Here is a 71480-nt window from a genome sequence, read left to right as displayed (position 1 = left end):
TTGCCATGAAATCTAGGCATAGGTCTCATATGGCGTTAACCCAAACTGCCCTTCCTTCCTCAGGACTACAGGAGGCAGACACTGCAGACCAGCGCTCCTCTCCTGAGAGCTCCACAGCACTGTCGGACGCTGCGTCTCCCTCTCCCCGAGCACCTGCTCCACCACTGCTTCCACCACTCTCCTCTCGCCTGGCCTTCCAGCAGACGCCCCCTTCCTCTGCTGACCGAGGGGGAGCGTCCGCTCCTCTCGGGGGCCTCCCTGCCGCGGTCGGTGCCTCGTCAGCTGGTGCGGCCGGCGCGGGCGCCTCGGCCTACATGGGCGTGCTGGGCCAGGACCCGACCAGAGCCTTGCTGCTGCCGCGGCCTCAGGCGGTGGGCTCGCCGGGCCACCCGTCGCCCAGCCTGGGCCTCGGCAATGGCGACGGCTCCAGCTCTGACTCCCTGGACCGGCAGGCGGCAGGACAGGAGGGGGACGACGAGGACGACGAGGAGGACGAGGACGAGGACAGTAGCGAGTACGAGAACCTGGTCAGCGTGACGACAGCGACGGCGGCGGTCGCAGCAGAAGCGGGCGTGGCAGCCACTTCGCCGCTGTCGGCAGAGGTACTGGCCATGGGGCGGCCGGCAGCACTGAGGCCAGACGGAGACGCACAGGGCTCCTCGACGTCTTAGGCGACGGAGCGGCACAAAGGAGGAGAAAAAAAAAGAACTGGAATGAAGGCTGGAGAGATGGCAGAAGGGCAGCCAGAGGAGGTTGTCTGGGATAAGAAGGGGAAGAGCCCCATGCGGTTTATGGCTTCATCTTTGCCTGATTTGTCAGGTGAGACGAGCAATCTGCGACAGACATTTTTATTTGGCCAACAACCTCACTGGCAACGTTGCAAAATATTGTGGGAGAGCATAAGAAGTGACATTTAGTGTATGTGTGTGTCTCTTTCTTTCTCTCCCTCTCTCTTGCTCTTCCTTTGAAAACCTCCTCTCAGATGGGCAGACTTGAGACTTGTGACTCACGTGCTTACTGGCTCACTCCGTGTCTGACTGACTTGACATCTGCTACCAACCTACAACGGCCGTTTTTTTTTAACATTTACCTCGTGCACTACTTTTGCCTTTGTTTAATGTTTATTTAACGAGATGAGCAAGGGGAAAAGAAAAACGATGCCTTCTGCGGCCTTCAGACTCATCCCTAAGAGAGCCAGGCCATTGCCCATTGATTTGTTTTTGCTTTATTTTGTTTTTCTCATGTTTTCTTTATTCAGTGGCAAACAGAAATATATAAATAGATATATATACTTGATCTATATATATATATATATATCTTGATCCACTACACATAAATCACCTGCACGTTGCAGAGGTTGGACTACTGACTGTCCTTAGTGCAGTTTTTGTTATTGAAAATCTGTTTGTCCCCATCCAGTGGCCTGTTTAGACGGCGTAACAAAGAGAGGTTTGATCAAAGTTATAGTCTTTGGCACCATCGTTCATGTGATTTTCCTGTTTATTGGTAGGGGAATGGGGGTGGGCATGCGAGTAACAGTGCTGAACTGTAATGGTCACCTGATGAGAAGACTTGTTTTGGTGTCAGTCTTTGTTTATTCCTCCCCAGCGGTTGACGTTGCTCTGCTCTTCTGCTGCGCGAGCTGTTCTTGTTTCGTTGCTCTCCAGACGAGTTCATCTGCTCTGCTTGTGCGTCGACCGCAGGAGTTGACAAACTGTGGTGTGCCTCTGTGGCACTTCCCAACATAAGGGTACACACACACACACACACATGCTCTACTGTAGCTTTACTAACCCACCCGTGCTTCAGCTTGCCAGTTTTCAACACCATTGTCTACTTCCTGGTTTGCATAGACAAATTTGGGAGGGACATAATGAGGTTCAGTAGATGTGTTTTTAAGGTCAGGACCGATCTCACCACAGACAGTCAGACCCCACATGCAGTCCGATCAATAGGGCTCTTACTGACCAGGAAACAAAAAAGGAAGTCAACATTGATGTGTTTGACATGGGTATTTGTCCTGCTGGTTTGAGGCAGGAGAGGTTACTCGTTTTCTTTTTTGTGTGTGTGTAGATCGATTAAGTTAGTTAGTGCAGTCTAAAACGTGTTAAAATGTGCATTTTGTTTTCCCGTGTAAAGAAACCCTTGCATATAATCAATGACAGACGGCAGTCAGTTCATGCATTCCCTTAACCAAAGCCAGTGGCTGACTAATCCAAACAGGTGGCTGGATTGGGCTTATGGCTGGAAGGAGGATGCATGCCTACATAATGCCCCTACAGACAGACTCTCTCCCCGTATAACAACCGTGCCTTAAACACTCCCTCCACCTCCATACTGTTCCTCTAGACACGAGACACGTTTGACTTGCACACTTGGATGCTTCCTGGTCAGTTGCTCTTCATTAAGGTATCGCTAGCTTACAACTCAACTGCTTGCAGATGTTTTGGAATTTCTTCCTGGACAATGACTCAAGCTTACTCCAAGAGTTTGTCGAATGTTAGGAGTTTTTCTTTTTTTCCAGGATAATATTTTTTTGGTAAAAGAAAACAAAAGCTAAGTGAGCAATGTGAGGGAGAGATACGTTAATAACGATTGGATCTGAAGAAGGACCTCCAGCTGATCAATGACCGGCAAGTGTAGGCATTATCCGCTGGTGCCTTCTACTCCACTCTGAGCTGGTCAGCAAAACAGACAAATGATGTGGTTCTGAGGTCTGTCTTGGGGTATGTCCAGTATCATGGCATGTAAACATGTGCTTTACAATCGTCATGATGATCTACTGTAAAATACTTTGAAACATATAGGTGTCCCACCCCCCCCCCCCCCCATAATTAGTGTTAAGCACTGCCTCTGGTGTGGCTGGTCCATAAAAACAGTATTTGATGGAACTGTAAATGTCTTAAAGCATAACCACAGTACAGGTGTGCGTGCGTGGTTGTGCGTGTGTGTGGGTGCGAGCGCGCGTGCGTGCGTGCGTGCGTGTGTGTGTGTAAAGCTGTAGCACAACAAATTATGCTGCATGAGCGAAGCATGGGAAAGTGATTGAGAACCGAGGTTATTTGTGTCGAGTCGGTGCTACCGTGAAAACTGACTGTCTTAACTTTTTTTCTCACAGAGTTAAGAATTAAGTTGCATTTTCAATGCAGAGGGGCTTTACAAAGAGGAATGGTAACCCAAATGTGATTTTTCTTTTTTCCCCTTATCTCTCTTACCTACCCCCCTCTGTGTTGTTTTCTTTGAAATCGCACCATTGCGCTGTTTTATTTTACAAATCACTTAACCAAGAATGGAAACGGTTTCTATTTGATCACTGGAAGCAAATGTAAAAAAAAGTAAATAATAATAAACGTAATGTAAGAGTAAACAAACTTTGATGAATGTAGAATGTAGCTGTGAGGGGTTTGGGGTGTGGGAGTGGCATCACACTTCACCTCCTGCATTTAATCTCCATACGAAATGGGACTGCCCCCCCCCCCCCCAGCTGCTCTTACCCTAATTAAGGACGCCACACAGGACAGTCTGACTGGTTGAATGGAAAGGCCCTCACATTCTTCCATTTTGAGGGTAATAAAAGGATGATGATCCTCAGCATTGCCAGAGTGGTCTGTTCTCTTGTCTGTGTTTTCTTACATACACATGTATTATTTTATTTAAAAATGTTGGAGTTTTACGTTATTGTAAAGGTGGAAAGTATCTAAGAATATAATGTTTAAGACAAAATGATGTGCCCCATCACCAAGGCCTACCATGACTAACTGTGGTTGACCCATGTGCATGTTGGCTATTAAGTCCCCTCTAGTTGGGAGGAGACACACTATGTTCATTTTGTTTAGTTCAAAAACAAGAAAGGGCAGGGGGTATAAAATAAATGAATTTATGTGTACATTTAGTATAGTGACTGTACATCCATCAGCCTGTTGATGGTGGTGTTGAGTGAAGGATTGTACACTCTCACAAAAACACACATAAACACACAAGCACACACACACGAACGCAGGGCTCTCAAGTTTTGAGCTCAGCTTGGAGTGAGATTTGGGGGGGGGGGGGCACTCACTCACTAAAATGTTTCGCTTGTGTGTAGAATTGAATAAAGTAAGTGCATTATTTACTAAGATGAGTGCACCATTTATTAAAATAAGTGCGTAAAACTTGTGCACTATGTAGCAAAAGGTGTGGACACATGGGCGGATTATCAGATGTGAAATGGGCCCCCCAGGCACAGATGTGCACAGATGTGAAATGGGCTCCCCAGGCACAGATGTGAAATTCAAAAGGTTGGTAACTCAGCTTTTAGGTCTGGGGGCATGCTCCCCCATAAGAATTTTTTTTTTTTAAATAACCCCTTAAATAACAACTTCTGGTGAGATTTTTGGAAAGAATCATGTCTCACCCCTGTCCCTAAGAAGCCACACCCTAGTGTGCTTAATGACTACAGACCTGTCACTCTTACATCACATGTGATGAAGACAATGGAGCGATTGGTCTTAGGTATGCTCAGACCCCAGGTACGCCATGCACTAGACCCGTTACAGTTTGCATACCAGGAGAAAGTGGGCGTGGACGATGCCATCACTTATCTTCTACACAGGACACATTCCCACCTAGACAAGGGGAAAAGTGCTGTGAGAATCATGTTCTTTGATTTCTCAAGTGCTTTTAACACCATCCAACCCCTCAGATTGGGAGACATGCTCTTGCAGATGGGTGTGGACGCTCACCTGGTAACCTGGATTACAGATTACCTGACCGAGCGACCACAGTTCGTCAGACTGAAGAACTGTCTCTCTGACACTGTGATCAGCAGCACCGGAGCGCCACAGTGAACTGTGCTCTCCCCAGTCCTGTTCACCCTGTACATATCTGACTTCTGCTACAACACCGAGTCATGCCACATGCAGAAGTTTTCTGTTGATACTGCAATTGTGGGGTGTATCAGGAACGGGCAGGAGGAGTAGTACAGGAGCCTGGTGGAGGACTTTGTGCAATGGTGCAAACTCAATCATCTTCAACTCAACACTTCAAAGACCAAGGAGATGGTGGTGGATTTCCGCAGGTCTAAGCCCACTCTGCTACCAGTCCACATTGATGGGGTCAATGTGGAGGTGGTAAGCACCTACAAGTATCTGGGTCTCCACCTGGACAATAAACTGGACTGGTCAGCCAACACTGATGCACTCTACAAGAAAGGGCAGATCAGGCTGTACTTCCTGAGGAGGCTGCGGTCCTTCAATGTGTGCAGCAAGCTCCTCAGGATGTTCTACCAGTCTGTTGTTGCCAGCGTCCTCTTCTATGCAGTAGTATGCTGGGGAGGAAGCACAAGGAAGAAGGATGCGGGGCGAATTGACAGGCTGGTAAGGAAAGCTGGCTCTGTAGTGGGAGCTGAACTGGAGTGCATCACTTCACTATCTGACAAAAGGACCCTGAACAAACTGATCAACATCTTGGACAATGAGTGTCACCCACTCCACAGCACTATTGTTAAGCAGAAGAGCCTGATCAGCTGGAGACTTCGCTCACTGCCTTGCACAACAGACAGACTGAGAAAGTCATTTGTCCCCAGGGCCATTGAACTGTTCAATGTTTCACTTAAGGGAAGAGGAGAGAGACTTCTCTAGTCTGTCTGCCTCTTCACCCCCTCCATGTTTGGATACTGTCTGTCCACTAGCCACTTTTACCACTGTCTTTCTGCCTCACTGTTTGCGTGCTATTAGCACATTAGCACATATGCATAACCCCTCCCTCCATGCCACAGCCGAACTGTGGCCACACTTATACCTTTTCTTAAAATAGTTAAATAGATATATAGACTTTATTTCTGCATTGTTGCACTGTTGGACTTACTCATTTGCACTATCACCATGACCACTATCACCATGACACTCATTCACACAGAGCACCTTACCTTACCTTACTATGCACAGAGAATCACAGCCTCAGTCCCTGCCTCAGCCATTGCAAGCGCCTCTGATTGATTAATCACCACTATGTGGATACTGTTTTTAGAATTGATTTAGATTAAGTGTTAGTTAGTATAATTTGTATTTTAGTATATTTAGTATATTCTTTATCTTCTCCTTATTGCTTAGTTGTGTTTTTATATTATATACTTTAATTACTTTTTCTGCTGTTAAAGAATGTGTATGTGTTGTCTGTCTGCTGCTGAGACCTTGAATTTCCCCTGGGGATCAATAAAGTATCTATCTATCTATCTAAGAAGCATTAACACTTTGAGACCTTGAATTTGTCATTGTGTATCCTATATCTTGTTTTTGTTTATTTTCCAGGACAGTCTGGGATTTGTACCCATCTTGCATAGCTTGTCTCTTATGTCAGCCTTTAAGGGGAAACCATTTGTGTTTTTATGTCACCAGGAAGCATGTCAGTAGAAATAACTTTTGATATTTAGTCACTCAGTACATACTGTATATCTCGTAAATTGGTGAGCCATAGAATATCCCACCGTCAAGATTATTATATTTTAAAGGACAGCAAGTTCATTATTTTGGGTTGCTATTACATTATGGTGGTTGGCAGATCATTGTCTGCAGCAGTCCTGTATCTTTAGTAAAAAAAATATGTGTAGTATACTCGCTCAGTGATAATAAGCTAATTTCATTCATTGTTGACCTGGTCCATGGAGGCTCAGACGGGTGTCCCGGGACCTGATGAACACGCCGCTAAAAAGCACAAACGAGTGCGAAAGTTGCAGCCGTGACGACAGGGAAAATGCAGGCAGCCACGATTGATAGGTCGTATAAAATGAACGTTGCTGATGTCTGGGTTACACAAAGTTACAACGACACTTCATTATGTTTTCTTAATGTCCGACAGTTTAGTTTAGTTTATAAAAAGGAAAATAATTTTGCCATAAAGTAAGCTACAGCGACAGCGTTAGGCCTTCAAGTGTTCGTAGAAAGGCCTGATTTACACACACTGTTAAAGTGCCATAAGTAGGCTGGTTTACCAAAATGACGAACAGTTGAATTTCTGAATAAAAATATCTTAAACGTGTAACCCCACATAAGCGCACAAACATAACGTGGTTTCAGTTAGGGGATGTCATATTTTGGAATTTTACCCAGATACAACGACACTGATTGGATGTCGGTGGCTATTTATGTTGCTGGTGAGTGGTGCGCTGTTCTGAACACTGCGAGATATCCTCTCGTATCCCTGCGCGTCCTCTAATAATATGCAGATACCTTGACATCCCTAGTAATATTTCTGCGTGAGAAATGCAAGGTGTGGCGTGTGAACTTGTTGAATTGTGTCTCACGCGTGAGACTTAAGAACCCTGCCGAATGCATGCACTCACACTCACATCCACACACATGCACAAACATCCACAAACACATGCAAGCGTACTATCGTATCGGCAATTATAATGGCCGATAAATCATTTTAAATTCAGTAAAGGAAAACTGAATATTGATTGATCCTTTATTTAGGCTGCATTTCCAGTAGTCGTGTTACGTAGTTTGTCCACCAGATGGTGCAGCGTCTTGCTGCAAGACACACAGTAGTGCATGAGAGACAATTAGTTAATTTTATCCTAATTCTGAGTGAATTGAGCATGTGCAGGCCTGCAACACTCTTCCTTCTGGGAGCATATTCCGTTTAAGGTGTTTTCATGACCCAATATTCCGTTTATAACAGGCATATGCTAGGGTGTGCAAACGGTTTAGTAAACAGAATATGGCCTTTTTCGGTTAATTTCAATCAGAATAAGGTGTTTAAAAAACACACATGTTCGGTTTATTCCCAATATAAACCGCTTCGAAACCGGTTTTGAATCAGTTTATTGGGTATAATCCGAATATGCGTGTGCAGGCTGCATGTAACCACGCTCATTGTCTATTTCAACTGTCATCCCATTCTTTTCTGACCATACTGACAGGATCGTTAGTTAGCCACAATGCTAACATTCGCTAATGGGATGATTTGCTGATGGAAGATACCTGTCTACGATACATCCTAAACACCGGGCTGGGACATTTCTGCTTGCTAAATAGGTTTTTCTGCTGTTGACTTGCTCACAGTCCTTGGTAGCCCTGTCAGTGCTTTGTAAAATGTTGCATTAAGACCACAAAAAGTCAACACGAAATACATGTGAGCATCTGAGCTAACGTTCATTCCCAAACACCCACTAGACTACTCCCAAATTTCAGTCTTCAATTTCTTGCATTTCAACAAAGGTGTTTCAAGTAAGGAAGAGCATGGTTTAGGCTACAAAGGCTAAAAGTAAAGTAGGCCAAACTGATCATACTTGTAAAATGTTTTGCTTGCATAAAGAGTCATTAAGCATAAACTGTTCACAATGTAACCTAGATTGTGGCAATGTGGTTATCACAGAACAAAGACCTCTTTTATTCTTACTATTCTCTCTATTCTATACACTCTTTTATTTCTTAAATATATACTGTATATGAAGAGCCTTTCATTAGGAAACTCGATAGTTAGGCCTATTCAAATACATAATGTCTCACCTTGATTATAACCTTGTTATGGGAGTACATTTTTACATTGTGCTTGTTAAAAATGACTATCAATTTTTGAAAAACTGGAACTCTGTATCGGCCTTCAAAATCCCATATTGGTCAGGCTCTATAAGAGATGGAGACATTGACATACACACACACACGCATGCATGACGCATCCACACAAACACATGCACGCACATACAAGCATACACAAAAGTTGTAAGAGTAGGAGATGGAGACAAATTGACAAGCCTGATTTATTTTCGCAGAGAGGATGTACAGGACTGAGCGGCGATCATATTTTGTAATGCTATGCGGTATATCTACAGCTTCAAACTCATTTTAATGCCACTGACTTATAATTGATGAATTAGGTAGCCTACCCCCTTAGCATTGGGTTCCCAGTATGTTCAAAATTGACAAAAATGTTGGGGCAGCCGTGGCCTACTGGTTAGCGCTTCGGACTTGTTACCGGAGGGTTGCCGGTTCAAACCCCGACCAGTAGGCACGGCTGAAGTGCCCTCACTGCTCCCCGAACGCCGCTGTTGTTGCACGCAGCTCACTCAGCCGGGATTAGTGTGTGCTTCACCTCACTGTGTGCTCACTGTGTGCTGAGTGTGTTTCACTAATTCACGGATTGGGATAAATGCAGAGACCAAATTTCCCTCACGGGATCAAAAGAGTATATATACTATATATTGTGTTACTTCAAATCTCTCAAAATAATAAGACTGTAGTAAACATATATTGCAAGTAAGTTGCCTTTATTTAGGTGATTACAGAAAGATGCATGGTTACTTGCACATATTTAGGAGCCTTGAATCAAGTATGATGTATTATGTGTGTTATAATGTATTATGTGCGTGACCTTTAAGGGGCAGCCGTGGCCTACTGTTTAGTGCTTTGGGCTTGGCACCGAAGGATTGCCGGTTCGAGCCCCGACCTATAGGAAAAATGTGGGCAGGGGAAGAGGTTGAGCACTGTTCACATCCACGGCTGAAGTGTCCTTGAGCAAGGCACCTAACCCCTCACTGCTCCCCGAGTGCCGCTGTAGCAAGGCAGCTCACTGCTCCAGGTTAGTGTGTGCTTCACCTCACTCTGTGTTCACTGTGTGCTCTGTTCACTAATTCACGGATGGGATAAATGCAGAGACCAAATTCCTTGTATACGCAAGTATATTTGGCCTAGAAACCTGATTAACATTTACATTTACTATTTACCATGATGCATCATGTAAATATAACAAAGCTTTTGGCCGAGTAGAAAGGTTCTTTGAGGCCTCAAATGCATTATTATTTTTGATAACACCATTGCCTGAACACAATTTGCTTTTGTTGACTACAATCCATGTGCTTTCCTTTCATTATTGTTAGACTTCAATCCAAGTGAACCTGTAACAGTAACTTAAACCAGTTTGCCATTCAATCAGTTGAATAATGATACTTCCATTGGAGTTTTAGCAATATATTGGTACATATGGGTTTGATGCATAACAATAAACCCTGACGTGTCTATTGTGTTATAGCTGTGTGAGATGACAACATGATAAGACATTAGAAGGTATTCTGTAGGACTACACTACCGGTCAAAAGTTTGGGGTCACTTAGAAATTTCCATTCCACTCCATTATAATATTAGCCTGGCGAGCCAGACCCACATTAAAATGTAGGGTCTGGGCACTCACCGTTCGCAGTGCTCAGTCCGAGGGGCGGGATAATCAGTTGTCTTTCAAATTCCCTCTGCACGCAATAGGACGCAATAGGATATTTGTTTTCAAGTAGCAGGGAATTCAAGCCAAACCGTTGCAATTCTGCCATCAATCATTATGTTAAGCCCACCAAACGACTATATACACGATTTCAATGTCCTGATTAAGTTTCGATTTCTGGAGCTCACAAGCCAACGGAGAGTTGCTAGACTAGCCCTGGCAACAAATGTAATTTGCGCGTCTAGATTTCTAGGCTATTATAATATGCAATATGTATATATCCTATTACAGAATTTTGACAGGCTTCATGTTGACTAGCAATATTATGTTATTTTGCAATTTAACTAGATGTTCAAGGTTCAATGTTTTAATAGTGGACAACAAAAATATAAACAGTGATAGACTTTAAACTAGCCTATGGGGTCTACTAAAATAATCATAAGAACATTTTACAAGAAAAATAGACTTTGAATTAAGCATATGGAACTTAGGCCTATATTGTTTTATTGGTGCACAGCTTTCTTAAAACCAGAAATATACTGCATGGGAATAGTTCTAGACTAGCAACATTTCATCAGAGTAAGCTTCAAAAAATGTTATAGGCCTACTAATCCGTTAATTTTAGAAGACATCAGGATATTTATATTTGTCCAATAGAAGGGGGGAAAAAACACCTTTACCAAAGTAGGCTACGACTGGGTCTCCGAACGCTGTTCGTGGTGACAGGACTCACAGCCACATCGTTGATGACGTCATTCTGAAGGTTCATCATGTAAACAAATAAACAGCTGGTCGATGCAGTGCTTGCTGTTTGGCATAATCGAAAGACAAGGTCCGAATGACCTGTGCAATGCGCAGATTCCGTAGACCAACATCAAAAGCCAAATTTAATAAATTCAACCTACCACATAGTGCTTCAGTCAATTCCCATTAGTGATTTTGTGAAATAGCCTAAAACTACCACCATAACGTTGCGCGGATAATTGCACTGATAGTTATCGACATTGGTTTAAATATTTCAAGCAGAATAGACTGGTCTAGTCTGTCTTTAGTGAAATAACTACACCAGTTCTCTCTTGTCACTGCAGATATTGCTGCGGTAGAAATTTCTGTACCGATGACATCATTCCTTTAGCAACATGAAACAAGCGCCATTGTGGCTCAAGACGAGATACATGGCCCTTTTCTTTAGGCCTATCACAGTGAGCCAAGACGGCGAATAAGGGTTACAGTTTCATAATTCGTCGACATCAAAGGCTGGCGCAACAAAGCCCTTTACCCATTGGCAACGAAAGAGGTAGTTCCTCATAGGTCAGTGCGAGGTACACAGAAAATTATCCAATCAGCTTAGCTGGCGAATCCAGGTGATAACCCTCCTCCCGTCTCTGTGGAGTAGGTTTATTTTGGCTTTTCCCGTTTCCCCATCGCCGCCATTAGACTTAGACAGCTCGGCGGTCAGAGATGGGGATTAAAATAATTTAAACCACAGAAACACGGCCTTGAATACTGTCTATTTGGGCTACAATGTACGGCTATCGCCGAACTGGGAAGTGCGGAGGAAACGTAAATATGGTGCTGTTAGAGAAATGAGGGTGTAGGGGGAACTCGGTGTGGGACTGGACAGGGTTGGTGCGGATTGGGTTGCATTCGGAAAAGGCTGTAAGGCCAGAGGAACATATCGGTGCTGCAAAGGACTTGTGGTTGCAAAGAGAAGAGTACATAAACAGGAAAAGGTAAGTCCAGTGTTCCAATCAATTATTTATACCAAGTTAGCTACCGAGCGATAATCTCTGGTATTGACAGGTATTTAAAACAGTCCACAGTGCAACCTTCTTCGGTCCACATCATTTTCCATTTTCATGGTTAGATTAGGCTAAGTGTTTTGTAGTCTGCACTTTTCATGCACGGAACAGGAAAAACACGACAGAACTGTGACAAATAGCGCGCCGAGATAATTAGAAGAGACCCTGCAGCGATAGGAATAGCTAACTTACTTGAAGCACCACGCATTACCTAAGCAGATAGATCGCATGATTACCTGTCGCTCGTTCCCAAGTGGAGGTGCCCTCATCATTGGAGTTTCTTCACGCAACCGCCTGGTATGCACTGGCCCTGTTGTTATTTTAATCGCGTTGCTATCCGTAGTTGGCAGTGGTTGTCTTTCACCATTGTGTTGAATTTCGAGCAAGGGGTCGACTAAACTTTATGGTCTTCGTTGTAATGTCCCCAAGTAACGTAAGCTGCCCAGGGCAGACCACCAGTGGAAGTTGTAATTGCTAACAGTGATCGGCTACATGGAGATAGCCTACAACCATGTGAGTGAGGCGTGTGCTTCCCAGTTGTTTTGAAACACTCTACATTCCATCTTTGCAGCCAAATCAATTATTACGTTTCTCTCATGTTCGCTAGTCTGGTTAATAGTTTGTGACCACAGTGCACTACTAATTGAAATCATGTATCGTCCATAATTGCTGTAATCGTTAGATTAAAAAAAAAGTATTTGGCAGCAGGCAGGTAAGAGCCTGCAATTGTGTTCATCGTCCTCTCTACCCCTCTTCCTCCGTAGTGCGAGCATTTACAAGGAATTTTTGAATGTTTCATAACCAGTTGAGTTCCCTGGAATACATAACCTATAGCAATACACCTATGCAACTTTATCTGAAAAGAAGGACTTACAAAAAACTTTGATCAACATACCTGTTGAAACAGACCAGTAAAGGAATGCATTAATTGCTGCCTTTGCATTAATAACATACCAGATTTATGCAAAGGTCTGTGATAGGTCACCCAGAACATGATCTGTATGTGATTGAGAAAAGAGGGTAATTTCTAGACCCATACCCCTTTCCTGTTTTTCAAAAATAGTAGTAGTAATACACTATAATAGCTGGTTATTTGATCTTTCTATAAACTCAGTTTTATTGTTGGACAGCAGCCTATTCTGATGTGCCATGGCAACTTTGTGTGTGTGTGTGTGTGTGTGTGTGTGTGTGTGTGTGTGTGTGTGTGTGTGTGTGTGTGTGTCGTTTTGGGGGGCATGTTGTAGCCTTCAGCCGATGTTGGCTTTGGGTTTTACTGTCCTCTGTTGTGTTGTGCTCAGGTGGGTTGCAGCTGGAGTTGCAGGACAAGAAACTTGGTCCATTCTGGCTCCTTTCTCACTGCGACTGCGATTCTGTGACTTGAAGCACATTAGTGCCAGGTCAATACTGCCCGCCTTTGTTCTAGAGTGTGTGTGTGTGTGTTTTTGTTTGTTTGTTTTGTGTTGTTCACTCAATTGGAAACACTTTCAGGAAAGATCCTGTCATGGTGCAGCAGCTGTGATTTTGGAACCGCACAGTAGGTCTAGATGTGTGTTTTCTTTTTTTGTGTGTATGTAAACACTGTTATTGTGTTATTTGGGCCCACCCTACCGCCACTGGGTAACAAGAGTAGCCACTGGAGCAGACGAGGATATATGACCTATGCCTCACACTTTGCTTTTAATATTGCTAAATATAAGCTTTACAATGATGTGTTGTGTGAAGATAACAGGATTATGAACTGAGTTGTGTGCCTTTGGTGTTTCGCTAAGGGGACCACAGTGCACATGATTAATTTCAAAGGCATTCTGATGGCATTTTAAGAGCCCAATGAACTGTTTTACTTAGAATTAATAGACCTTGGCCTACTTACTCTTGGAGTGTAGTAAAGATCAAATGAAGTGATGCAGTTGTTTTATCTTTTGCAACAAGGCAGTATTTTTCATTATAATCTTGGCTATCATCATTAATCTGTGAGTGTCTGGTTTTGTTTGAACAGAATGTAAGTAATCCACCTGTGTGTTTTTCTGATGTGTGCAATCAGTCAGTGTATATGGCCCCAGTTGGTCTTGTTTTATTGTGGTGTGTGTGCGTGTGCGTGTGTGCGTGTGCGTGTGCGTGTGCGTGTGCGTGTGCGTGTGTGCGTGTGCGTGTGTGCGTGTGCGTGTGCGTGTGCGTGTGCGTGTGCGTGTGTGTGTGTGTGTGTGTGTGTGTGTGTGTGTGTGTGTGTGTGTGTACACAATTAGGCCCATCTCTTCTATGACAAGTTTTTCATGCACCATTGGCTATAATTGCCATATAATACTGTTGATATGTTAATGCATTCCAATGATCCCACAGTGCTTACTGACTGATTCACCCACTCCTCTGAACGCTATTCCTGCAAGTTGGGGATGATCTGTATGAGTGATTAAGTAATGCATAGTATCCTAATGCTTTAATTTAATAAGGAATATGAGTGTAGTACACCATGCCCATTTCCCTTGTATTGGCTAATTGTTTTGTTTACTCTCCCCCCTGCAGTGTGTGAGCGTGTGTGTGTGTGTGGCCAGTGTGATCTCCTGCCGCGGGGAAGGGGAAAGTGGTGCGAGGCGGCGCCGGAGCGAGGATGAGCGAGTCGGCCGTCAAGTGGGCGTGTGAGTACTGCACCTACGAGAACTGGCCGTCCGCTATCAAGTGCACCATGTGCCGTGCCCAGAGGCCGGGGGGTCCCATCATCACCGAGGAGCCCTACAAGATCAGCCCGGCACTGGACGCCGGTCACTCGCCCGCCTGGGACCCGCCTGCGCTGGTCGGAGTGGGCTCTACCACGACGGGCACCACGCAGGGCGGAGGAGGCTCCAGCCTGCTCATTTGCCCGGACTCCAGCGCTCGTCCGCGGGTGCGTTTGGCCGACGAGGCTCCCGAGAGCATCACCAAGTGGTCTTGCCACATGTGCACCTACCTAAACTGGCCTCGCGCCATTCGCTGCACGCAGTGTCTCAGTAACAGGCACCACCACCAGCAGCAGCAGCAGCAGCAGGGAGGCGCTCAGTCTCCTCCACCCCCTCCACCTCCAGCGCCCCGGGCCAGAAGTCCCGGTGAGACGCCTCAGACCTCCAGCACGCCCGGCGTCCCTCCCCAGCAGCAACCCCTGCAACAGAGGATCTCCCCAGTCCCCTCCGCCATCGCCACCACCATCGCCACCACCACCGCCCCCACGACCACCACTACGCCCCAACAGCCCCCACAAACGCCAGACCCATGCGAGGAGCGCAACGACCGCAACCGGATCAACGCCACGCAGCACCACCACCACCACCACCCCCCCGGCGGCACTGGCCAGCACTGGCCCTGTGCCGCCTGCACTTACGAGAACTGGCCCAAGAGCCGCCGCTGTGCCATGTGCGACCACCCACGGCCCAACCACCTCACGCCACCCTCCGGGGGCTCCCCCGAGCCCAGCGAGCCTGGCAGCGGTGGAGTCGGCGTTGGCACCACGGGCATCGGCGGCACCGCAGGCACCCCCCTTTCGGCCCTCAGCCCGCCACCGCTGACGACCTCCTCGCCCACGGTCAACGAGCAGGACCGCGAGCGCTGGCGGATAGGTGGCGGCGTGGGCTGCAGCGGCAGTGGGTCCGGCGGCACCAGGCGGGCCTCGCCGCCATCCTCGGGCCGAACGCCGGAGCCTGAGCTGCGGACGATGGAGTTCCAGCGCATCGAGCTGGCGGCCGGCGGGGTAGGGGTGGGCAGCGAGGAGCAGGAGGTTGACTTTAAAAAACTCAAACAGATCAGGAACCGCATGAGGAGGACAGACTGGCTCTTCCTCAACGCCTGCGCAGGTATGTAGACCTGGGCTGCAGCTAGAATGATTATTCTCAAAATCAATTCATCTGTCCATTATTTTCTCAATTGATTGATTCATTGTTTGGTCTACAAAATGTCAATCGCGAAAAAAGTGTCGGTCAGTGTAACAAAGCCTAAGTCAACCGAAGTTTATGACATCTAATCGATAAATCTATTAATTGTTGCAGCACTAATGTGGACCAAGCTAAAATATGATCGTTGTTAGCTATTGCTGAATGCTGTAGTCATTTCTACTTGTTAGATTAACAGGCAGATTTGAGTCCTGCTAATGGACCCCTGATAATGAGAGTATATTTACTGGGAAATCTATGCTGTTCCATGATTGGTAGCCTAGAACAGTGGTTTTCAAAGTGGGGGCCGCGAGGGGGTGCCAGGGGGGCCTCAGCAAGTTGAAAGGAAAAATAAAAGCAACAAATACATTTGAAAATGTTTAAATATATCCTACCTGTTACTGAGGGTTGTTATACAATGCCATTATAATAATTTGTTGCATATCTGAACATTATATTTTCCATGATAATGACTGGGATTAATAGTAGAGCTATTAGATAGCTCTCATATAGCAGAGAGCCCCAAATGCAATTTTTACACACTGTATGCTCCATTGACCTCTCCAGAATAAGTCCCGCCTCCGTAACTTCCGTATCCATCCAACTTCCGGGCGTGGATTGTCTATGGGAAATAACATGGCGTTTCGAAATATCATACCGGTAAAACATCTGTAGGTAGCGAAGTAGAAAAAAATGGTGGGCAGATTGGCTTACACACTTCTGCCATCTAGTTTCCACTGGATTTTTTGATTGTCGGTGCCGTTTAAGTAGTATAGTCAGATAGATAGATAGATAGATACTTGATCCTCAAGGGGAAATTTAAGTAGTCTATAGTATACTACTTAAACAACACCGACAATCAAAAAATCCAGTGGAAACTAGATGGCAGAAGTGTGTAGGCCAATCTGCCCACCAGCTTTTTCTACTTTGTCACTTACAGAGTTTGACAGGTACGATCTTTCAAAACGCCATGTTATTTCCTATAGACATTTGACGACCGAAGGTTGGATGGATACGGAAGTTAGGAAGCGGGACTTATTCTGGAGAGGTCTATTGTGAAGTGCTTGTGGCTAAAATAATTATTAGGATTAGCTTAATGTATTTTTACATTTGCCGTAGTATTGTCGATGGGTTTAATAACACATCAAGGGGGTCCTTGGCCAAAACCTAGTGGTATTTGGGGGGCCTTGTTGTGGAAAAGTTTGGGAACCACTGGCCTAGCGCAAAGTTAGTTTGGGGTCTCTTTTTAGTGTTTTATGCTGTGCTATTGTAACACACTAACAGACACCTCTGCAGACTAGATATTGTGCTAATCTTACACATGTTTGTGTGTGTGACTACTGAGAGATACTCTGTGTTTGTAGGCATTGGGGCTGAAGTGTGTGACCGGGCGTTTGTTTTGGTGTGTTCCCTAGTGATGTTCTGTTTATATAAGTTATGAATGTGATGTGTGTTGTCTGCAGTTGCTCCCCTGTGTGACATTTGGTTACTATGTGTGTGTGTGTGTGTGTGTGTGTGCGCGCGCACGCACGCTTCACAAGTGTCTGGGTCAAAGGTACATTCCCTGTGTTGTTATTTGAAATTTTTATAAACTAAAATGAAATTGACACCTTTAATTATGAGATGGTTGATATCAACAACTTATTGTCCACATACTTAAGGTTGCCCAATGCTTTTCCAATGCTTTTCAGTGGACCTATTTGTTTTATAGAGAAGCAACCGTTTAGCCTAGCTGATCAAGCTCAAGGTTGTGCTTGATACCATATCATGACAGTGGCTTCAATGATTCGGCGGTGACTAGTTGGTCTTAATCCTTCACTGGCCTTCAGATTACTAAATGCACAAACATTAACATGGAAAGATTAGTGTTGTTGGCTGTATCTGTATGCACCGGAGACACACACTATAGTGGTGGACCTGGAGTCCAACATGCACATACAGTACATACACACACATGGCTGTCCTTCTTGAGTAGCCCTAGTATGTATTGGAGCTTAGGCAACGGCCGGCATGTAGATAAAAATAACAGTCCCGTGCACACGATGGAAATAAACAAGCATGCCGGACCAATGTGTATGTAGCCTACGTGTTTGTGCACTTGGGACACACCGGAAGAATGGCCCGTCTCTTTGGTGTGTAGCTATGTTATTCATGAACACACACACCCACAGTTCGTAGAGACATGCTATCTAGAAATACTGTTTTTTTTTTAAGTAGAGGCGACTGCTGAGTAATCCTGTTTAATCTACCTCTCTCTACTGCTCACTGTCACTAAGGATACTCAGTGTACACACACACACACACACACACACACACACACACACACTCTTATGCTGCAGGGGAACATTCTGCAAAGCACTGCGAGTTCCGCTTCACCTGAAGGGTGAGGGAGAGAGAAAGAGAGATATTTTGACTTGTCTGTTTGACCACACAACCAAAGAAGCAGCCCCGATCGCTTGCTCTGGTGATTCTGCTTAAGAGCTCCCAAGCCTGCTAACTCATTCTCTGTTTATCATTACAGAGCTCAGACTTCTCCACATACTGCAAAGGCACAGAGGCTCTCTCTCTCTCTCTCTCTCTCTCTCTCTCTCTCTCTCTCTCTCTCTCTCTCTCTCTCTCTCTCTCTCTCTCTCTCTCTCTCTCTCTCTCTCTCTCTCTCTCTCTCTCTCTCTCTCTCTCTCTCTCTCTCTCTCTCTCTCTCTCTCTCTCTCTCTCTCTCTCTCTGTGTGTGTGTGTGGTGTCTGCATTGTGGCAAACTAGCATTTCCCAAGAGGAATGAGGCCTGCAAATTGCCTTCCTTCATTTTTCTTCCTGACGAGCCGTTTGTTAAAACCTCTGTCATAAGAGATGAATGTTACCTTTGTTCACCTATAGTAAAAAGAAAGGTTGTGCACTTACAGACACTGCTGCTATAAGCACTGATCAATGGATGGGAACTAAGTGCCCCGTATGTGTCCCATATCTCAGCATATGAACATGCCTAAAGTAGATCCTGACAGAAGATTTTTTATTAGTATCATCAGATTATGAATTTTCTCCAACTTAATCAAAGGCTGGTGAGGTAGATAGGCAAAGTCTAAATAAAGTAGCGCACAGATATGATTCTGTCTATAATGTGGTTATAACTGGGCTTCCCACCAAGCTCTCATCATAGCCAGGGCTGTTTGGTCTCCCTGATGTTCATAGTTTGTGTTGACCATTTCACTAGCGGTGTGTCTACTAGTTCTACGTTTATGACAGTTTTTACCCCAAGGTTGAGGCTGCTTAGAAACTTCCACTTAATACACAAGGAGTTGAACTAGCTTGTGATGCTAGCTTGTGAACACAGCTCTGGTAGTGTGTCATTGTAAGATGTGGCTACTGTAATGGTGACCGAAGCTCTGTGTTAGTCAGCCATACAGTCACTCTTGACTGGGCAAGTTTCTGTCTGTGGAAAACCCATCAGCGGTCACTACGGCAAGAGTGAGGTCAGACAGACTTGACCTCTGCTATGACAGAAGAAGATACAAGAAGAAAGCCATGGCATGGCTTGTGTCAGATCAAAGACTAGACTGTTAATGACTGTGTGTGTGTGTGTGTGTGTGTGTGTGTGTGTGTGTGTGTGTGTGTGTGTGTGTGTGTGTGTGTGTGTGTGTGTGTGTGTGTGTGTGGAAAGAGCAGACAGGCCCACAGTTTAGCTTAGTAGGGTTGGGCGGGTAGGAAGGAGAAATGCAGACTGGGGGTTTGGCATAAGGCCACACACGTCAGACCTGACAGACACACACACACACTTCACTGCTCTGAGATAGAGGGCAAAGAAATCCTCAGTTAGACCTTCTCATAAACACATAGCCTACAGTTGCACAGAAACACACACTCATAAACGCGAACACTAACCTCTTTTGTTTGTGTCTCCACATTTCTGGAGTTTTTGGTAAATGCAGGCCATTGTGCCTTGCTGTGGTGGGGGAACAATGACAGGCAGTATTGTACTGTGACATTAAGCTGTGCAGAGAAGGCACTTCCAGAACTATAGAAACCACCACTGGAACCTTTCAGAGCCCTGTTCCTGTAGAACACTGTAGACACCTGTCTGTCTGTCTGTCTGACTGTTTGCCATTCACTGTCCTGGGCGGAAGCTGCTGCTAGAAGCTGTCAGTGTTTTGTGGTTCAGGTTTGGAGAGGCACGTCCCCCTAGCTTTGTTCTGTGACAGAGAGACCGATGCAGAGCCTGGACTCCACAGGGCTGACGAGAGGAATTCAATAGACTTTTGTGTGTGTGTGGCATGACTCATAAGTGCTTGGTCCACTGTATGAAATCGATGCCTAAGAGAAGAGCTTTTTATTTAAAGTCTCTTTGGCCCAATGTGTCTAAGTTTTTATTAAAGTACTAAGCTGAAGAACGCACTAACCCTAGTGTCTGTGTACCTGTCATGGCTGTAGTAAGACACACGTCAACATCCACACCATGTGACCCAGGCTGCTCTTTGCTCATTAGGGGTCGTGGAAGGGGACCTGGCAGCGGTGGAGGCCTACAAGTCGTCGGGCGGAGACATTGCTCGTCAGCTGACCGCAGACGAGGTACGCCTGCTGAACCGATCGTCCGCCTTTGACGCTGGCTTCACACTGGTGCACTTGGCCATCCGCTTCCAGAGGCAGGATATGCTGGCTGTCCTCCTCACAGAGGTGAGAGGGCAACCGCAATGGCACATGGGAAATGGAGTTATGTTGTCCTCCTATGCATGTTGTTCAAAGAATAGGATTTCTACACATCCAGTAGGATGTTCAAAGAATAGGTTTTCTACACAAAGTAGGTTAATCTTATTTCATTCCAAGAGAAGCAGAGTTTATAGAGGTAAACAACTCTGCTACTGGTGGATAAGTTACTTCTGTAGCTGTCTATTTGTACAGGAAGTTCTGTTATATGACCTCACCGCATTTACCTTTGCAAATGTTTCCGCAAGCTTACCCCTACTGGTCCATTAGCTAATTGCCCACTTCTACCTGTTGGACTGAAGAGGTTGCTCGGTGTATTCTCATTGTTAGCTGGGCAGGATCAAAGATTACACTCTTTTGTTTACTGTGCAACCTGAGTCTGAAAAAATAAATAATTAAGTGTATTAAAGGTAATTAAAAGTAAATCAATTCTGATGGGCAAAGTCTTAAGTCTTACTAAAGCTAATTTAATAATAGCTGAGCAAAAATCAATTAGCTAATTTAACACTATGGGCAAGACCTTTACTGCAAACATTGATGAGTCAGCACAATGCTCCAAAAATAAACTTCAGCAATAAAGGATAGCACTCAAAGTTATTTAAAAAATAAAATAAATATTATTTATATATATATATATATATAATACAATTTATAATATAATATATAAAATAAAAAAAATTAAAATTATAAAATAAAATAAAATAAAAATAAGTACTCCGGCACGGTACAAGTGAACCGTGGCCAGTGTGAGTACGCCCTAAGTCTAATATGGTATGGTGACCAGCAGCTTAGGATCACCATTGAAATTGAGTACTGTGGATGGACATATCTGGTTTGGCAAACTCCTTGTCAAACTAAAGGAGAAGTAATGGAAGTGTCTCTCTCTCTCTCTGTGTGTGTGTGTGTGTGTGTGTGTGTGTGTGTGTGTGTGTGTGTGTGTGTGTGTGTGTGTGTGTGTGTGTGTGTGTGTGTGTGTGTGTGTGTGTGTGTGTGTGTGTGTGTGTGTGTGTGTGTGTGTGTGTGTGTGTGTGTGTGTGCATGTCTGTTTTTTGTGTGTGTGTGTCTGCATTCGTGCCTGTGTGTATGTGTATCTCTGTGTGTGTGTAGGTGTCTCAGCAGGCGGTGAAGTGCATCCCGGCCATGGTGTGCCCTGAGCTCACAGAGCAGATCCGCAGGGAGGTAGCTGCCTCTCTGCACCAGCGCAAGGGAGACTTCTCCTGCTACTTCCTCACGGACCTAATCACCTTTACACTACCAGCAGGTCAGCCCCGGACACACACACACACACACAAACACACACCTAGTAGATTGTCACACCTCACTCTCACCACTCTTCAGTTCCTCAGTGTGACTCCAGTAGCACCACAGTGTTAGGCACTCCCTCATTCCCATTGGTGTAGTCCCCACAACACTTACTCACACAACACTCACTCGCTCACACACAGACACACTCACAACACTCCTAACACTCACTCGCTCACACACACACACACACTCACTCACTCGCATACACACGCACTCACAACCAGAGGTGGGAGTAAGTCACACATGTGCAAGTCACAAGCAAGTCTCAAGTCTTAACCTTCAAGTCTCAAGCAAGTCCAAGTCATTTTTGTGACAGTCAAGTCAAGTCATAGCTTGGGTCAAGCAAGTCAAGTCAAGTCATAGCCAAATCATACAAATTCATGATGATTTACCCATGTTTTCATTTTAAAATAAGCTACAATAGGCTAGTTATGAACTGCTGGAGTTTTATTTGTAACAAACAAATAGACATTGCATACATTCATGCTACATACATCTGAACGGTTTATAGAATAAGATGAAATGTATACGAATATAAATAAATGTATTTCAAGTAGACCTATTATAAAATAGCTTATTATTGTTTCAATATGCCTCAAATATTAGGTAAGCTACATCAAATCAGGAAAATATATTCAAACAGTTCAAGTTACACCTGTCCTGACCTGTCACATCTCCAGGGACCCAATAATGTTGAAAAAGTGAACTAATCAATCAATCAAACGTTGCCGCCGAAGTCACTGCCAAACGTTGACAAGCGCGACAGCACAATGGGTTTTAGGAGGGTTTAGGACCATCAATGCTAGATCATATTATACATAAGCCTAACGTGAAGTAAGCTAATTTTCTATGCTGATTGCTGGCAGTTAGATAGGCCTACTTATTGTTGTTACTACTAGGCTGTAGCGTATGGAACAGGGACGTGTTTAAGAGGGAGGGAGAAAGAGAGGCGCTTAGCCTACTTTAGGTTACATTGGCAACATTTTCGCTAGCATATCAAGATTAAACTTAGACAAGAACATTTTTAACTTTGCCATTTCACACATTTTAACCTAATATGGTGTTAATTAAAAAGCATAATAGATTCAAAGCCAACTCTTAACATGCCTCAAATTTGACATTAGGTTTCTAACACGACTAACTTCTGACGGATGAAAATCAACGTGGTGGTGGATATGTCGCGAATTTGCGCACTTGCAGACTGTTGTTTATTTCTCCTTTGAGTTGTCTCAGTCTGTCTCATTTGATCTGGCACTTGCTGTTGGTCTGTCGAGTCACTTGGTAACAATGACCGGTTCGCTCGCGTGACGCATGCTACAGCACCTAAGCAGATTTTCTAAAATCGTAAAGTTAACTTCTTAATATCTATGAAAAAATAAAAAGTCACAACACTCACTCACACACACACACACACGCACACGCACACGCACACGCACACACACCACTTTCCCACTCTGTGACTCCAGTAGCACCACAGTGGGAGGCACTCCCCCATTCCCTCTGGTGTAGTCCACTCCCAGTGTCTAAGGTCACTCAGTCAAAGTTCACAGCATATTTGCCCTTCTCAAAATGTGTTAGTGGAACAACATTATAAATACCAGGTTTATAAACACATTTCTTATATTAATCCAACTACAGTCCATGAAGGGGAGTAGATATTCCCTACTATTCTGTGTTTGTGTATGTGCATGTGTGCGTCTGTTTTTACTGAGTCACTAGGTTGTAGACTAGCCAGCATGTTTTCTGCAATGTTAAGTATTTCAGCTTACACATTCCTTGGTTTCCTGCCAGTGTGGCTCAGAGACTTGGCGTTTGTGTGTGTCTGTGTGTCTGTGTGTCTGTCTGTGTGTGTGTGTGTGTGCGTGTGTGTGTGTGTGTGTGTGTGCGTGTGTGTGCGTGTGTGTGCGTGTGTGTGCGTGTGTGTGCGTGTGTGTGCGTGTGTGTGCGTGTGTGTGTGTGTGTGTGTGTGTGTGAGGCTGGATCTTGTCTGGTGATCTAAGCAGAACCCTAAAGCCTAAACGATGTGGGACAACGCAGGTTTTTGACTAACGCGGACTAGCACATGTTTGTCATGAAGCAATCCTACAGGGAGGGACCCTGATGGATTCTGGGGCCCAGGAGGCTCCATTACAACCACTGCTTTCAACTGGCCAGGGCTTAAAACGGATTTAAGAGGGCTGGTTGGAATTCTTTTTCTTGGCCCAGAACGCTAGTCTTTTGAGTCTGTCTGGGATTTTTGGTGTGCAGTACTATTCCCTGCTGTGGTTCTATAATGGTAATGCCCACCTCAATTCAATTCAGTTTAATTCAAGAATTGTTTTTTTGGCATTATTCAGTGAAGCAGTGTTGCCAAAGCAAACATATTTCAACACAACAATACAAACAGATACAATCTCTTTGAGATTGAGTCTCTCTCTGCCTCCCTCTCTCTCTCTCTGTCTCACAAACACACACACACACACACACACACACACACACACACACACATACTCACTCTGTCTCACTTTCTCTCACTCTCACTCTCTCCTCTGTTTCGGCAGACATCGAAGACCTTCCCCCTACGATCCAGGAGAAGCTGTTTGATGAGGTGCTGGACCGCGACGTACAGAGAGGTGAGAAGTACAATGAAACCCGCCCTAGTCATCACCAGCAGACCAGTCCCCTGGACCTGTCTTGTTCTGCTGTACACTAGCACCTCTACATTTTGCACTGGTACTGTCTATTCTGTTAGTCTGCTGCTATACACTAGCATCTATACATCTTGCGTTGGCCCTCTCCTATTCTGTTAGCCTGCTGCTATACACTAGCATCTATACATCTTGCACTGGAAGTGTCCTATTCTGTTAGCCTGCTGCTATACACTAGCATCTATACATCTTGCACTGGAAGTGTCCTATTCTGTTAGCCTGCTGCTATACACTAGCACCCTTACATCTTGCACTGACACTTCTTTCAGACGGGAGCTCACGTTATGTGGTTGTGTAAACAGGAGACTTTAATAGTCCCTGCTGAGAGGCTTATCAGCTCCGTGTTCATGAAGCAGCTGCGATGGACACTTCTCTGATGCAAACTGGAACTGCGTGTATGTGTCCTCTCTACAGGCTCAATCATCAAAGCGTTTCTCAGTGGGGACGAGGCCCCAAAGCTTACCTGTTCTCTGCCTGGTCATATTATTTACTGTTTCATTTGGATGTCACTTATCCAAAGGGACTTAATATGTTAGCTATTACATGGGCCAGCTGCAGAGCAATTCAGGATTAAGTGTCTTGCTTAGGGGCATAACGGTGGTAGTCGGGAATCAAACCCACATCTTTTCTGGCTACTGCATGCAAGGCCAACTCTTTAGCCACTACCCTACCACTGCCCCCATTATCTGTGACTTAGCTCTCACAAGGCTCCAGCACCTACCACACCCCCAGCTTGCATCAGACACAGTCCTCGTTGCTTCATTGGCAACTACTTCAATTTCTCTGAGGGGCTGTTTACTGGATGAACTATTTGTTGAGTTAAGTTGATCTGAAGTGAACCGAGTCGAGTCATCCAGACGTCTGATGCAGTGTCTGTCTGTCTCCCCCTTTTTTGGTGTCCTGATGTGCCCGTGGGTCCTGATGCAGAGTTGGAGGAGGAGTCACCCATCATTAACTGGTCGATCGAGCTGGGCACGCGGTTGGACAGCCGGCTGTATGCACTGTGGAACCGCACGGCGGGGGACTGTCTGCTGGACTCGGTGCTGCAGGCCACCTGGGGCATCTACGACAAGGACTCGGTGCTGCGCAAGACACTACACGACAGCCTGCATGACTGCTCACACTGGTGAGGACACACACACACACACACACACACACACACACACACACACACACACACACACACACACACACAAAACACTACATGACAACCTGCAGGACTGCTCACATTGGTGAGGACACACACACACACACACACACACACACACACACACACACACAAAGAAAACATGACACACCAGCTTGCAGTCTTGGACTGTCTATCTATGTGTCTGGCTTTCTTTTCCTTCTTTGTTTTCACTAGGCTGTACACAGACACGCACTCTGGACCGTCTGGTAGCTTTGTGTAAGCAACAGAGTGCAAGGTAGTATAATTATCTTACGCTTTCTATTGTAAGGGTTAAGGCTCAGGTTGTGTTCTATAATTATGTGCTGTTGCCTTCTATTTGAACTCATGATCCTTTTACAGGAGCCACAGAAAGAATAAGCATTACTTAAGATTCAGATGAGCAACTTATGTTCATCTACTTATCCATTTAGTATTCATTTAGTCTTAAAACCGTTTCTTTCCAATCATGGTTACATCAAACTTGCATAAGACTACATAACCAGTTAACTTTTGGTCATGTAGGCCTATGCAAGTGAAGTTTGACAAAACATGAGGTTGACTGAAACAAATTGCAATGTGCAATCACTAAATGTAGAGCAGAGAAACATAAGTCACACATAACGGCTCAGCCACAAAACTTGCTTACCAACACTGAGCATACTACAGGTACATCAAAACAACTCAACTGCAACTGCTAAGACAACATGTACACCAGTGAACCGAAAGTTGGCTTGACTGCATAAGCGTGTCTTCAAGCAAACACGCCGAGGTATTCCTAAACTAGCGTGACCACATTTTCTGTTCTGTTCATTTTGTGACTAGTGCACTCCTCTGTCCTTGAGGTTGTGTAGCTGTCGAGCAAGAAGCCTGACGTCTGGATCACATTTACTGGATTCTCGCCAGTCATAGACATCATAAGAGATGTCCCAGGCAGCTCTGAATAGAATAGAATAGACTAGAATAGAATAGAATATGCTTTTATGGTTACTATTGAAAATCTATCTATCTATCTATCTAGACAGTTTGATAATTATAAGTTGATCATCTGTCTTTGCTTCTTCTCATGGGGTTAGTGAAGACCAGCTAGGTAAAGAGTACCCAGGCGGTGTCCCTCATGCCTTGTCCACACAAACTTGTCCTGTATGGTTTTGCCTTCATTGTAGAAAACAGACCTTTTGCAAACCGCTTTCCATGGGGAAGATTTTCAGAAACTGTTTTCAGTGTTGACGCATAGACAGGGAAAAACTTGGCTTGTAAATTCAGTGTCAAACATTATCTCCCTTGTTTAAACTGTTTTTCAGGCTCCTGATTGGCCCACTTGGCTATAAAGGCCATGTTAGGGTGCTAACACTGGCTGTTTGGCATGCTCTTGCGTTTTCTTCGACACATTTTTTATTTTTTTGTGTAAATAATGGAGGAGGGAAACCCTTTTTAAAAACAACCCATCTACGGGTGGACCAGATCTCAACCAGATGACATCCTTGTAATGTCTCATGCAAAGTAACTGTGTGTGTGTGTGTGTGTGTTCAAACATTATTTTCCATACAGTCGGACAGCTTATCCTCCATGCGAGTGTCCGACTGTGGCGTAGCATTGAGTGCCCGCTGTCCACACTCAATCTGTTAAACATGCTGTTCTGTTCTGTCATATCACGTTCAAAATGGCAGAACAATGCAAGTGGCAGAAATAAAATAGCACTGTGTCACGTTGCGCTCACTCATGGCATTCCAATTGAACATCATGTAATCAAACTAATTTTGTCACTAGGACACATGCAGTTAGGACACAGTGTGACACCACAGGAGCTACTTGTGGTACTGACCGTTCCCCTTCTAGTATTTCGTCCCTGAGCGTGCACCCCTCATGAGCGGGGGAGAGAACACTGAGTTAGCCTTCACCCCCTCAGCAGGGTACCAACTGTGGGCTCACATGGATCACCCACAGCCATCTTGAGCTGCACTCAGCTGACATAGCAGTCATGGAATCTCGCTGGTTGTGCTGTGTGTTGTGGTTGTTAACTGGATCCCGGTGTTGTCTCTTGTGTTGTGTGTTTGTTCAGGTTCTACACGCGGTGGAAGGAATGGGAGTCGTGGTACTCGCAAAGCTTTGGACTACACTTCTCACTACGGGAGGAACAGTGGCAGGAGGACTGGGCTTTCATCCTCTCACTGGCCAGTCAGGTAACACCACACACACACACACACACACACACACACACTCAGTTATTACACAAGGGCAGTACAGCATTTGAGTGTAATGGAGGGTGGCAAATGTGTTCCATAGATTGCTGACCATGTCCGTCTATGAATTATGTACGACCCAATTATGTGTGCTGTACATCAAGGCCAGAGAGAGAGCCTGTATTTGCGGGACAGCACAGCGGAACATGTCTGTAAGGGCGTTGGGCCAGAACTCTCCCTCTGGCTGGAACACTGACCTTAATGGCCATAATTAAGCTCTACAATGAAGCCCATAGAGAGAGTGTGTGCTGTGTGCTCTTTACATACAATCGCTACCAGTCCAGTCACCAATCACAAGCCAGGCATACTAAACATATTACACGTTATTATAATCAATATTGATATGGTAAAATGTCCTCCTTCAACTAATTCTTGTCTGCTGTCTCCTGCCCCCCACCCTCCCACCCCCTCTCTCTCTCTGTGACCTGCAGCCTGGGGCGAGTCTGGAGCAGACACACATATTCGTCCTTGCACACATTCTCCGCAGGCCTATTATAGTCTACGGTGTGAAGTACTACAAGAGTTTCCGTGGCGAAACGCTCGGCTACACGCGTTTCCAAGGTGAGTCTCCACAATAAAGCACGCACAAGGTGCTCGTTTCCCAGGTGAATCGGCACACTAATCACATCAGTATTCTCCCTACGCACACACAAGAGAAATTCAGCCCCAGTTGGTATTTTTGGACTTACATGATGGAGATTCACATTCATTTGGGATTTGGATGGGGACTTGTATTCATTTATGACAGACTTTTCGGTCACACGTCATTTGGATGATCCCCTGTAGACTATGTACAGATGCTCAGATTGTAAACAAACTATCTATAGACCCTTCCGTTATCAGCATCATAGTTGGCCCCACAAGGCTTCCGTTTTAACATTTCATATGTTATCTTAATGCAGAGGAAGTAGATTGGGAACCAAATAGAACGTTCAAGCATTGTTTTTGTTTTTATTGTTGAAAGGGTCTATTATTCACGGTTAAGGTTCTCAATAAACCATCAGTCAAGTCTCTTATTATGACCGCCGTGCAGCGAAGAAATTTCCGTCAATGATTCCCGGGACACTGAAAGACCGGGGTACACGAAACTTGGTGGGCATGTAACCCCACATGGATAGCATGGAACTGTAGCCCCCCCGCTGGACTGGACCCCCCGAAAGGAGGGTAGGACAGACACAGTTCTCTGTGAATATCTTGAGAACTGTAGGGACTAGGATGACCATTTTATTAAGTATGTTTGCCTCCAGGGGTCATGTTAACCCATTTCATGTGCACACATGTGCACAAACAGATACACACACACACACACATACATTCACAGTAATCATACGTATGACACATACTCACACAGTAGACATATGTACGCTTGCATGCACAGGCACATACGCAGGCACATACGCAGGCACACACACAAGCACGCACACACACACACACACACACCCACACACATAACATAAACATGTACATCCACACATGCACACAATTCAAGAATTTCTCAGAATTATGAACAGGCAAGATGGAGGTGGGGTTGTATAAAATGAATTTTACATGTGAAATCTATGAAGTAATCATGTTTTGGTACTTGTTGTCTAGCAGATATCAGTGAGAATTGAGTGTGGATAATGCAATTTAGTGAGACAGTTAGAATCATATAGGCCAGCGGTTCCCAAACTTTTCCCCCCGCGTACCACCGCCTACATTCCGACTCGGCTCGCGTACCCCCACCATCCAACACATAAACACATAAAAACGTAACGCATTCTATAATGCCCACCCCCCCCCCCCCCATCCACATACAATATCTTATAATAGGCCTACAGCAACGCCTGACAAGGATGTATTCGTTTGGACAACATTAGGCTATACAGCCTAGAAAGGCTAAACTTAGGCTACCTTTAGTTTGTTAAATGTAAAGCCTAGCTTAATGTTACCTTTCTTGCCCATCTGAAATAACTCCTAGCTTTGCTCCTTCCCTCCTTTCTGTTTTTGTTGTTTTCAAAAACCTGTTATATCCGCAAAACTTTCCCCCCACGGACCATCCAACGCTTTCAAAAGTAATGCATTCTATTAGCTATTCCAGGCGTCATGTTGAATAAGCTGCCCTTTTTTTGATGAACACATACAGAGTTTATAAATGATATCCTTTAATTTCATGTTTCCATATCATTATGACCTGATTCGAAATTATGTATTTATTCATTAATTAATTACAAAAGATTTAAAATTTTCACACCTGTCCGCCATAGCCCTTTTCATCTCGCGTACCCCCTAGAAGCAGCTCGCGTACCACCGGGGGTACGCGTACCACAGTTTGGGAATCCCTGATATAGGCCTTTCAGCGTGATTTATTTTTGTGGAAAAAATGTGCTGGACTGGGCGGCGGTCATATTTTGTACCGCTCTGCGGTACATCTAGTTAAGGAAAGTGTTAACTGACTTTTCTCCAAAATAAGCTTATAGTCAGATGAAGGTATGCTTTTTGCCAGGATAAATAAACTGGTTAAGTAGAATTCAAGGTTTATTTGACATGAACATTGCATATTAATGAACTTCAAATATAAAATCACAGGAGGATCCCACGCACTCCTACAGCACACACTGCTAGACATGCAGACAGATGGAGGAATGGAGATCTGACTGAATTGAATAGAATAGAATATAGTAAAGGAAAGGCAGGGTTGGCATTGCTTGAATAGAATGAGATGTGGGAAGAGTTTTAAGGTCATGAGTCTCACAGTTGGTTTGTAGATTCATGGACTTGGATGTAGTGTGTGTGTGAGCAGTATGTGTTCGAGAAGACTTCATGATGAATTCACTGTTTGAACACGTGTTTGCCATTACAAACCAAAACAGAGATGCATAGGGAAAGGAGTGCGTGTGTGTGCGCGCGCGTCTGTGTCTGGCCGTGTGTGCATGTGTGTACGAGCGTGTGTATATATATATATATATATATATATGTGCGTGCGTGTGTGTGTGTGTGTGTATACTTATATGTGTGAGTGAGAGTGAGCGTGAGCATGTGTTTTGTGTGTGTGTGGGCTTGTGCATATGTGTATGTACAGTATATGCGTGCGTGCGTGGTCTTTGGTCTGTTTTTGATTTGAGCCGTGGAGGGTGTGGCTCGCGTGAAGGACTACAGTAACAAGCAGAGCACAGATGAAGGCCTCGATGATGGAGAAGAAATCAATAGCGTATGTTTGGGAGAAGAGGAAGAGGGAGGTGGAGTGAGAAGAGAGGAAGCTCGTTCTCACTCAGCACAGTGGCACAGACAATGGGCAGAAGGACGGATTGAGCATTCACACCCCAGTTCTCAAATATGCTTTAAATCATATGATGCATTGCCAAAGCGTTCACAGGAATAATATGATTATTCTATATAATTCTATAATAATAACTTAGCCCTGTTGCTAGTGAAAATAAATCAGCGAGGAAAAAAATAATTTTTTGGAGTGCGACCAATCCTTGATTTGATATTGAAGTTTCCTGGATCACGCACCTACAGAGAACAAACGAGAGAGTGTGGTGTTTGCAAAAAAAGCAAAACAGGAATAATAATAAAAAAAAAAACATATACTAACTCTCCCTCTCTCTCTCAGTCAGTCCATGTGCCTCTCTTTTCTCTGCTCTGCTCTCTGTCTATGTTTTGCTCTCTCAGTCTCTCTCCCTGACTCTCTTGGCCCTTTAGCTCTCATAGCATTCTTTAGACTGATGACATTTAGTCAACTTTTAGTTCATTCACTGTTCTACTATATTTCTGGTGTTTTGGGTCTTATTTGTTATTTACATGAAATTAGCAATGTATGAATTGTGATAGGTAAATAAACTTGTGTGTGTGTGTGTGTGTGTGTGTGTGTGTGTGTGTGTGTGTGTGTGTGTGTGTGTGTGTGTGTGTGTGTGTGTGTGTGTGTGTGTGTGTGTGTGTAGGGGTGTATTTGCCTCTGCTATGGGAGCAGGGCTTCTGTTGGAAGAGCCCCATTGCATTGGGTTACACGCGCGGGCACTTCTCTGCACTTGTTGCCATGGAGAACGACGGCTACGACAATCGCGGCGCGGGCGCCAACCTCAACACAGACGACGACGTGACGGTCACCTTCCTGCCTCTGGTGGATAGCGAGAGGAAGCTCCTGCACATCCACTTCCTGTCCGCACAAGAGGTGAGGCGACATGACACGCTGACCAGTGTGATTTGTTTCAGTGTGTTTAAAGCAAGTGTGTGTGTGAGTGAGTGACCACCATGTCTTACTCAAAGACTAAAGCCTATTTTATGCTTCTGCGTCGAATCGATGGCGTACCCCCGCGGACCCCTCTCCGGGCCCTCCGTTGTAGCTCGACGTGCACCTCCAAAAAATAGTAACTTCACGTCTAGGTGACGCAGACCGCAAGGACTGTGATTGGTCAACTCGTCCTTTGTGTTGATAGTCGGTGTTTCAAGCAGCCTACTGTGGGGAGTTAGCAACATGCTAGTTCACTGACTTTTAGTCTCCCACCTGATGTATTAATTGGCTCAACTGGACTTAAACCCTTTGCAGCAGTCAACTGCATACCTCTGCTGTCATATATTGTCCTGCAGCTTGGAATGCTGCTAGAAAACTTGCTGAACATGGAGCTAGTGCTAAAGACCTGATTGGTCTTCTTTCATGAAGAGCAGTTGCTTTCTAGCCATGAGAAGCTATGACCATTCAGACCCTGACACACCTAGGAATCTCACAATGCAAACAGCGTGTGTTGCGTGCTTATCAGTAGAGCCGTACATTTTTTAATTTTCACTGATTTAAAAAGGTAGATAAATGTGCCCTTGGTAGATAATTCCATTGATCAGAAGCACGTTTGCACAATTTTCTGTAAAAGGGATCAGTTGGACCCTAAACACACATTTTTGTATTTGAAGTTGTTTTATAGTAGGAGGCTCATTTCGAAATCTATGTCCTGATTGTGTGTGTGTGTGTGTGTGTGTGTGTGTGTGTGTGTGTGTGTGTGTGTGTGTGTGTGTGTGTGTGTGTGTGTGTGTGTGTGTGTGTGTGTGTCTCTCAGATGGGGAATGAGGAGCAGCAGGAGCGTCTCCTGCGTGAGTGGCTGGACTGCTGTGTGACGGAGGGCGGTGTGTTGGTGGCACTCCAGAAGAGCTCGCGCCGCCGCAACCACCCGCTCGTCACCCAGATGCTGGAGAAGTGGTTGGACGGCTACCGGCAGCTCCGCCCCTGCCCCACCCTCTCCGACGGCGAGGACGAGGATGACGACGACGATGAGTGAAGAAGACGAGGAAGATCTGAGTGAATCTGCCCTTTCTCAACAACAATGACAAAAATGACAGAGAAAAGCCTGCCTCTCTCTCCTTACATAAACACTCTTACACAGACATACATACACACAAACACAACCTAAATAGCATCCTAAAAACCAGAGACTGTTGACAACCTCTTCTTTGCTGCAGAGCAGGGTATGGGATGGTCTGATAAATAAAGGATTCTAGTTTATGAATGCTAACAAACTTTCTAGAGTTTTCTGTCTCTCTCTTTTCCCAACGTGAAATCTTTACCCATAAACGTAGTGCATGTGGCTGTTATAAAAAGAAGTAAGGATTATACCAGCATTTTAAGCAAAAGCAAAATGACAAAACCTTTATACTGGTTTATAATGGACAGTTACAAAGCACATTTTCAATTATTTTATATCATTTTCTGGTCAAAACATAATTGGCTTTTCTAGAAGGGGAGGATAACTGAAGTGTACATGATGTCTTTGGGCCATCAAGAAGTTGAGTGGAGATTGTAAAGTATAGGGACTTCATAAAACACAGTGCACATTCATCACAAATAAGATTTATATAAATAGCACCTCAAGTAAATATAATTTATCTTTTTTTTTAAAGGGGACAAACTCCTCTTTAACCCTGAATCCTTCAGGGTTGAGCTTCAGTCATCTATTTGATCCTGTATGTTTACTTTACAATTTCAAGTTTTGTTTGTTTGTGAGATTTTCAGTGAAAAAAGGAAATTGCATTATTTCTTTCTTTTTGTGTGTGTGTGTCTGTGTGATTTTTGTTCTCGTTCTTATTGAAGAATTTTTACAGATGCCTACCTGCTGGAAGGACAGAAACATGCTTGTAAGCATCTGTTAGAGTTTACCTGAGTTTGTGTCTATCAAGTACCTCATGTGGATGCTAAAATTTGGTGCTTTTACTTTGAAGAGGAAGGAATGTGGGGCTCTGTACAACACTAGTGTCCGTTAGGTCTTGGAGCTTCACTCTTGTCTGTAGCCATTCACACACATTTCCTGCAGGTCCTGTTATTTCTTGTAAATCACCAAGGTAACTGTTTCTTTGTGATGTCTGTTGCATTTCTGTCCACTTGTCAGACATTTCCCACATGTGTTTAAAGTATTTAAAGGTGCAATTTGTTGCTTCTGTTGTCGAAAGAAAAAAATGGTAGTTTGTTTACACCTACAGCCAATGAAAAGAATGTTTTGCAGACCTTCTGTGCACTCTGTAAAGCTTGTTTTTTTTTTGTTTCTTTTCTGTTTTGTACTCTGTATTTGCATTTGTTTGGCTCAAAGTTTGGTCCCTTGTAAATGAATGCATAAAACATTGCCTGAAACAGGAAAACAGATTTCATTCATAGAGTGCATTGAAGATGTCAAAACTGTTTTCGACAACGCAAAACACATATTACTCTTTTAAACATTTGGGAAAACTAACGTATTTTGAAATCTATTTCAGATATCTGAATGGGTCATGTTTTAAGAACTACTACAAACACGTGGCCAGTATGTCTGTCTTGTGTGGTTTGTTTTGTTCTTTTTATCTTTTTTTGTTTTCTTTTGTTTTTTGCTTATGACTGGTTTTAAACTGTCTTGTGTGATGGGTGTACGTTAAACACTTAATTTTAACCAAAGTGATCATTAACCCAGGTTTGTGGGACATTTGCTGTGAGATAGACCCTCTTTGTTTCTCTTTGCCATGGATCACAGTACTGTTTTTCAGCCCTCCCTGATTGTGTGTGTGTGTGTGTGTGTGTGTGTGTGTGTGTGTGTGTGTGTGTGTGTGTGTGTGTGTGTGTGTGTGTGTGTGTGTGTGTGTGTGTGTGTGTGTGTGTGTGTGTGTGTGTGTGTGTGTGTGTGTGTGTGTGTGTGTGTGTGTGTGTGTGTGTGTGTGTGTGTGTGTGTGTGTGTGTGTGTGTCCCTTTCTAGTCAAACAGTTATATGGACATCACTCGTGTTTCTGCTTTGTATGTATGCAATAGATGCTCTTGTGACTATGATGGTATTTGGGATTAGATAAACGGTGGACCTTGTTGGACAGGAGCATAAAACGAGGACACGACTTATCAGGAAAAAAAAAGAAAGGCAAAATGTTTTTGAATGTCCACTTCTAAAGCCTCTATAAACCTTTATCAGAGACCATGTAGCGTGTTTGTGGTCTTTCTTCAGTCCCTCTCTCTTTAAGACCCAGGGGGCAGCTCCTGAAGCTGGGTATGTCCACACAACAGAATGAAACACGAGTGGAAAACATGAGAGCTGTAGTAAAGGTAAAATATAACTTTTTCTTTTCTTACATGTACATAAGTAGGAGAGCAACTTGCAATACGATACAGTTACAACATTTTGCCCAAGATAATAATACTACGACAACACAGCCATAAATTCTAAGAAAATCATCTAATGATACAAAAATACTCCTAAAAAGGCAAAAAGCAGGAATTGTATTTATTCCAACACTACTATGACCCCTAATGCTGTCTGCCATTTTCTCCCTTCTTGTTCATCACAACTTACCTTGATTAATTTCACAAACTCTTAACAAAAGTCAAGATGTAGTGTCTTGTCAGTTGAATGGGCAGAGGAATCTGTATTATGAAATGGATATCTCTGGCAATAGGATGCATCACAAGCATCTGGCGATATGATATTATGATAGGCTACTGATATACCGGTAGGCTACTGTCCTAATCCTTACAGAAGCACCACATGATCTGGAATGGTGCTGTGGTGGCCTGAAGACCAGGAAGGAAATTAGACAAGCATGTTAAAGGTATCAGACCATCTCCCAGCAGCTTGATGTTCCGGTGACTACAGTTGCACATATTATTAACAAGTGCATGACGTTTCCAATGCCGTGGATGCAAGAGGAAAATTGGCCCCAAGCTGAACAGAAGGATAGTACAAATTGGAAGCAAATCGAAAACTTTAAAGGGGAACTCCAAGGTCAAGGTACATCATTGTCTGATCTCACCATCAGTCACTTCTGGACAACAGAGGATCCGCTGTTGAAAGAAAAACAACAAAGTCAAACTGAAAGCTTAAATGTATATTGTGAGGTCACTATTTTTCCTTATGACTGATGAGACCAAGCTGGATGCTTTTGGGAAGTCAATCATCCCCCTGTTCACAGATGAAAAAGTGTTCTCTGTTCAAGAAAAGAACACAATACATTTTTTTTTTTTTTTGTAAATGGAGGAGACTTGGAGATGTTTTGTTCCTGCTGTGTCTGGCCCATGGTTCTCTGTTATATTTAACATTTAGCTGACGCTTTTATTCAAAATTTTAGACAGCAATTGCAGGGGCCAGATCCTGGAGCAACTTGGGGTTAAAGGCACACTATGCAAGATTTTCACCTTTATGAAGCCAATTTGATGGTAAACAAACTTGTAATAGGCAAGTCGTTCACAGCTATACAGCATAGATGTAGCGAGTCGCTACCGAGAAAACCAGCCATCTAAATACAGTAGGCTACATGTAAATAAATCATTAAAATACAGGGTGCATAAGTATTCATACCCTTATGTTAAATTCCCATAGAAGCAGGCAGATTTTTATTTTTAAAGGCCAGTTATTTCATGGATCCAGGCTGCTATACATCCTGATAAAGTTCCTTTGGAATTAAAATAACCCCACATCATCACACGCCCTTTAACATACCTAGAGATTGGGATGGTTTTATTTCAGTTAGCCTAATAGCTGGTTTGATTTGCATTGAGAGATGATCTTATGTAAAGTAGGCTACCCCATGCCAATCGTCAGATATGATATGGTAAAGGGTATGTGATGTGGGGTTATTTTAACCTGCATAGTATACCTTTAAAGGTAAACTATGCAGTATTGGCAATTTCCTTACTGTTTTCTCGGTTTTTGCTTTTTTTTCGCTGGCTTTGTCATGACGAATGCTCCATGCTACCTTTCTCTAGCCGGTGCCTGGCGTGTATTTGTATTTGAATGCAGTAAAGCAATTTGTTACACTCGTTATACTTCCTGACACTGAGGCCGTCGGCCCGCCGGCCCACTGCAAGGGTGGTTTTTCCGCTCACAGGCGCTAGGGGGAAGCCGGCCACCATTCAACCCGAAAAAAGTCATATAACTATTCCAATGACTGAAGCTGTTAAATGAAGGTAAATTAAGCGAAAAAACTTGAATATTAAGCTAAAAAAAACTGCATAGTGTGCCTTTAAGTGCCTTGCTCAAGGACCCAATGGTGGCAATTGGGAATTGAAGCACAACTTCCGAGCTAGCCGAGCTCCTTAATGCTACCAGTACCACCACCCCATATGTCATAAAAAGCTCAGTCTCAATCGCTTGTCATGGGTCCTCCAAAAGGATAATGACTCAAAACACACAGCTAAAAGCACCCAGAATTGCTGAGAAAATAACAGTGGACTATTCTGAAGTGGACTTATGAGCCCTGATCGGAATCCTACATCTATAATATTATGGAAAGAGCTGAAACATGCAGTCTGCAGAGGACAATCTAAGATAGCTACAGCACTTTTCTTTAGAAAGACTGGACTAAACAACCATTGACTGATATGCACTATGGAATAAATGATGAATGCCATTTTTGGATGTTTTTCCCTTCTTTCTTCAAGGAAGGGTAGGCTACCAACAAATTTGGCCACGATTGTACTACATACACCCCGGAGAGGTCAGTTTGCTGATATTTTACTCTGCACCAAGTGCTTTAGAAGTATTGATACTACCCCCTAGTGGATATGACCACTTATTACACTCGAGAGGGGCCTACTGCATGGTTAAGAAATATTTCACTCTCATCTGAAAAGTTGTCTCCTCCTCAGGTACTTTAACTATTTGTATGCTGTGTGCTTTAGTGCACAATCCACTTTGAGAATCTTGGAGAAATTCTACTCCAACCTAACATCAGTCTGCTATCAAAATGTCTAAGGGTGCATGCATGCACACTGTGGCCAGAGCAAGTCAGACACACAAAGTGGGCTGAGTCAGGCCGAGGTTAATTAATAAAAAATAGATGGATAAGAATTTAACACTGGATGCATGAGATTGAGATTGGTTTATTCAGTTTCACATCACCGTAGAAAGGTGTAGAAGCACAGAAAATGATAATATAGCAATACTCACTGCATATCAGATCATTTTCAATCATTTTAAGGCCAACTTTTCAATGATGTTTGAGGTCACATTGACTCTACACTTGGCCACAACCTTGAGCAGATGGGGTGGAAAGTACTAGGGGTGCCCTATCTAACGCTGGAAATAACTCAGACCAAAACCATCTCTTCTAAATCTTCTTTCAATGACAATAATACCATTTAAATAATCAATGTCAATGAGTGCTTATGGTCATTCCTAATGTTTTTGCAAAAATGTACATTAACTTAGTCTAAGCAGACCATGGACGTGCACTACAACACTAGCACTGAATACAGCTAGACAAGCAGGTAGGCCTAAACTGTGGTAGCCTACTTCAACAATGCTCAGGTGCAACATGCCTTTTTTTAGTGCAGTGGCCAGAAGCAGTGGGCAAAATGTTCAGTGGTGATCTTAATGGGAGCTGATCTTGTCAGTGGTCACTCTTGCACATTCAGGTACAGTACCATGTCCTGTTCAGCAGCTAAATGTAAAGGGTTTCTTCCTTGGTAAGGGAGTTTTTCCTTGCCCCTGTTGCTCTTGGGTGCTCCTTGTTGGTGCCCCCCCCCAATCCCAATCCTCCCCCACCTTTCTTATGCAGCCCCCCCCCCCCCCCCCCATTAATGCACAAATAGGCTGACACCAGACATAATTTCACTGCATTTCTTACTTCCAGTAACTATATGCATGTGACAATAAACTTCCTTGTATCCTTGAAAGTTGAAGTGTATGACTGATCGGTAACACTGCAAACCTAGGAATGGCTTGAACAGTCCCTAACAAAAGATAGCCATAGGAATCTTTTTGGGATAAAATATTTTCCGGAATGTAAGTCGCACTTTTTTGTAATTTGGCTGGTCAGGTGCGACTTATATATGAAAATATATATAATTGATAATTGAATGTTAATTCATATTAACTGACATGAACCCTACATGAAACATTACCGTCTGCCGCAAAGTTTTTCCGCACTTTCAGTCAGAGATTAGTTCTTGCATTACGCTTAAAACACATGTGCATACCTAAATCCTCAAATTATGGCTGGGATTCTGTTTGCCTCAGATTCAGACAAATAATTGCCTACATTGTTTCGATTTAACTCATAAAAGAGCTCTTCTTAATATTTTATATTGTTGGTTGGTTTAATATCGTTGCCAATTGTTGTCCTACAGCCATTGCTGAAGAGTAAATTGTGTGTAGGCTACCTTATGGTGAAGTTATAATCAGACTTCAAGCAGTGCAAAGCAGCAGGGAATAGGTTGGAAATTACTGCTTTTCAGCCACCTGATGCTCATTCTGGTCTATAGGCTATGACAAGAAAGTATACAGAAGTGTAAAGTGAATATGAAATAAATAAATGAAATATATTTACATTAGACTCTTAAAGTTGCCTATATGAGTGAGAAAAGGAAACGGGTGTAAAGGGGAATTAAAGGGCCATCACCGGGTTTTTTTTAGGGGGGGGGGGGGGGGTTGCTCTGTTGGTTTCTATCATGACTATTAGTTTGTAGTGCTACACTTTGTGTGTTCTCTGCTTTCTATCTTCATTTTGGAGTAAAGAAGTGTATGCAGGGTTTGAAGGGGAAGGTTTTTTTCCCTCTTCTCCAACCTTTACTTCCCCGTAGATTAGCTTTACCTGCCTATCCACCATTCAGTAGGCTACATTTTTTCCTGTTCTCTTTTAAAGATCGGATGGAAGGGCCCCATACCTCCGCTTTGGGCCCTCAATTTGCTAAATCCGCCACTGATCTGCCACCCTGGTTTAAACTCAATAAGTCATTAGTTAGGATATTAGTACTGTATGTTAGCATGAGGCACATCCGTTAACCCAGATTTAATTTTCTGTTTTTTTTTTAGTTTGAGGCTCCAAAATTATTGCACAGTGATACAAATGAGGATTAATCCTCATGCAGATATTTTGATATGATAGTAATATTAACTGCTTTTTACACAAAATTTCGTTATTCATTAACACACATTTGTAAACACTTTTTACAACTAGTTCGATTTTTACAACTAACATGTTTGAACTCAACCTTCATGATACAATAACATTTGTGTTACAGGTTAAATTTCACCAACTTTATGGCCATCTCCTGTTCTCTGTCACATTCTATTATGTAATCTTTGAGGATGGCTTATCATCACCGACATAATGAATGCAACACATGTGCATTTCCCACACTAAATGGCTCACAAGGTTTCATACACATCTTTGTCATTAAGGTTTATGACTGTCATAAGGACACATCCTGCTCTTGAGGTCTGAAGTTGAGCATATAAAGCCTGACACTGGGACACAAGGACACATTCAAACTGAGGAGAAAGATGGAGATGAGATCAGTTATTGTTCTGCTCTGTTCCTTTGCTGCTGTGAACAAGGTTCAAGGTAGAAACTATTTACTTAATTTTCTTTCTTAAAAGGAAGTAAAAATTATTATTTATTTATATTTTGATTCATAGATTAGCAAAATTACATGTTATGAATAACCATACGGAGTCTTGCCCACTAAGTGTAAAATAAAACATATTGCCTTGACTATGCTATACCAAATATAGCATAGTCAAACATCAAAATATATATTTTAGGCACAATTCTTCTTTGGTTAAAGGTTATGTGAATATAGTCTTATATTACCAGTAACAGCTGTGTAAACTTTCAGGTCAAACTACCACTGTGGGCAACTTGACCGCTGATGGGAGTGAGTGTCAACGGCTCCATTCCATGTCTCTTTGTGTTGTCAATACTGTCTTTCTTTCCCTCTCTTTTCTTAGTTTACTTTAGCCTTTTTTTAATTACACATCAAAGTTTACTGACATTGAGCTAATTAGACTTCTATGAGCTTGAAATGTTGCCTCTGCCATGATGCGTAAGAGTCTGTGTTTATGTTTACTTTGCTTTTTCAGTCACAAGATTTTGTGGTGGGTACTTGACCCAACCCCAAGGAGAGTTTACTAGCCTTAACTATCCTCATCACTACCCCAACAACATTAACTGCACATGGAGGATCATGCCCCCTGGTAATGGTATCATAACCATCAATTTCCAGAACATCAGGTAAGGTGAAAGTGTCTTTCTTTCCAGTAAAACCTTTGAGAATTGTATTGCATATCAAAAGCAGAGGGATTTTTTTTTTACTGTAACACATGATTTCAGAATGTGTAGTGAAATATTATAGTATTATTGTGAATTTACACCACAAGCAAAGACATAACCAAGAGTGAAACGTAAATTAATAAATTTACACCACCTCCGTCTCTAATATGGCAAAGCAATGTGTTGATCCATGTGTTTTTCTATCTGTACGCTTCACATATTATGTTCTAAAGATAGAAATAAAGCGTAAAAAAATAATTTTCCTCTTCTTTTAACTACCATAATATGCACATAAAGCGTTGCTGGTGTAAATTGATACACTGATTCTAATGGAATTCTAGCTAGCAATAGATGGATGTCAGAGCGGCGACAGGAAAATACAAAAACAGATCTGGTATAAATTCCCAGTTAGTATCCTGTCAGGTAAATGATAGTAATGCCAAGGTGAAATATTATAATCAGTTTTAAAAATATAAATATAATTTAATAAACATAATTTGGTGAAATGAATGGTGTTTGTAATTAAACTTGTCTTTATTTCTTCTCCATGATTTTTTTTGTTTGATTCCATAGGCTATATCTTAAAAGTTACAGCTTTTGGTTGGCTTAAGTTCTAAAACTCAGCCTCGTCACTGAATACTTGTTTATCTCCTCTTTGTTTTGTATGCAGCTTGGAGTATCAGTCAACTTGTGCCTATGATTCCATCAGTGTCTATGATGGTCCTACACCATCCTCCCCACTCCTCGCAAAAATGTGTGGCGACCAGTACAACAGGGTGGTGAAATCCACCAGAAACGATGTAACAGTTGTTTTTGCAACTGACTCCTCAGGAACTAAATCGGGATTCCATGCAGAGTACTCTTATGTGGGTAGGTCACCAGGAATGTTGCACAGTTAAGAATGCTATTCTTCTGTATGGTTTGCTTGAATCGATGTTTCATGATAAACAACTGTAACATGTTAAAATGTATGAACATTTATGATTTAAGATTATAATCATATTTCATATTATGACATTCATTTTCACTGGTAATTCCTAGTGAACATCTGCTTTATTTTATTAAATGTTTGAAAATGTTTTGTTCATAACAATAAAAAAAAATCACAACTCTTTTAACAGCGTTTAATATAGAGGAAATCATCAACCAAGTTTATTAATATTTGCAGCAAAAACAGATTAATTTCTGTGACATGACCTTCTGCATTGTAGATAGGTACTCCTGTAGGTACAATTGTGGCTACAACTTTGGCAGCTGTTCCTGTGCAAGCTCTTGTCAGTACTATGGGAACTGTTGTTATGACTACTATGGTAAGGAGAACAGGTATTACACTATTTCATATTCTTAGTAGTAATTCATATGATAAAGAATAATCTCTCTCTCTCTCTTTCTCTACCCACCATCCCACCCCCTCTGTCCTTCTTTTGGCTCTTCAAGACTATTGTGGTTCAGTGACATCAACACCACAGACAAGTATTTATATTACCATTTCAGTGTTTTAATATCTTATAAACATAACTTCTTATGTTTTATTTTGTAATGTTGGTGTTTTTTTTTACTTGTAGCTAATTACGACTCCTGCCAATATAATGTTTTGTATTGTAGCTGGTTACTACTCATGTAGGTACAACTGTGGCTACAACTTTAATAACTGCTCCTGCACAAGCTCATGCCGATACAATGGAACCTGTTGTTATGACTACTATGGTGAGACAAAGACCCATCAGTAACTGTTTCTTTACGCAATACAAATAGATACTTATCTGAATATAATCCCTGTCTCTTTCTCTCTTTGTGTGTGTGTGTGTGGGGGGGTCTCAAGACTACTGCTACCAAACAACAATGGAGGCTACAACAAGTATTTTTTTTCTTTTTTCACACCATAAATTAGTGACAATATATAATGCATACAATATACTACAATCAGCATGTAATTTCTGGCATTTGAATTACTTATCAATCATTCATTAATCAGCTCATTGCTTTCTTTTAGTTACTTATCCGCCATGTGGAGGAAACCTCGATGTATCTGGGTCTTTCTCGAGCCCCTACTATCCAAACTATTATCATGACAATGCCTACTGTGAGTGGAGACTTTCGGCTCCCTCTGGGCAGAGGGTCCTACTGATATTTTCTGACCTGGAGTGAGTAACAAGATCAGACATTGTAATCCCAATTTTCCTTAGTCTAACCCGGCAACGCCACATCCATTATAGGCCCATGTTGGTTCAAGTCCGGAGCTGTGACACAATTGTTGGTACCCTTTCACGAAAAAAGAAAACCCCTCAATTTGTCTTTCATTTGAAAGTGACCATTGGTATTCATTATTGTTTATTCCATGGTTAATGGCAATTAGACTTAGATCTGGACACTTCACTAAACAGAACATTTTGAATAATAGAACAAATTAACATGTCTTTGGGAAAATTATATTTCTGTCAGCTTTCCACAGACTGTATGTTTCAGCTCTTTCCAGAGATATTCAATTGGATTTAGATATGTCTGGATATCTGGCCTGTGCAGATATGGGCAATTGGCACTGCACATATTTCATTGAGACCCTTTAATGATTTCATAATAATTATAGAATTATTACAATTAAGTTAATTCAGTAACAGTTTAAGTTTATATATTACAACTTTTTATGGTCACTATTGTGACCAGTGGGATTAAACAGGTGAAATGAAATCTAAATTATTTTAGAATATCTATGCAAAAAAAAACAAAAAAAACATGCAGCATCACTTTATCACTTTTAAGGAAGAAATAACGCCTTCTTTCAATAATCTGTAATCAAATTCGGCCACCACTCACCATTCTGTTTGTTTTCTTCAGGCTACAGGGCTGTTGTAGCTGTGACTACATCGCTGTGTATGACGGCCCCTCAGTGGGCTACAACCAGCTGGGTCGGCTCTGCCACAACTCCTCTCTGGACACCTTCCACTCTTCCTCCAACCACATGACTGTGCTCTTCAGAAGTGACAGCTCAGTGGGGAGGCGTGGCTTTCGGGCAGAATTCATCAGTTCGCTGTCAGCCAGTAAAGGTAACAGGGTATTGCTCATTCAGACTGTGCAGAGGTACACTTCAGGTGCTTATCCAATCAAATAAGTCATGCATTATTACATAGAAAAGGCATCATCAAGCATCCAGCAATGTTTGGGATATGATTCCAATGTGGGTAAAAAACATATGGTTCTGAGAACTAATGATAAATAAAAATAGCTCCTTATTTTCAAGACTTTTTTTGTTGTTGTGGCTTAGGGAGAAATAATAAGGTGTTAGAACCGTGTTGAGTGTGTTGTGTCTTTTTTGACAGGCCATGTCGAATGCTCGTTGGACAACATGACCATCACAATTTCAAGATCCTTCCTGAGCTCTGAAGGATTCACTGGTGATGATCTTTACGTGAATGACCTGTATTGTCGGCCTACCCAGAACAGTTACGAGGTGGTATTCAGATTTCCAAAAAATCATTGTGGAACTACAAGAAAGGTACTGACCACTGATGACTATTAAGGATATAACATATACTATAAACTAGATGTTTCAAAACTCCATTATTTACCATTAAGAAGATAAGTCATTAAACATCAGTTTATTACTCATAATCTGAATTAAATGCTCAGATAATCCACTCAAAAAATATGTTCAAGTTGATATAAAAGAGCTCCAAAACTTTGCATAGTCTTTACTAAGTTGTAGAGCAACTTGCTGTAGTGTAGAGCCCTACTCTTCATGTCATTGTGCACTGCCTTGGAATCAGTCCTGTGAAACATAGTCCTGGTTACTGAGTTACAGGTCCCTGCAACATTGCATATTACTACAGAGACACTCTTTCCGTTACATTTTGTGTCAACCCGTCCCCCATACTAACACATTATGCATAGCACATGAAATGAGTTTAGGTACAAATCCATGTACGTACACTGAGATTAACCACCCTTCTTTTCCATTCCAGATCCAAAATGGCTGGGAGATATATAATAACGAGGTCCGCACATACCCAAATAATTCTGCGGATATCACTTACCTGCCTCAGTTCTATCTGTCTGTTGCCTGTCATATGCAAAAGGACTCCATATCACAAATAATGTATGTGGCACACGATAGACTGAAATTTAATGTCACTGGATCCGGCCATTACAATACCACCATGGCTTTCTACAACTCAGGTTTCTACCAGCAAATTTATGATGATCCCTACTATGTTTCTCTTAATGAGTACATGTACGTTCAGGTCAGCCTAGGGAACCCTGACAGCAGGCTTGTCCTCTTCCTGGATACATGTATGGCCTCACCAGACCCCCAGGACAACTCAAACCACCACTCCCACTATCTACTGGCAAATGGGTAGGAGAGTCACAAACCGTTTTTCAATCATTGCTCTTTTGTCCTTTCTATGACAACGGTGACAGGTGACAGAGCACTAACTTCTGGTATGATGACTTTTCCTCCTTGCCAGGTGTCCAAGAGACAGCACTTTCTACTCCTACACCAGTGGCTCTCAGTATTATGCACGGTTCCGCTTCCGGGCGTTCATGTTCCTTCGCACGTATCCTTCTGTGTACCTGCAGTGCAAGGTCCTTGTCTGTCCAGCTAACGACTACAACTCCCGCTGTCGCCAGGGTTGCCGCACCCGCGAGGCTCGAGACCTGGACCCTCAGCTCGCGATGACCACCGTAGTCTTGGGGCCTATCAGCCTGAGAGGTTAATAGACAGCTGCAAACATTCCTCTTAGGTTTTGTTTTGCATTTTGTGAATCAAGTGAAGTTGGCGGATGCTACAGTAGGCCTACCTAGGGATTTCAATGCAAATTTTTCTGCTCATACTTCCTCACTCTAAGCGCTTTCTAAGCGCTTAGACTTCCTCACTCTAAGCGCTTTCTCTCTGCTTTGAATTCTTAGATTTGATATACCAGAGGCCCAAATTTACAATTATCATTCACTGCCTTCTTACCTTCTATGATTAATATTAGCAATGTTTCTATAATGCCTGGCTTGCAGAAGGTTTTGGTCAAACAAGACATTTGTACTGACCTCAAATCCTCTGATTGAGACTACTGTATATAGTATTTTAAATGTAAATTGTACATTTTTTAATTTAAAAAATGTAAAGGATTTGACTAACCCCCCCTCCCTCCCTTTGTTTAGATGTTCAGCATCCTGAAGAGAAAGTGGTGCTAGATGATGTCTGAAATAATAGCAGTCATGACCTCATCAACTTATGACCAACCAGTAATGTTCAGTTTAATCTCTAATCATGTCCTTTGTGATGAACAACTTTGCAAACTACAGATGCCCTACTTTCATCCAAAAGTTTCCTTACACTTTAGTGTAACCATTAAAGCATTCCAAAAAGCAAAACATGGTATGTTCTCTGTGTCTGGACTCCAACTAAGTAGTAAGAGTCCTGCTGAAAAATGGACCTCGTCTATGGCCTCAATATAACATAATATCTATCACTTGTCACAGAACCACAAGATACCAACATAGTCTTGCATATCAACAGAGAATAAAAGTAAAAGTGCCATATCTATTAGTTGACCAAGATTGTATCTTTATTGACACTGAACATCTATATTATCGACACAATGTTCATGATTAATTTGTTTGAAATTTGGACACACGTGTTTTGATCATAACTCTGCTAAACAATAGACGGATATTAACATGAACACCAACATGTGGCAACTCTGGTAGTACTTGGCAAGTAGATATTACATGATAAGGGAACGAGAAATGGGGGCAGGGGGGCAACCTTTACAATAAGGTCTGGTTTTCAAATCACATCCACATGACGTCATCACTTGAGTTCCTTTTTTTTTTTTCTACTGAAATCTCTGAAGGGTTTTTAACAATGTAAGACAGATCAACACTACTGGTCACTCCACCACATCCTCAACTTAAACAGAAACAGCAACCTGAACTTGATCATACAAGCTTTGTACCAAGCAACCTTAATATAATGAATACATTTCTTATTTAATTCATCTGTCCACAACATACTGTGCTATGCCTTACTTTGTGATGATGAAATGGAACGACCGTAAAATAAACATCAGAGGCACTCTTTAGTTACATTATCATAACTGTTGTGCTGCACACACAGAAATTCACCAAAGCTTAATCGCACTAAACTGAAATCAGCATATATAATATCTTGCTAAAAGCATATAATGTTATCCACCTTTGTAAATAAAGGAACATTTCATAAAAATATTCAAAAAATAAATAAAAAGTGACAAAGAACAGGTTATAAAGTTACATTTAAAACAATCCTTAAAAAGTACAGGAGGTTCAAAGCGGATCAATATAAATGCTCCACTTTAGAATGTTTTGGGCACAACATCTAATATTACAGTACTCTGTGAGAAAGGCACCCCACAGACACAGCTGTGTCCTGCCTGGCTGCCACCAGCCACGGCTCACTACTTGTGCTGGCCCCGTGCAAAGTGGCAGGCAAAGTCGTAGCGGTTCCTGCAGCGGTGGCCGCAGATGTTGCACTGGAATGGGTTCTCGTAGCCGTGGCAGCCCATGTGAATGGTGAAGAGGATGTTGTCGGGGAAGTAGATGTGGCAGTGCGGGCAGTGCTGTGGCATCTGCGGGTCCTGCATCGGGGGCGGCGTGCCCGGCTGGCTGGTGATGCCGCTGGGCGTGCTGGTTCTCTCGCTGCCCGGGCCCCCGCCAGGGCTGCAGCTGCTGTGGGCAGTGGGCCGGGGCTCGGGGGTGATGGGCGACGAGGCCTGCGCCATGCTGACCGACACGGCCGCGGGGGCCGCCGCCGGCTGCTGCACCAGGAAGGACGGCTTCTCGTCCGGCAGCGACTCGGCGCCTGGCGACTCCGGCGGGCCGTGGGCGTCCGGCGGCAAGCTGGCTAGCTGGCCGGCCAGTGTGGAGAGCTGGTTGAGCGGGTTGTCCATGGACAGGTCGTGCGGCTCCCGGTGCATGCTGGCCTCCCCGCCGCCGCCGCTGCTGCTGCTGTCGGAGGGCTGCACCTTGCCAAGGCCGTCGTAGGCGTCTTGGTGGAGGCTGGAGTGGGAAGGCAGCTCATGGCTGAAGTCAGCTAGGTGGTGCTGGTCAGGGCCGGGCTTCTGCATGACCATGGAGGGAGGGCTGAGGTTGATGAGCAGGCGGCGGCCGTAGCCCAGAGAGCCGCCGCGCTTCTGCAAGACACTCAGCACCTTGCGATGGGAGAGCGCCGAGCGTGCGCCCTTCATGGGCAGTAGCTTGTGACGCCGCCGCCGATGGTGGGATAAGTTGCTACGGTCGCTGCAGCGGAAAGAGCACAGCTCACACTTGTAAGGCTTTTCGCCTGTGTGAGAACGCATGTGGGCCTCCAGGTGGCGCTCATATGCAGAGGCAAAAGGGCACAGATGACATCGATGCGGCTTCTCACCTATGAGAAAAATGATGGGGAGCACATGCAAAAATTAGTCAATAAATTACACACTACAGCTATTTTGGCTGAAAGACAACATTCTTAGCTGGCTTAAATCTAAAACATGGTGAGTCCAAACCATGAGGTATACTATTACTCCTAAATATTCATCTTCAAGATGTTGTTCATAAAGATCTTGTTTTGCCTATGACTTAAACACACTCACCTGTATGGATGCGGATGTGCTCGATAAGCCGTGCTGTGCCTCTGGTAGCATAGTTGCAGTAGCGGCATTTCAGTTTGCCATCATAGGTTCTTTCAAAGCCGTCCACCAATATGCCTGAGCTGTCATCCAAAGTTATATCCACAGAGGGATGATCCAGACCATTTTGACTGATATCTATGAACAATTAAAGATGTTGCATGACAGTATTGGAATCTTTTTGAAAACAACCTGAATCCTGATTCAGTGTACAGTTGCATTGCTATTTAAGTTCTTAGAATTACTACAGATACCACACAACTGAATGAAGGCAGCACAGAATGAAGTTTTCGTTAAATAACATTAAGATTACCTCCAGGAAGCTCATCTACATCTTTGACGCCGCTGACAGATCCTGATATCATGTTGACATGTTGTGTCTGTTGACTCAGGTACTCCTGGAAGTCCTTCACAAAATCTAAGGTCTCCGGCTTCTCTTCACCCATTGGAAAATCGGAAGGGGGACCAGATATCTTATTATTATTGTCAGCTTGATGTAAGCTGACTACTCAGGTAACTATGTATCCAGCTGTGTAAAAGAAAGAAGAATCGTCGAAATGTGCTGTAACTTAACGTTAACGTTAAATGTTGACATCCAATAATGGGCTCCATCGACAACTATATCTACCAACAATAAAGGCTAACGTTAAACAGACATTACACCGCTAAAGAAACATTAGGCAGTTGGACTGATAGCGTTAACGCTAGTTTTCCGGTTAACGTTAGCACTACTGGCCATGACAACGATACCGTTATCATGGCAAAGTTACACACAACACTAGGCAGCAATAATGCCACTCGCTCACCTGTTGACATGGCTGACCAAAAACGGACCGACACATAACGTTACAACGTTATAACAAAACATGACCAAACTAACAGATTTAGGGTGAAATGTTTGAACATGTAATGCACTAGCTGATGAAAGCTAAGTTTAAGTTTAAACAAGACATCATCTGTTGCTATGCTACGGCTTCTGTTGGATCTTTAGCTAACAGACAAAGCTGTCACCTAGCAGCTGGCTAGCTAGCGTCTCGTCCACTGTGAATTGGGTTAGCTTACTTGCTAAGCCACAGCTAGCTAGCTACTTAACTGTAGGACAATGTATTTATTACCTGTTGCAGTCTTATGATATGACGTGTAGAAATCAGAATCCAGTTTGTCTAGTATTAGTTGCTGAATGATCCCCCCTGCTTTGATGCGCTAAATCAGTCAAATTAGACAGCTGATACATGCATCCGACGACACTACCCAGCATTTTTCCACAGCTTCTCAATTGTGCCGAATCCGTTTTCCTATTGAATATAAGTTTTCATTGTGCTGTGTGTCAACTTCAACACCCTACTTTAAACTGTCATGAATAAACAATCAATCAGAAAACACCGCCGACGATACAGCTGATTCATTACTACAGCGCAAGCTAAAACAAAACAAAAGAAAATTCTGCTGGGGTGAGAGTTCACGTGTGCATCACAGTAATTGGTCCGACTGAAATATTCAATAGTTCCTACATACATTTTCTATATGGTCAAATTGGTCTTTTTATGTTTTATCTAGTAGACACTCAAGCTGTGGAAATATATATTGGAGCTCTCACACTTATTTTTAAATAAATATGGGACTATAATCAAAGAGTAAGCATAACATATCCACCCTGTCGTGGACAGTTAGTAATATAGGCTAGCCTTGGCACAATGCCTAGGGACAATCATTTCAGGGACAAACAAAACTCTTTTTTTAAATAAATGAAGACATTGGCCTTATTGCCAAATTATCAATCCACTTAAGTGGAGTAATAATATTGTTTAGCAAAACAATAATTTAAAAGTAAAAATGAAAACTTGTAATATATTTTACTCAATTTGATCTTTAATGCTCACATAGCAAAATGGCATGCATCCTCTTCTTGCATGCTTTTTCTGAAAATAACATACTCAACCAATGTTGAATTTCCCCTTGGGGATCAATAATAAAGTATCTATCTATCTATCTATCTATCTATCTATCTATCTATCTATCTATCTATCTATCTATCTATCTATCTATCTATCTAACAAACCCTTCCAAGGTCACATATGTTAAAATGGCAAATTAGTTATTCATTTCCAGGACACCAGAAGGCACCCTTCAATAATAATGAACAGGGCATTTGTTTTTGTTTAATTAGCAATTTAATAGTTTATTGAATAAATGATATGCAATTTTTACAATATTATACAATAAGTAGTAAGAACAGTGAAAGTTTGTCTGTGCGTAGGTTTAATCAGAATCAGAGGAGTGCCAAGCAGGCCTAAGTAAGCCTACACACAATGACTTAGTATTTGGCCGTTGGTGACTCCAGTAGACCATAGGCAACACAATATAGACCACTATACAAAAGACAATGCAAAATACATGCAATATAGTCTAGGCTGACAATATAGACAGTGTACAATACAGGCTACAGACAGTGTACAATACAGGCTACAGACAGTATACATCATACGCTACATATATAGTATTATATAGATATATCATATTAGGTCTGAATACTAAGGCACCACAATAGTAATGATCACACATATGATAAACATTGTAGCCCACATAAAGTTCAGTTTGAGAGTGCAAACAAGAGTATACAAAAGTGAGTCATACAAGAGATGTCAGCTGTTTATGGTGATGCCATGAGGAAGGAAGCTGTTATTTATTTGCATGAATTGGAAAATTGACTGTTTTTAACCCCATTTAGCATTTATTTCTGTAGGTTTAGCCCATTCTACAAAGTCTAGGCTAAATTACATGCAGTGCTAGTGTTGTTGCTTCCCCATGACCAAAGCATTACTTTAAATAGCTAGATTGACTCATTCAAGTTTGATTGTGTTGAATATTTAAAGAACCATGAAGTTTGAGGATCGTGTTGCTCCATTTGTGTCAAAGTTGTTGGAAAACCATTGAAGAGAGTGTGACAAATGACCAGTTTGAGTGAGGCCATTGTATCCTTTGCATTGACACTCCTTAGAGCCATGTAACGGGAGCATTACTTTTTGTGTAAAGAACACCACGCCTAAGGCACAGAGACATGAACCCATTTAGCCCTAGCAGGGAGCAGTGTACGCGTAATTGTTGTTGTTAAAATGTACAGTAATTAGTTGTTTGTATTCAGCCATTCAGTTCAACTTTTGAGAGAACAATGTGGATTTAATAACTTTTGAGTCTATCAGTGTGGATTTAACATTTGTATCAAATATACTATTTGTAAAATGTAAAAGCTGATGTTGGCATTTTTATTGGTTGCCGTCAATAAAAAAAAAAATGGAAAGTGTGGTTGTATGTTTCATGTGAAACCACTAGATGGCATATGATAACAAAGCATGAGACCCTAGCAGGACCAAGAAACCTCTCCCATACAGGCCTAGTGAAATTAATGGTAGGCCTTACTACTAAGAGGATTTTTTTGTGTCATGATGTAGCCTGCTGTAATATCACATATAGGCTTGAGTATTAAGGTCAGCTTAGAGGTATTTTGAAGGCACAATATGGATCTTCAAAGTTGTTTACATGATTTCCCTGTTGCTATACTGCAAATCCAACATACATATTTCATATGACACATCCAGATAACAATGACCTCACAAGATCAGATAAAATATTGCTATCTTAAACACAGTGGCAGAACTGGACATATAAGAGGAAACTGGACACCCAGGTGGACTGTAGGGAAACAAGTGCTTTCAGGGCTTTTCCACCGACGTGACAGGCGACCTTCGCCGGCTGAACTACGACCCCTGCAGCAGTCAATTACAGCACCTTCTAATGGCCTGTCGGCACTAATGTTATTTTATTGCAATTTAATTATGCTCGGGTTTCCAGTGAAGCCACTTCCTTTTAAATAATTCACAAGGGGTGACAATAATTTGTCAGTTTGAGAAAGATTAATTAGAGTTCTGAAAGTACACCTCTTGTTGAGTGTTATTGTTCCTTTAGCACCACACTTCAAAATTATTCGTAGCAACTAATTATCACAATGATTAAAAAGGCCTCTGAAATATAGAAGAATTTCCTGTGTGTAAAACCATGAAGCAGAACTATTTTCCATTGTATTCTTATCCTAGGGTAAGCCAAATAGTAATGGATATCTCATTGTTGTGATCGCAGGTGGTCAAATGTAATTGAAATGTTGTCTGATGGTAGGCCTACATGTTACCACACTGCTATGGGTTGTGACCAAACAGTGCACTGTAACATGATGCATAGAGATCGAAAGGGGACTGTGTTGTGTAATGATATTGTGATTGTATAAATATTTTATTGTTGCACATACCAATACGATCTTAATGCAATATTATTTTTCAGTTTGGATAAGTGTGTCTGTATACAGTACACATCAGACACTTGCTTATTCCCATTACTTTTTTATATCGTTCTGTGATTTTGTTAAATGGTAAATTTAGTTTTAATTGTCATAGTGTGTTCCTTTAATTGGTATAGGACATATTCATGACAGATCTAAAACTACACCTGCTCCTGAACGTTGTTTGTCAGTGGGGGTGGGAGGGCAGACTCGTGGAGTCACCCACTTGCCCTAATTCACATTTAAATGGCTTTGAAAAGAAAGAGCTTCCTTCTCCACTGGACTGCTTGATTTATGTGCTGTTTGTGGTTTTATAGAACACGAAACAATTAATTTCCCCCTGAAAAGAAATAGGGTATTAATTTGGAGAAGGCCCCCTTAGCACTTTTTTTTCTGAGAGACTCCTGTCATATGCTGAGCTCATTTAAAAGCCATAGAGGACATTCACTCTAAAGAAAAGCCTTTCTCTCATATTTGAAAAGTGCAGCTATAGTGATGCTCCTGGTCCCAGAGCCACTGCAAACGGCAGACCGCAAGCACAGAAAAAGGTGAAGGAGGGCTTTGCCAGGGGTTTATTCTTCTCACCCCGACACTATTGATGTCTTGAAACCCCCGCCCATTCTTTATTCAACACAGGGGCGCCTGAAAAGCTAAAGAAAAAGAAGGGAGGAGACAGCCTGGGATAAAGGAAGTACATATTAAGCTTTTCATTCTTTCGCCACTTAATTTCCTTGCTGCTGAGCTGAGCCTTCTGTGTAATGAATGTAATTGCTACCTTTGATGAGACACCATTATCTGGATCACACTTTAAATGGGCAAACAAGGCTTCAGTCTCCACTCTCCTCCCCCAGCCGTCCCTTTTAATGCGGTTATGAGATCTCTAATTATTCCGGGGGAACAAGTGGTTTTTCACAAAGCTGCAATGCTGTCCTCGATTGCCAAGGATTGGGGCGAGCCACATTTTCACAAAGAACAGATTAGGCGTGATAAAGCAATGCGTCCCACACAAAGGTTCTTTTTCCTGATTAATTTCCTGCGTGTGCCAGAGAAAATGTCCTCCTCACAGAATTCAAATTTGTGCTATTTTAATCTCCTGATAAATGTGCAAATTTCATATGACAGAAACACGCACAAAAATCTGGGCTCATCCGAGACCTCAAAAAATGTATGTCGTTTTGTTGACAAAGAAAACAACAAAAAAGCAAACATATAACATTGGGGACAAATGAATTAATATAGGCTACGTGTGCGAGTGAAGACATTTTTCACGGGTGAAATTACACCTCCAACCCTGACTTGCCATGCATCGTTTCTGTCGTCGTGTGCTATGACACGACTGTCTTCCGACAGACAGTTATACTATTCATGAGGATTTATCTGGACAGATCTCAAGCCCCACGCAGACTGAATAGGTGTTTAATAAAAGTGTCGGGGATGCGTACCGCAAACGGCGTGACTTTATGATGCGACGCACGATAAAACTGCTGTCAAGGCATGAAGTCTGAATGGTCCCCCTCGTCACCGTAGCAACGCACCAGGCCACTGCAGAGGAAGGATTCAAACTTCATAGGTGACGAGCTTCTTCTGTCTGCTTGGCTCTTTCCTCTGGAACGATGGAGGGACTTTACATCCATAAAACACGACGTCACCGATGACGAATGAGACAATTACTCATAAATGGGTGGCATTCTCAGGTATACGCAAAGCCATTTGTTCCTTTTCACCTGAGTTAATATTCATTTCTGCAAGCAATTTTTAAATAATAAAGTGGTAATCAATTATCTTGACTGTGATTCCTGGGCGGGAAGCCTGGAGGAAATGCTACTGATCACTTCTATTGGCCTGCATATGATGGCACTCTCAGGGTGAGTGATATCTGGCACGACGATCACGTGTCCTCAAAAGAAGGTTTATAACACCTGAAACAGGTTGCCATCTGGACCCAGCAGGCACGAGAGGAATGGTCCAATATTTCTGAGTGAAGTGGCATTTTAGCTGTATTTATCTGAGGGGCCCAACACCAAAACTACAGGCCACTAATAAAGAAGATGGTATAATAGCTTGTGACTGGGTCCAGTCGCTCTCGACGTGAAATGAAGTGTCCACTCGTGAGTTATCGCAGCCAAACGCCATTTGTACAGCCTGAAAAGTGGAGGCATTTTTCTCGCGTGTCAGACTGCAGCTGTAGTTCATCGTCTTGAATGATATCTCCGAACGCACAGTTGCCCCAATACGAGCGTTTCACATCGGCTGCAGAGAGCAGGCCTAATGGATAGCGCTGTCCCTGGTCAAATAATTTAGAGCATCCTCTGTCACATCTTTAAAACGCTCGGCCTCTTCACAGCCCGCTGGTTACATGCAGCCGCACCAAACATGTCGGGCCAAGCCCCCAGGGCCCTCATCCACCCCTGATAAGTGTTTTTGTCGTTGCCTTCCAGCTTTCTTTGCTTTTACCGTGGCCCATGAACCATTGTTAGACAAGACCATATTGGTAGCCCTAGGCCTACCACTAGTAATGTGGTAAGTATCATTATTTGATATTTTCACTATCCCTATCTCATTTGTGCCCCTCATGTATTATTATGAACGCCCACATTAAGTATACAATTATTTGATGTGGTGTCAACTAATTAGCAAATTGCATGTTTATAGTTTGCACTCATGCAAAAGCCTTTGTTGCCTGGGGTCCCAGATAGTGGTGTTTTTTCATTTTAAGTGATGAACAGCAAACTAGACCGTAAGTCCTGTGGCCAGTCCATATTGTGCTCTAAATGAATAGTGTCTGTGTCAGTATACTTTAAGGCATTGGAGAGGGGTGCTGGTTAGCACAACTGATTAGCACATGTAGGAGGTCTCAGATTAATTGTAGCTAATGAGAGGGCTGCCCTTTGAATGTATTGGTTATTGATCCAACACAATCAAGAGCAGAAGGATATCCAGGGTCTCCAAAATGACTCACTCAGACAAGGAAACCACTACAGGCTGAGTGGATGGGTTTGTAGGGGACCTCAGACTGAGGTACGACATATAATTAGCTACTTGGTATATATTGACTAGCAATTAATAAGATAGTTATAAATGAGTTATTCAATTTGTATAGATCAGTGTTGTGAAGTGTTAGATGTATTCATACAGGGAAGAAGTTAAAGAGGCGGGGAATAAAAGCACAAACTGTGAGTACTATTCTGTGTATTAAAGTTTTCCATTTTATATACAGTCCTGTAGGCAAGGGAGAGGGAGAAGGAACAAAACAGCAACATTCTGAGACCCAAATGACCCAGGCCAGTACTGCAGGCATCGTTAGCCAGGAGATGATGCGAGCAGTTGGGGCCATAATGGGAGAAATGACTGAACTTTGACCCCCTGCCCCGTATCGATCTGCGGCTGTGTCCAGCTGGACCTTTCACTGGCTGGGGAGGGAATGTGAAGGGGAAATGCGTCCCGCTGTCAAGCCACACTGGGTGGGATCATTACTTACCCTCGTTGGCCATTGTGACAGTGACAAACCAGCCATCCCCGCTCAAACTGGAGAAGAGAACATGGTGATGTTGTGCAGACTAAGGAAGGTGAGGCTTTGGCAACCCAGGAAGGATAGCACACCATCCTTCATCATTGGCATTAAAATCCTAAATCCATACTTTAACTTAAAATATGTTCAGTATTTATATTAATTTGAGTCTTTATCCGCTTTATAGTTTATAACATTTCCCCTGTTTGTATGTTAGTGTTGAAAATGTATTTTGGGGGACTGAACCTGCTCAAACACACACCCACATTATTTAAGATGACTATCTAGCATCCTTCTTATTTCCTAGTTTCGTCTTTTCATCCTCTCTGTATTCTTGATTCTTCCACATCTCTGCTATGGAGTTATGAGAGCTATGAAACCTTTTTTTTTATTTCTTTTTAGGTCTTTTTAGGACCCTTATTTAATTCTCTTAACTTTCAGTGCATTTTCTTCCTATTATTCTTCCCTTTTGTTTCACCTCCATTTTCCCCCGACTCTGGTCTATCTATTCTCTATGCCCCTCCTTTACCTTACCCATACCTAGCCCCTGCCCAACCTCTGTTCCCCTCCTTCTGTGGCATTTCAATCCCGGGAAGGGGGAGAAGGGCCGACCCGTAGACTGGTAAAGAATTGGCTTTAAGGCTTTCTGGAATGGGTTGAATGTGCTGTAGGCCACGCGGGGAAAATAAGTAGCAAATGTAAGTAAGCATGAAATAGTTTTCCATAAATAATCGAATGACAACAGGCGCCATAATGGCATTGGAGGGCTGTAAAAGAATATGTAACCAATTTTTTCGCTATTAAAGTGAAATAGAAAGCAAAATATATAAGAGGCTGAGGGAAAGGTTTCATCTGGAGTCTGGGAATAAATTCCTTTATGGCACAGTGTAGGGCAGAAAAAGAGAGAGGAAAGGAGAGAACAAAAGAGGGAGGGAGGGAGAGAGAGAAGGAAATGGCCATAAGGGAATGACAATTCAGTCAAGGTCTTTGCAAAGGGGAAAGCAAAAAAAATAAATAAAAAAAGCAAAAAAATGACAAAAAAAAGACAGGTAGAAAAAGAATGTGACCATCACAAAGTCAATCGGTTAATAATTGTCTCAATTCTCATGTGTGTGCAGATACAGGGGGCCACTCATCTATTTGAGCACCTTTGGTTTGATTTGCACTTATGTTTTTACAAATAATCAATGTTTCTTTGCGCCTAAGCGTAATGGACAGATCCTGAATAGCACACCTTCTCTGCAAACAGATGGTGAGGGAGAGAGGGTGAGGTGAAACGGCAGCCCACGACAGAAAACGGATAAGCAGTAAGATGTATGGGTTCCCTCCACTGACTCCGAGGAGACTAAATACTGGACTCCCCTTTTATTAAACCTATATACATGTTGATTTGTTTGTTTTACTTCAATGGCCCAAGGCCTCACATATGGCCCTGCGCCAATGTGCCTGCCACACGCTCATTCAAAACCACATGCATGGCCTTTATTCTAAACTGCATAATGAACTTGCCGGGAGGATCCCTGGGCCTACTGCAAAATGGAGGGTGGTATGAGTAAAAAGGTAAACAAAAAAGGACAAAACCCATTTTGATCACTACATACCATCTGATGTGGAATATACCCACCCTGATAGCCATTCTGATACCTCTATACCATACTATCTAGTTGATTTTCTTTGCATCTCCAGCTGGTCTAGAGGAGTAATGTATGTCTCTCAGACTCCAGGCTGTTAATTGTGCTCCCTGCTGGCATTTAAAGGAAAGACATAAACAGGAAAAGTCTGGATTTGTATTCTGTTGATCTGGGGTCCATCTGAGCTTGGTCCTTTATTTATGGCTGAGAAAAATGGCTGACAATTCATTCAAGGCCTGCCCCGAGGACTGACTTGCAAATAAGACACCTAGTAGATCTGCCCTTCTTTTGTAAGGAGGAATTAAATCATGCCGGTGCTTTCAAGAAATTGAAAGCGCTATTTTTTTTTCTAACTGAGGGAAACATGCTTTATTTACCTGCAGATGTTCTCTTTTAAAAGTAGCAAAGTTTTAGAGCTGGTTAACACTGCACCGTGCACACACACACACACACACACACACACACACACATTGGCCTTTCTGTCCCTTTCTCTAGATATCTTTCAATGCTTTTTTAATGTAGTTCTGTTTTTTTGTTCTGGTTTACCTCCTCTCATTGTACCTCAGCACTTAATTGACTGGTTAAAAGTAAGTGATTGACGCTTTGCTCTTTTAAGATAGTCATAGCTGTCCCTGGAGAGCTGGGGAAGTGTTGCTCTGATCCGCTGGCGGGTGATAAGGCAGCCTGGTGGTCCGACATGAGCCATTCAGGTGCTGGGTTGAAGTGTAACAGAAGCCGAGCGGCTGCAGATAGAGCCATGCCGCGTCTTCTGTTTGTGTTTCCACTCGGGTTTCCTGCCCTGATAGACGCGCAGCCACAGGAGAAGCCCGCGAAGCCTCCGCTTTAGCCCGTACGCGGACATCAGAACCTGCTGATCCACTCAGGGCTTAGGGAGCTCCCTTTACCTGCGATAACAACTGATTTTTAATGGCTTGGCATGCAGACCAGAGCTCAACACTCTGTAAGCTCAACACTCTGTAATCAGCGACCATGTTAATGCTGCTGGCAAGGTGGAAAGTTGAAAGTATTTGTGTTGGAAAACAGAGAGCAGAATGGAGGGTTAGAGTTGTGCCAAAAATTGTGTCCTCAAATCATGGCACAAACAAGCATTGTTTCCATTTGAAATAGTGGCCTCTGATTGAATGTCACTGTCACTAATTAATTGGACATCCAGGTACCTGAGCTACGGTGCAGCTTTGCAACTGTTGAATTCCCTGCACAATTAGCTCACCCTACTAAATTATTAGGCAGAGTACAGTGTAGCTAACTAGCCAGCTGGGTGTGTTTTCTGATTTACCTGGATTTACCTCTGTGACCTTTAATCCTAAAGTGTAGTAATCTGGTCACATTTGTCCTGTCTCTTTTCTGCTTGTAGACAGATCACCTGCAATGACAAATCCAGACATGATTGGCAGTCAATCGTGCAACCTAAGTGTGATGGCAGAAGTTTTGAAGCACAGGTCACAGTGAGAAATGTATCACACACAACGCAGTGGGATGAAAGAAGGAGACTCCTTTAATGCAGGGTGAGGGTCGGTCTGCACCACTTGAATCATTCCTGGTAAGTTTAGTTTGTGCTCATCCACTGTCTCGCTCTCGCACTGAGTCGCTCTGCCTCTCTATCTGTTTCTCCCTTCTTGGCTCTTTCTCTGCCATCACGACAGTCTAAAATAACACTTTCTCATTCTCCCCAGGACACAAACAGCTCCTTAATAATGTAACAATACAGAGAGATAAATGAGCTCAAGGGACCTGCTGATAGGAATTGTATATGCTGCTATTCTATATGCTGAGTGCAGTTTATAACATGATACTCTGGCTTTGCTCCCCTAATTTGAAGTTGCTGTGCTAGTTAGTCTGAAAAATACTCCTTAAGGTGTGTCATTATGAGAACAGGTATTTATTTATTTATTTATTTTTCTTTTTAGCACATCAAGGGAAAAAAGTGCTTTTCTACTTACAGCCCTCATCAGCGGAAAAGCATTTTACTCCTTTGCCAAAATGATAAGCATCAAAATTTTGTTTATTTGTTTATTTTGTTTATGTTTCTCCTCCTATGTGAAGTGAATCTTGTCTCTTTCATATATCTTTAGTGCTGTGAGTGCTTCAGTACTGCTAAGCCCTTTCTCTTCCACTCAGTTGAGTAGGCCACCAGGGTCACATTTATATGTCTTTACACAGGGCTCGTGAATGGCCGCCTGATTTTACAGTTCTAAATGACCTGTGATAATCAGCTCATTAAAATGAGATCCTTCCACACATCGGACACGCTTCCCCGCTCATCTGAATAACAAATACTCAGCTGGGCTCCCTCTCTCTCTTCCCCACTTTTTTTCTCCTCAGAGGTATTCACCAGGCACACACTCCTGGTTCACTATTTAAAGTCCATGGGAGGGAAGAAGGGAAGAGGTTTTTCCTTTTTTCCTTGTAGAGAGGGGTGCTGTCAAAAGAAAGTGTGAAAGTACCCGATTTTCTTAATTCATCCCTCGGGAGCGGATAAGTCTATCAATCTGCTAAATTGGAAAGCCATTAGGTGCCCTGGTTTATGTGTTTCAAGCTGTTAACTGGAGGCTGATTGATTGTTGTTCCTTTGATGGGATATGCTGATCTAATCTCACTGTGCTGCAGTTTGCAATAAATTACACAATTCATTTCCCCCCATTTAGAGGGAGAAAATGACACCTCCAGGCATGCCTTCGCTCCCCAGGCGAAAGAGCACAGAACCTATTTTATGGCGCCATTTAGCCTGCAAGCTTTCAGCGATCCTGGCCATACCACTACCCCCCCCCCCCACACACACACCCCACCCCACCACATCCAAAAATCGAAGCATAATCAAGGTGTATGTTTAGAAAATTTATTGTTATAATTTCCAGCCATAATCTCTTCCATTTTCTAGATGCCTGTGCCACATAGATCATCATCTAAAAAAGAGAGAATGGATAGCAGTTTAAAATTTATCGGTCTTTGATTCTCAATTATACGTGTTTATGACTTCATCTGTCTTCAGTGACTTCAACCTTTTCCATTACGGTGGAATATTATTTGTACGGAATCCATTAAATCCACAAGGCAGGAGTCTAATGGTGGGGCTGTGGCGATTTGCAGAGGGAAAAGTTTTTGAAAGGTTGGCTTTAGGAAAAGCGCCGCTGTTATGACACCAGAAATTGCTTTATTGATGGGCTGCTCTGCCGCCTGTGCATTTGGGCCATTTGTAACCCAGCCCATATCTATATCTCAGCACTGACACTGATAAGAAGGCCGGTGTAGCCCTGACCGGATTACGCCGTCGTAATGACATACACACGCCGAGAGAGCGGGGGGGGGGGGGGTTGGGAGAGAGAAAGAGAATGTGTTGGGTACAGGTAAGACCAGGTGGCCACGACATGCGTCGCCACAGCAGGCCACAGATGGGAGAGCAGTGAGGGTGCATGCGGAAGTGCTGCATTAAGATGTCACCACTTTAAATGCATGCTATGCATTTGAATGACTATACTGTAAATCTGGGTGTGGGTATGAATGTGTGTGTGTGTGTGTGTGTGTGTGTGTGTGTGTGTGTGTGTGTGTGTGTGTGTGTGTGTGTGCATGTCTATGCATTAGAGCAAATGCTTGGATGTCTGTGAATTGACCACCTATAAATGTTGAGCCCTTCTGAGCACTGACAACTGACACCGTCCACAACAGAAATGTTGCTTCATGTGTGTGGGTTTGTGTACCTGCACTTAAACTTTGATGTGGGTGGGGTGGGGGTAGGGATAAGGTGTGCAGAGGTTGTGTGTGCTTATAAAGAAGCAGTCCCTATGTGATAATTTTCTAACTTGTACTTTTCTTAGTTTGTGCCTTGGCATCTCTAACTTATTCAATCTCTCAAATCAAGTATTTACTTACTTACATACCCATTTCACAGTCTCCTCATTTACCTATGAACCAAAGCATCAGATAGTGGAATCTCAGAATCCGCATCTGACGTAATAACAAGGATTAAAAATTGTGACTTCTCTGACTTCTACGTTCTATGTAATCACACAGGGCCGATTTCTCGTACATGACGTACTATTACAGTCCTATTAGCAGACAAAAGGAGAAAAATGAAAATTTTCATTGAAACAAAGTGCTTTTAGTCTTAGGCTTTAGGGAAATCAGCCCACTACAGTATGTAGTCCATGATGAAACAATCTTGGACAAGCAGACAACTCTGCCAAACACCACATGTGGGAGGGCATGTCATTGATGATTATGATGATATATGTCTAACTTCACTGAATATTGTGTCATTTTGACAACCAAAATGTTAAAAAGTATTAAACAAACTGTCTGCATTTCAACTTGCTCAGGGTAGATCAAGTGACTTTCTTCATGTCCTACGTATGTAAACACAAATAGCACCAGTGCCATAACACGTTGTGAATGCCAGTACGGTCTATCTATAGTTATGCCATGGAAAATCTGCAGCATCCTTCATTGCATATCCTCTCAAATTCCTGGCCATCAACTTGTTCCACCAACCGCCATCCCACTGGGAGGTGGACAGTGGACCCCTGCTGAGCTGGACTTCCCATCACCCATGACACTGAGGCCTTGAGACTCACTCATCCTAGAGGCCTTGGGATGGGCCAGTAAAAAGCCTCAGCAGATACGTTTGCTAATCACGCTGTAACTCAGACTGTCCGGCGTGTCCACGGGCCAATCAATACCCATACAATTCCAATTAAGTGACGGCCAGGTCAGCAGCGGGCCAGTGCCACTCCTTTACAAGTTAAATGCCACGCTTAAATCCAATAGTCCAACCTTACGGTCAGCCCATCGCCCTGACCTTCAACCACCTTTATATGGTTTCATTCAAACGGTCTAGGGCATTAATGCACTCAATGCTGTCAGAAGAAAAGAAAAAAGATCATGCTTTTGACAGGCGGTTTCTTGCATGTCCATTTTCTTCTTGACCAATTGCAAAGATGCAAATCCAACCTACAGATTTAAGTATGTTCCTTGTTTGGACAATGGTTGTGAACACATATTCTGTATATCCACAGTATATAATATTTAAAATAAGTAAGCCCCCTTGGTGATGGCCATTAGAGGAGCAGAGCTATTTAACTATCTTTTCAAAAATCAGAGCTTTCTGCTACAAATGTATTTTTGTGATGCATACTGATGATGTAATAGCACATCACAGCTTTAAATGGTCTATCCACCATCTTTATTCACCCATGGCTTGGCTCCCTCTCAAAGCATCTCTCATTTTTCTCTTCTGGAAGCTCTCTGAATTTAATTCATGTCTTTTATCACAATATCAGGCAGTAGAAAGAAACTCACAAGATATCAAAACAAAAATCTATATATAATACGAGAGCAATTACACCCCCGAGTTAGCGGCATCCAGCTATTGTCAGTGAGGTGCGCGTTTTTCATCTTGCCGGTCGTTAGAAGGTGATGGATGTAAACCTATAAAGTATCTAAACTGGACCTTTTAACAAACCATGAGAAATACTATCATTTCTTTAATAGAACCTGCTGACCGTGTCATTCGGCAATGCCATTCGTCATTTTCTTGGTGAAATAATCAATAACTCCGTACTTGGATATAAATAATATAAGTCAGGGCAGGCCTACATTACCTCCCGCCAAATAGGTGCAAGTAAGAACATACAGAGGCCAACTTCAACAATGGTACTATGTAGCCTACACCACGTGTTCTCTAATTAGTTAATGTATAAATATTCTGTTGATTATTTGTGAGAAGTCTATGTTATGATTTTCCAAACAAAGTTTTTTTTTTGTATATTGCCAACCATCCATGTGTTTCAGTCATACAAGTTTAGCCTAGGCCTGCTGCAAATCAGTAAAATTCAACATAATAAATAGGCTGTCCAAATTGTCCATATAGACAAGTTTCAAATAAGTAAAACCTGCCATGTTCCTATGACCTTTACAAACTAAATTGGTATTTTTTAAAAATAAAAGGATAGATCTTTTTAGCATTTGCCAGGTGGTCTAATTATTGAACACACACGCCCACAAAATAGCAGGCTAACTATTGGTCTGTTACCTGTCAGTATGCTCCTATATAAAGTAATCCATCCTAACACATGATGGCGCTGGGGAACTGGATTTTAATTATTAACATCTGAGACTCCTCAATTACCACAAAAGGAATAATGATTTTTGTATACTAACTCGACTGATATATCGTATAGGCTACTAAAAGTACAGTCATGATTACTATCATGAGTGTTTCTTTTTAGTTCAGCTTCGCAGGACTTTAAATAATCTCAACACCTCCCCCTGACTCTCCTTAAAAAGCTTTGTAACAATAATAAGCACTGAAGTCTGCATGTGACACAGACCATGACAACAAACTCGGGGTCAAAACTAGCCCCTAAATAATAAGAAATTATCTATTGCAGGCCATATTTTATGACACTTGATGATTACTTGAAACCAAAACAAGACATGGCAATTAAATCTGTGGATTAGCACAAATGGGCGTGTCTAACTGGTGGTGACAAGACACCTCGACAGTGCCATGTGTCAGTCCATTCGTATCGGACACCCGACTTAGGCCTATGGGTAACTGGAGAGGTAATTACCTCATAGTTAAAGGAGATCTCAACTATGGCCTTAATGAACCAGACTTCATTACGCATGTAGGCTAAATGGGGGGAAAGCACTTTATCTGGCTGCGTGCTAGAAACTAATATTTGAACACATACAATTCTGAAAACTGCAGGTGTAACTTTATATCATGCATGTTGGTGGATTAATGTGCGCAAATTTCCAAATGTATAGCCTTCATGCAAGTAAATACCATAAATATTAAAATGTTAGAATAACAAAGCGCTAATGGTCTTCTGTATGAGTCCGAAATTATACAAAACAAATACAAAGGCAAAGTGGATGCTCCTACTGATATTACTTCTCTAAAGCTAGCTGACTACAATATCAACAAAAAGCCTCATTGGTCTTCAAGCGCTAATCACATTTGATGTGTAGCTATGTGTGGGTTATGCAAAATATTCCTTGGTCTATATCATTTAGTAAAATAGATAAAAATCCAGTAATAAAAGGTAATGAGGCAAGCCTAGAGAAGAAATGCTGTCATCACAGACTACTACTAACTGCGTGTGGGTTTAATCAGGTTCAGTATCTTGATTTGGCAGCTCTCCCTTGCAGTTATTTGTCATGGCCCATAGAGGACACTAGCTTCTTATGTGGCCTATAGGCCAATGCTTTTCTCAATGATTTTGAGGTCGGCTACGACTAGTCGAACTCCATCATCATGGTCAATAGACTTCCAGACATCAGGTTTGTATTTTAACCTCCTAAATTGAATTAACAATGTGAATATTTTAAATGATAGGCTATCATCACTAGGTTATAGGTCGCTTCTCAGTGCAGTAATCGCCTATGCACACACACACACACACACACACACACACAAACCTGAGGATGTGGAAAAACATGCTTACCAATAATCTTGTTCATGGAGAGTGACGGGGACGTTCATGGGATGTTCAAGAAATGTCCCCTAGTCTCATAACGTTATAGGCCTAAGCTAATCACAAAATTGCGACTTCGACTGGGTCACGTCAACTTAATAGACGTCACTGTTTACATGATAATAAGGACCTATGGCAGTTATTTTGGCCTTTTTTTCTTTTTTCCTAACTTAAATTTGTCATCGGCATAGGCTATATCATTTTTTCATACAACTTCCATAGTCTATATACATGCATGTTAATGTTATGATTTTATTATCTGTTTTAGGATATTTCATTTCTCCATTCTGCGGATAACGAACCACCATACCTATCTGGTCTTTTAATTTTAAAATACCCTATCTATTCAAAGGTTGAAATGATTTCTCTTTCATAATAATATAATGCCACCAAGAGGCAACAGGCTGTAGATAACAGGGAGAGAAAGGAAGAGAGAGAGAGAGTGTGTGTGTAAGAGAGAGAGAGAGAGAGAGAGAGAGAGAGAGAGAGAGAGAGATCGTATAATTGAACAAACAAATGATTTGATGTAAGCATAAATAGCCTATCCGATTTGTTATATAGGTCTACTTTGATCATGAATAAGTTTGCACATATACATGTCACCGATTCAATAGTGGCTTATGGCTGATAAACCGATATAAACGTTTGTGATGGATAAAAACTTTTATCCATACGCATTTTTTCATATTACAATTCATTGGCTGCTCTGATGCCTGGATAAATATATATTTAAGTTTCTAAAATATGATTGCATCGTGAGTAAATACTAGAGGAATGAATGTCATGGCTACACGATTAGTCCTTGCGATTGGCGGCGTAGCCCTGCAACAGGCTACACATTACCCTGTTGCGAATAAACTTTCCCGCCTTAATGTTCACAATTCCATGTATCTTAGACCATATTTATGTCTACAGTTGTCTACTATCTTGTTCATTAAAAATGTTGTATGTTTGTGCAGCATTATCTCGTTGTGGATTTCAACAGTGTGTCTGGTAGAAATAGCTTACACTTATTCAAAGTTAACTTGGAAATCTTAACAGCCAAAGCAACACCATTTGATAAGTTTTACTTTCGGGAAACAACTTCAAGCCAGCTATTTCCTATTATGAGGTAAGCAACGATCATGCAAAAGCCATATCCCTTTGTACTAATGGTCTGTCCTCATTTGTCACCTAATTGGGCTATATAAACCCAATAACACGGGAGTGCCTCCAGCCTCCAGCCAACGCGCAAAAAGCGCAAAGTCTGGGAGGGTACATTTCGCTCTTATCCTATTCACTGTCCCTAGCTCTCACTCACTCACTCGCTCCCCCTCTCTCTCACTCTGTACTTCCCATCTCTTCCTTAATCCTATTTGCCATTGTACGTGCCCAATCGCCGTATACTTTCCGCGTTTAACTTGGATGACATTTTTATTTCATCATTAGCATCCGGCGCCAGCTTGACGCAGCAAGCAGAGCTCCATTTCAATCGAGGATCTCTTTCAAGATCTGCAAGATGCAAGATTAATCTTACTTTTGTTTTTCTACTCTTTTTCTTTATTTGATCGCTATTGCTGACTGCTTTTTCGCCGGCAGAGCACTGACTTTTGAAATCCCACCACAAGCCATTGAAGGACTTTCAGCGAAATACAATTGTCTTTTTGCTAGAGCCTGCAGAGGAAGTTTTAACCCGTTTATTTTGTGGTCGAAGGCGTTAGAGATACAAGCCTATACGCTGTCATGCCTGAGACTACGCCAGAGACGTGTGCGCCGGCCAAAGACTCTCCGTTTTTCATCAAAAACCTGCTGAACTGTGACAGCAAGCCATCCAAACCAAAGCCCGTCCTCACACCATCGAAAGCCGGACTGGAGGGCGGTTTTTCACTCTCGCAGGTCGGAGACCTTCACTTTCCACGCTTCGATTTCCCCACACAGAGGTTCGCGCTACCTGCATATCTAGAGCGTGCATCGGCTTGGTGGTATCCCTACACGATTAGTCCTTCCTCGCACCTCCAAAGAACTGTAGAGGGTATGTAAACCATACTGTATTGCACAAAGACTTACTATCTGTTAGTACGTGTGTCTAGGTCATTGATGAAAAATGTGTTGTATGACTTTCAGATATATGTATGGACTAGGATACCTTATTCCAAATAGGCCTATCTGACTGTTTAATCGTTGGATTAGTCATGTGCGGTTTTGAAATTGACCCCGAAAGTAAATACATCAAGTGAGTGGTAAAAGTAAAGTAATAACACAGTGTGTGTGTGTGTGTGTGTGTGTGTGTGTGTGTGTGTGTGTGTGTGTGTTTGCGTGTGTGTGTGTGTGTGTGTGTTTGAGTTTGAGAGTTAGGCGAACTTTTCAACAGCATAGCTTTAAAACCTGAAGAGGAATTGAATACAGTATATGATAGGAATGATGCAAATACATTTAGATTATGTTGGACTTAGACATTTATTAAGCATATGTTGTGTGTTTTTTTTACAGCCGCAGAAAAAGCCAGCGTAAGGGACTCCTCTCCAACGTCTGCTGGCACCGATCGGGATTCTCCAGACCTGGTGCTCAAGACCGAGCCAGACACCAAAGATGATGAAGACGACAATAAAAGCGCGGACGAGATAGTGCTGGAGGAAAGCGACACCGATGACACGAAGAAGGAGGGTGGCGCAGACGAGTGGAAGAGAAGCGAGGACGGCACGGACAAGAAGCCATGTAGGAAGAAGAAGACGCGGACTGTGTTTTCCCGGAGTCAGGTGTTCCAACTCGAGTCCACCTTCGACATGAAACGCTACCTGAGCAGCTCGGAGAGGGCCGGTCTGGCTGCCTCTCTGCACCTTACGGAGACACAGGTGAAGATCTGGTTCCAGAACCGGAGGAACAAGTGGAAGAGACAGCTGGCCGCGGAGCTGGAGGCGGCCAATCTGAGCCATGCGGCGGCTCAAAGGATTGTGCGAGTACCCATTCTCTACCACGAAAACTCGGCCGCAGAGAGTGGCGGCGCCCCGGGGTCTGTCCCTGTCAGCCAACCGCTCCTAACGTTTCCTCACCCTGTATATTATTCACACCCAGTCGTTACATCCGTTCCGCTACTTAGACCGGTTTGAAATCAATTTAATTTTAATTATTACTTTTTTATTACATGACATAACAAGAACACAGAACGCCATACGATAACCATAATAACAACCTATTTTTGTAATTCAGATAAAATAAGCATGATATAGGCTAGAGGGGATTTCCAATGTTGAGAAATGTATTTTAATTTAAACACTTATTATTATAATTATTATTATTATTACTATTATTATTATTATTATTATTATTATTAAGCCTCTTATGATTGCCGTTATCTCTTACGGTGGACATAATTTCTCATTATTAAGGTATAGTGGCACTGGATGTCAACTAGGCCTTAAATTAATTCTATTTTATTTTACAGGAAATTATGTTCAGGGTTTTTGGAGACCCCCATTACCAAGCTGCCTCGTGCGTTTTTTAGACTAAAAGGTGTTGTGAATATGATTTCACACTTGGAAGTCTATCACATTTTTACACCGATTAATGTGCAATCTAATAAGCACTGTAGCCTTTGGAACATCAATACTTATTGTGTTATTATATCTTTAATTTAGTCTCTTACTTTCCAGTCATAATTTTATTTTGACTCGAAAGGAAACTAAAAATGATATTTCCACATAGTTCTTATAGTTATGATCTTCTCAAGAGGGACCGACATCTCTTGACACGCGGTTTAATCAGTGGGACAATCATTTTCTTCTTGTGTATACATGTTCTGCCTAAATGGAGTAAATAGGCTATCGTTCTGCCAACAACTGGACTTTACACTAGCAAATGTGAATTGGTGTTATTCAATTTATGGTTTCAGTGAACACGTGTTTGTACATTTGTATATAAAATATTTAATCCTTATAAGGGCAATAGCCCTTTGTACAGGAAGAGATAACTTTTTGATATTGTATTGCTGAAATATGTTGTGAAATAAATTGAGGGTGTTCCTTCTATGTTACGTGGTGTGATGGTGAATTTCACAACAGACTGAAGTTCGCAATACTTTGAAAGCAAGCAGACATGGCCTCTTGCTTATTCAAATGACCTGGAAGCCTTCATTTATTTGAACACAGTGAATTAGCGAACAAATTGTGATATTTCTTCTTCAGATACTGCTCACGATAGACAGACTACAACGGATCGATAATCGATTATGAATATTTTAAGACAGAAAAGCTCAACATCCGCCGGCAAAATAGTTAGGTCTGTCGATTTCATTTTTATTCCACATAGGTGGATGTTGGAAAAGACGGATTCACTTGTACGCAACTTTGACAGGGTTGCTTTGATTCCAAAATGACAAATAACTCTGTTTAGAGCTACATGTTTTCTACTCCTGCATCTTTTAAGGCAATTCATTCGTTTTAGGTCTGTTAATTTTAATTTAGAGTAGGCTAGTTTGTTTATTTATTTACGCTCGCCCAGGTAAATTATAGCCTAGATTTTTGTTGACGTCAACCCTAAATATTCCCAAGTATTTGTGTTAGGCTTCTATGGTTTTCTGGGGACCCTCTGGTCAAGAGTACAAAGCGCCCGAGCAGGTGCATCTTTATGCGCAACCTGTTAAGCTCTTTATAAAACATTGTTTTACATACAAAATGACACAGTCAATTAGGTGGTATAATTACCACGATCTGGCAGGAATTACACATGATAGAGTGAAAGAGGGGAAATTATATTATGTAGGCCCATTTAAAACTCTCTCTCTCTCTCTCTCTCTCTCTCTCTCTCAATGCTTTGAGTATGCGCCGGTGTGAGCGCATGTTATTAGCATATAGTTACACCAATATAACGTGACAATAGGACAATGCCATACATTATGGGATCATTGTTAAATTGGACCACTCTCCCTACAAGGAATTAATCAACAGTGCCGCTGTAATATTTTAAAATATTACAATTATAAACCGTACTGATAGTATACCATTGGCTAATCCCCAATCCAGAATGCATGAACCACCCTTTTTCTTATGTATGTATCAACTATTTAAACCATTCTCAAAATTATTAGCCTATTTTAAGTTTATATTTAACGTTGTATATATAATTTACGACATGTTGGTTGTTTGTGGACTTTTGCAGAAATATAAAAGAGTTTTGAGTTTAAGTGGTGCAGATAAGGTAAAGTGAGGAAAGTGGACTAATAATATTGAAAATGTCTATCTCACCTACACATACTATACACATACTTCGAACATACATAGAACATATTCTTATTCACAGGTTACAGGATAAAACACACACACACACACACACACACACACACACACACACACACACACACACACACACACACACCATTAAAGCTTTGTATATTGAAGGGAAGTTTACACACACACACACACACACACACACACACACACACACACACACACA

General features: G+C 42.5%; 5 protein-coding genes across 8 annotated transcripts in view; 4 read left to right on the top strand and 1 right to left on the bottom strand.

Annotated features, from left to right (window-relative positions):
* The window catches only part of abraxas2 (abraxas 2, BRISC complex subunit), a 9441-nt gene extending 6617 nt beyond the window's left edge, over positions 1-2824 (top strand). The window contains exons 9-10 of one of the 2 annotated variants that reach the window (XR_012986986.1): positions 64-819; positions 983-2824. Coding sequence is in view for 1 of the 2 variants with exons in the window: in XM_076285363.1 (XP_076141478.1) it covers positions 64-671 (608 nt within the window). In the remaining variant the exon portion in view is untranslated. Of the gene's footprint in view, positions 1-63 lie in introns of both variants that reach the window. The other variant, XM_076285363.1, reaches the window with a different exon arrangement.
* Positions 2825-11592: 8768 nt separating this feature from the next.
* Positions 11593-35061, top strand: LOC143124075 (ubiquitin thioesterase ZRANB1-like). Of its 3 annotated transcripts, XM_076285360.1 has the most exons (11): positions 11593-11924; positions 13292-13390; positions 14514-15811; positions 20364-20551; positions 21689-21842; positions 24427-24498; positions 25501-25699; positions 27801-27921; positions 28413-28542; positions 31905-32134; positions 33012-35061. In XM_076285360.1, exons 3-11 carry the CDS (start codon positions 14599-14601, stop codon positions 33228-33230), a joined length of 2526 nt encoding a protein of 841 aa, XP_076141475.1. In that variant the 5' UTR covers positions 11593-11924; positions 13292-13390; positions 14514-14598; the 3' UTR covers positions 33231-35061. The 3 variants fall into 3 exon arrangements, with proteins under 3 accessions (XP_076141475.1, XP_076141477.1, XP_076141474.1); XM_076285362.1 differs by lacking the exon at positions 13292-13390 and having other exon boundaries at positions 20364-20446; XM_076285359.1 differs by lacking the exon at positions 13292-13390.
* A 6216-nt stretch (positions 35062-41277) lies between these two features.
* On the top strand, positions 41278-46161 carry LOC143124735 (CUB and zona pellucida-like domain-containing protein 1). Its single transcript, XM_076286444.1, has 7 exons — positions 41278-41409; positions 42119-42318; positions 43442-43592; positions 44284-44492; positions 44766-44941; positions 45408-45799; positions 45912-46161. The coding sequence occupies exons 1-7, from the start codon at positions 41363-41365 to the stop codon at positions 46159-46161; spliced, it is 1425 nt and encodes a 474-aa protein (XP_076142559.1). The 5' UTR covers positions 41278-41362.
* An 823-nt stretch (positions 46162-46984) lies between these two features.
* On the bottom strand, positions 46985-50544 carry ikzf5 (IKAROS family zinc finger 5). The gene is made up of 4 exons (XM_076285358.1): positions 50204-50544; positions 49402-49617; positions 49053-49226; positions 46985-48844 (listed from the first exon to the last, which is right to left on the bottom strand). Exons 2-4 carry the CDS (start codon positions 49532-49534, stop codon positions 47877-47879), a joined length of 1275 nt encoding a protein of 424 aa, XP_076141473.1. The 5' UTR covers positions 49535-49617; positions 50204-50544; the 3' UTR covers positions 46985-47876.
* Positions 50545-67291: 16747 nt separating this feature from the next.
* On the top strand, positions 67292-70016 carry hmx3a (H6 family homeobox 3a). The gene is made up of 2 exons (XM_076286519.1): positions 67292-68064; positions 68523-70016. The coding sequence occupies exons 1-2, from the start codon at positions 67776-67778 to the stop codon at positions 69137-69139; spliced, it is 906 nt and encodes a 301-aa protein (XP_076142634.1). The 5' UTR covers positions 67292-67775; the 3' UTR covers positions 69140-70016.
* The last annotated feature ends 1464 nt before the right edge of the window (positions 70017-71480 follow it).

The sequence above is a fragment of the Alosa pseudoharengus genome, unplaced genomic scaffold (assembly GCF_046254945.1).
Source record: "Alosa pseudoharengus isolate Yale_2024_CS ecotype anadromous, Long Island Sound unplaced genomic scaffold, YU_APseudo_1.1 YU_APseudo_1.1_scf_15, whole genome shotgun sequence".
Taxonomy (NCBI): Eukaryota; Metazoa; Chordata; class Actinopteri; order Clupeiformes; family Clupeidae; genus Alosa; species Alosa pseudoharengus.
The sequence above is the reverse complement of the archived record's forward strand: the minus strand, read 5'-3'. Positions and strand labels throughout refer to the sequence as shown.

Bases quoted from the DNA above. Each gene is read 5' to 3' on its own strand.
- ikzf5 (XM_076285358.1), bottom strand. From the start codon at position 49,534: ATGGGTGAAGAGAAGCCGGAGACCTTAGATTTTGTGAAGGACTTCCAG. The intron at 49,227-49,401 runs GTAATCTTAATG...AATTGTTCATAG, and splicing joins TGTAGATGAGCTTCCTGGAG to ATATCAGTCAAAATGGTCTG. The intron at 48,845-49,052 runs GTGAGTGTGTTT...TTTTTCTCATAG, and splicing joins GCACATCCGCATCCATACAG to GTGAGAAGCCGCATCGATGT.
- LOC143124075 (XM_076285359.1), top strand. From the start codon at position 14,599: ATGAGCGAGTCGGCCGTCAAGTGGGCGTGTGAGTACTGCACCTACGAG. The intron at 24,499-25,500 runs GTGAGAAGTACA...GTCCTGATGCAG, and splicing joins GGACCGCGACGTACAGAGAG to AGTTGGAGGAGGAGTCACCC. The intron at 28,543-31,904 runs GTGAGTCTCCAC...GTGTGTGTGTAG, and splicing joins CGGCTACACGCGTTTCCAAG to GGGTGTATTTGCCTCTGCTA.
- LOC143124735 (XM_076286444.1), top strand. From the start codon at position 41,363: ATGCCCCCTGGTAATGGTATCATAACCATCAATTTCCAGAACATCAG. The intron at 41,410-42,118 runs GTAAGGTGAAAG...TTTTGTATGCAG, and splicing joins ATCAATTTCCAGAACATCAG to CTTGGAGTATCAGTCAACTT. The intron at 42,319-43,441 runs GTAGGTCACCAG...GCTTTCTTTTAG, and splicing joins TGCAGAGTACTCTTATGTGG to TTACTTATCCGCCATGTGGA.
- hmx3a (XM_076286519.1), top strand. From the start codon at position 67,776: ATGCCTGAGACTACGCCAGAGACGTGTGCGCCGGCCAAAGACTCTCCG. The intron at 68,065-68,522 runs GTATGTAAACCA...TTTTTTTTACAG, and splicing joins CCTCCAAAGAACTGTAGAGG to CCGCAGAAAAAGCCAGCGTA.